This window comes from Triticum urartu, chromosome 1A, assembly GCF_056163025.1.
Source record: "Triticum urartu cultivar PI428250 chromosome 1A, HENAU_Tu73, whole genome shotgun sequence".
Lineage (NCBI taxonomy): Eukaryota > Viridiplantae > Streptophyta > Magnoliopsida > Poales > Poaceae > Triticum > Triticum urartu.
The window spans coordinates 117493005-117565093 of record NC_141873.1 but is presented as its reverse complement, the minus strand read 5'-3'; the positions used below and the strand labels follow the sequence as shown (position 1 = coordinate 117565093).

General features: G+C 45.2%; 1 protein-coding gene across 9 annotated transcripts; it reads left to right on the top strand.

Annotated features, from left to right (window-relative positions):
* The first annotated feature begins 12141 nt into the window (after positions 1–12141).
* On the top strand, positions 12142–52326 carry LOC125550572 (proteasome subunit beta type-5-B-like). Of its 9 annotated transcripts, XM_087515281.1 has the most exons (9): positions 12142–12711; positions 16307–16405; positions 16496–16598; positions 40396–41264; positions 41377–42131; positions 42580–42646; positions 43097–43181; positions 43677–43764; positions 43883–45259. In XM_087515281.1, coding segments are annotated over exons 1-4 (294 nt in total). In that variant the 5' UTR covers positions 12142–12709; the 3' UTR covers positions 40486–41264; positions 41377–42131; positions 42580–42646; positions 43097–43181; positions 43677–43764; positions 43883–45259. The 9 variants fall into 9 exon arrangements, 1 of the variants encoding a protein (XP_087371407.1); XR_007301698.2 differs by lacking the exons at positions 12142–12711; positions 16307–16405; positions 16496–16598 and adding an exon at positions 51962–52326 and having other exon boundaries at positions 16606–41264; positions 43883–44959; XR_007301696.2 differs by lacking the exons at positions 12142–12711; positions 16307–16405; positions 16496–16598 and adding an exon at positions 51571–51879 and having other exon boundaries at positions 16606–41264; positions 43883–44959.
* Positions 52327–72089: the final 19763 nt, after the last annotated feature.

Sequence of the window (72089 nt, the reverse complement as noted above, 5' to 3'; positions counted from 1 at the left end):
TGGGTTGTAGAAAAGGTATGATCAAAGTGTTACTTGCCTTGCTGATGATCCGTGAAACCTAACGATTCGAAGTAATAGGCGGCGCACTCCGGGTACTCTATCGCAGGCAAACAAACAAGCATACAATAAGTACTCATCTAATGGTAAAACTCAAATAAGAGATCTAACCAGAAGGTTCAACTTAAGAACTCCGGTTGGCAAAAGGAATCAAATCGAACGAAGCAAAGAAAGTCAAACGGCGAAAGAAAACAACTTCGTTCTAGTAATCTGAACCTAAGTCAAATTTTACAGTAGCAAAAACTTGTTTAAGTTGATTATTCTGATAGAGGGTTTCGAGACGAAACTCCAGGCGCTTGAATCGCCTGATTCCGATAAACGAGCGAAAAGTTAAACTAAAACGAAAAATCGGATCAGAAATCGCGATCAGAAAATAACTGCGGAAAATCCGACAAAAAAGAAAAACGACGAACGGAATTTTTTTTAACGGCACGGATTTCAAGGTGCGGCGAACCTCGGGCGACGCGCGGCTCCGGCGGATCGGCGGCGGGGCGGCGGCGGCGGCGACTGGCGGCTAGGGTTAGGGTTCGGGCGGCGGCTGCTGGTGGGCTGGCTCGGGCCCGAGGCGCGGCTTATAAAGCCCCCCGGCCGGCAGAGTCCTGGCCGAGTACGGCCCATAGTCGGTTCCGGGTTTTTTTTCGCTCGGAAGAAAAAAAATAAAAAGAAATACTAAACGGACTCCAAAAATCCCGAAATAAATTTTCCCAGGCTTCTAAAATCAAGCCCGACAAAGTGAACATTTATTTGGGACCTAAATGCAATTTTGAAAAACGCGCATTTTTCCTAATTCAAATAAAAACAACAAAAAAACTCCGAAATAAAACTATTTGATTTTTTATTAAATCCTCAATATTTCTATATTTTGGGAAAGTCATTTTATTCCCTCTCTCATATTTTTGTAATAGGAATAATTGATGATAAAATAAATAAAATCAAATGATCCTATTCTCAAAATTTGAGAAAAAACTCAAATATGAAAATAACGAAATCCCCAACTCTCTCCGTGGGTCCTTGAGTTGCTTAGAATTTTCTAGGATCAAAACCCAAAGCAAATAAAATATGATATGCATGTTGATCTAATGTATAACATTCCAAATTGAAAATTTGGGATGTTACAATGTATTACGGAACGAGTAAAGAGACTTGCCGGTAACGAGATTGAACTAGGTATTGAGATACCGACGATCGAATCTCGGGCAAGTAACATACCGATGACAAAGGGAACAACGTATGTTGTTATGCGGTCTGACTGATAAAAGATCTTCGTAGAATATGTAGGAGCCAATATGAGCATCCAGGTTCCGCTATTGGTTATTGACCGGAGACGTGTCTCGGTCATGTCTACATTGTTCTCGAACCCGTAGGGTCCGCACGCTTAAGGTTTCGATGACATTTATATTATGAGTTTATGCATTTTGATGTACCGAAGTTTGTTCAGAGTCCCGGATGTGATCACGGGTATGACGAGGAGTCTCGAAATGGTCGAGACATAAAGATTGATATATTGGAAGCCTATATTTGGATATCGGAAGTGTTCCGGGTGAAATCGGGATTTTACCGGAGTACCGGGAGGTTACCGGAAACCCCCCGGGAGGTATATGGGCCTTAGTGGGCTTTAATGGAAGAGAGGAGAGGTGGCCAGGGCGGGGCCACGCGCCCCTCCCCCCTAGTCCGAATAGGACAAGGAGAGGGGGCCGGCGCCCCCTTCCTTCTCTCTCTCCTCCTCTTTCCCCCTTCTCGAATCCTATTCCAACTAGGAAAGGGGGAATCCTACTCCCAGAGGGAGTAGGACTCCTCCTGGCGCGCCCTCTCCTGGCCGGCCGCACCCCCCCTTTGAACCTTTATATACGGAGGCAGGGAGCACCCCTAGAGACACAAGTTGATCCACGTGATCATATTCTTAGCCGTGTGCGGTGCCCCCTTCCACCATAGTCCTCGATAATATTGTAGCGGTGCTTAGGCGAAGCCCTGCGGCAGTAGTACATCAAGATCGTCACCACGCCGTCGTGCTGACGGAACTCTTCCCCGACACTTTGCTGGATCGGAGTCCGGGGATCGTCATCGAGCTGAACGTGTGCTAGAACTCGGAGGTGCCGTAGTTTCGGTGCTTGATCGGTCGGGCCGTGAAGACGTACGACTACATCAACCACGTTGTGCTAACGCTTCCGTTGTCGATCTACAAGGGTACGTAAATCACACTCTCCCCTCTCGTTGCTATGCATCACCATGATCTTGCGTGTCCGTAGGAATTTTTTTGAAATTACTACGTTCCCCAACAGTGGCATCAGAGCCTAGGTTTTATATGTTGATGTTATATGCACGAGTAGAACACAAGTGAGTTGTGGGCGATATAAGTCATACTGCTTACCAGCATGTCATACTTTGGTTCGGCGGTATTGTTGGACGAAGCGGCCCGGACCGACATTACGCGTACGCTTACGCGAGACCGGTTCTCCCGACGTGCTTTGCACAAAGGTGGCTAGCGGGTGACAGTTTCTCCAACTTTAGTTGAACCGAGTGTGGCTACGCCCGGTCCTTGCGAAGGTTAAAACAGCACCAACTTTACAAACTATCGTTGTGGTTTTGATGCGTAGGTAAGATTGGTTCTTGCTTAAGCCCGTAGCAGCCACGTAAAACTTGCAACAACAAAGTAGAGGACGTCTAACTTGTTTTTGCAGGGCATGTTGTGATGTGATATGGTCAAGACATGATGCTAAATTTTATTGTATGAGATGATCAAGTTTTGTAACCGAGTTATCGGCAACTGGCAGGAGCCATATGGTTGGCGCTTTATTGTATGCAATGCAATCGTGCTGTAATGCTTTACTTTATCACTAAGCGGTAGCGATAGTCGTGGAAGCATAAGATTGGCGAGACGACAACGATGCTACGATGGAGATCAAGGTGTTGCACCGGTGACGATGGTGATCACGACGGTGCTTCGAAGATGGAGATCACAAGCACAAGATGATGATGGCCATATCATATCACTTATATTGATTGCATGTGATGTTTATCTTTTATGCATCTTATCTTGCTTTGATTGACGGTAGCATTATAAGATGATCTCTCACTAATTATCAAGAAGTGTTCTCCCTGAGTATGCACCGTTGCGAAAGTTCTTCGTGCTGAGACACCACGTGATGATCGGGTGTGATAGGCTCTACGTTCAAATACAACGGGTGCAAAACAGTTGCACAATACTTGACGAGCCAAGCATATACAGATATGGCCTCGGAACACGGAGACCGAAAGGTCGAGCGTGAATCATATAGCAGATATGATCAACATAGCGATGTTCACCAATGAAACTACTCCATCTCACGTGATGATCGGACATGGTTTAGTTGATTTGGATCACGTAATCACTTAGAAGATTAGAGGGATGTCTATCTAAGTGGGAGTTCTTAAGTAATATGATTAATTGAACCTAAATTTATCATGAACTTAGTACCTGATAGTATCTTGCTTATTTATGTTTGATTGTAGATACATGGCCCGTGCTGTTGTTTCGTTGAATTTTAATGCGTTCCTTGAGAAAGCAAAGTTGAAAGATGATGGTAGCAATTACACGGACTGGGTCCGTAACTTGAGGATTATCCTCATTGCTGCACAGAAGAATTATGTCCTGGAAGCACCGCTGGGTGCCAGGCCTGCTGCTGGAGCAACACCAGATGTTATGAACGTCTGGCAGAGCAAAGCTGATGATTACTCGATAGTTCAGTGTGCCATGCTTTACGGCTTAGAATCGGGACTTCAACGATGTTTTGAACGTCATGGAGCATATGAGATGTTCCAGGAGTTGAAGTTAATATTTCAAGCAAATGCCCGGATTGAGAGATATGAAGTCTCCAATAAGTTCTATAGCTACAAGATGGAGGAGAACAGTTCTGTCAGTGAGCATATACTCAAAATGTCTGGGTATAATAATCACTTGATTCAATTGGGAATTAATCTTCCAGATGATTGCGTCATCGACAGAATTCTCCAATCACTGCCACCAAGCTACAAGAGCGTCGTGATGAACTATAATATGCAAGGGATGAATAAGACTATTCCCGAGCTCTTCGCAATGCTGAAAGCTGCGGAGGTAGAAATCAAGAAGGAGCATCAAGTGTTGATGGTCAACAAGACCACTAGTTTCAAGAAAAAGGGAAAAGGGAAGAAGAAGGGGAACTTCAAAAAGAACAGCAAGCAAGTTGCTGCTCAAGAGAAGAAACCCAAACCTGGACCTAAGCCTGAAACTGAGTGCTTCTACTGCAAGCAGACTGGTCACTGGAAGCAGAACTGCCTCAAGTATTTGGCGGATAAGAATGATGGCAAGGTGAACAAAGGTATATGTGATATACATGTTATTGATGTGTACCTTACTAATGCTCGCAGTAGCACCTGGGTATTTGATACTGGTTCTGTTGCTAATATTTGCAACTCGAAACAGGGACTACGGATTAAGCGAAGATTGGCTAAGGACGAGGTGACGATGCGCGTGGGAAATGGTTCCAAAGTCGATGTGATCGCAGTCGGCATGCTACCTCTACATCTACCTTCGGGATTAATATTAGACCTAAATAATTGTTATTTGGTGCCAGCGTTAAGCATGAACATTATATCTGGATCTTGTTTAATGCGAGACGGTTATTCATTTAAATCAGAGAATAATGGTTGTTCTATTTACATGAGTAATATATTTTATGGTCATGCACCCTTAAAGAGTGGTCTATTTTTATTAAATCTCGATTAGTGACACACATATTCATAGTGTTGAAACCAAAAGATGCAGAGTTGATAATGATAGTGCAACTTATTTGTGGCACTGCCGTTTAGGTCATATCGGTAAAGCGCATGAAGAAACTCCATACTGATGGGCTTTTGGAACCACTTGATTATGAATCACTTGGTACTTGCGAACCGTGCCTTATGGGTAAGATGACAAAAACACCGTTCTCCGGTACTATGGAGAGAGCAACAGATTTGTTAGAAATCATACATACAGATGTATGTGGTCCGATGAATGTTGAGGCTCATGGCGGATATCGTTATTTTCTCACCTTCACAGATGACTTAAGCAGATATGGGTATATCTACTTAATGAAACACAAGTCTGAAACGTTTTAAAAGTTCAAAGAATTTCAGAGTGAAGTTGAAAATCATCGTAACAAGAAAATAAAATTCCTACGATCTGATCGTGGAGGAGAATATTTGAGTTACGAGTTTGGTGTACATTTGAAACAATGTGGAATAGTTTCGCAACTCACGCCACCCGGAACACCACAACGTAATGGTGTGTCCGAACGTCGTAATCGTACTTTACTAGATATGGTATGATCTATGATGTCTCTTACTGATTTACCGCTATCATTTTGGGGATACGCTCTAGAGACGGCTGCATTCACGTTAAATAGGGCACCATCAAAATCCGATGAGACGACGCCTTATGAACTGTGGTTTGGCAAGAAACCAAAGTTGTCGTTTCTGAAAGTTTGGGGCTGCGATGCTTATGTGAAAAAGCTTCAACCTGATAAGCTCGAACCCAAATCGGAGAAATGTGTCTTCATAGGATATCCAAAGGAAACTATTGGATACACCTTCTATCACAGATCCGAAGGCAAGACTTTTGTTGCTAAATTCAGAAACTTTCTGGAGAAGGAGTTTCTCTCGAAAGATGTGAGTGGGAGGAAAGTAGAACTTGACGAGGTAACTGTACCTACTCCCTTATTGGAAAGTAGTACATCACAGAAACCTGTTTCTGTGACACCTACACCAATTAGTGAGGAAGTTAATGATAATGATCATGAAACTTCAGAACAAGATACTACTGAACCTCGTATATCAACCAAAGTGAGATCCGCGCCAGAGTGGTACGGTAATCCTGTTCTGGAAGTCATGCTACTAGATCATGATGAACCTACGAAGTATGAAGAAGCGATGGTGAGCCCAGATTCCGCAAAATGGCTTGAAGCCATGAAATCTGAGATGGGATCCATGTATGAGAACAAAGTATGGACTTTGGTTGACTTGCCCAATGATCGGCAAGCAATTGAGAATAAATGGATCTTCAAGAAGAAGACTGACGCTGACGGTAATATTACTGTCTACAAAGCTCGACTTGTCGCAAAAGGTTTTCGGCAAGTTCAAGGGATTGACTACGATGAGACCTTCTCACCCGTAGCGATGCTTAAGTCTGTCCGAATCATGTTAGTAATTGCCGCATTTTATGATTATGAAATTTGGCAGATGGATGTCAAAACTACATTCCTGAATGGATTTCTGGAAGAAGAGTTGTATATGATGCAACCAGAAGGTTTTGTCGATCCAAAAGGAGCTAACAAAGTGTGCAAGCTCCAGCGATCCATTTATGGACTGGTGCAAGCCTCTCGGAGTTGGAATAAACGCTTTGATAGTGTGATCAAAGCATTTGGTTTTATACAGACTTTTGGAGAAGCCTATATTTACAAGAAAGTGAGTGGGAGCTCTGTAGCATTTCTGATATTATATGTGGATGACATATTACTAATTGGAAATGATATAGAATTTCTGGATAGCATAAAGGGATACTTGAATAAGAGTTTTTCAATGAAAGACCTCGGTGAAGCTGCTTACATATTAGGCATAAAGATCTATAGAGATAGATCAAGACGCTTAATTGGACTTTCACAAAGCACATACCTTGACAAAGTTTTGAAGAAGTTCAAAATGGATCAAGCAAAGAAAGGGTTCTTGCCTGTGTTACAAGGTGTGAAGTTGAGTCAGACTCAATGACCGACCACTGCAGAAGATAGAGAGAAAATGAAAGATGTTCCCTATGCTTCAGCCATAGGCTCTATCATGTATGCAATGCTGTGTACCAGACCTGATGTGTGCCTTGCTATAAGTCTAGCAGGGAGGTACCAAAGTAATCCAGGAGTGGATCACTGGACAGCGGTCAAGAACATCCTGAAATACCTGAAAAGGACTAAGGATATGTTTTCTCGTTTATGGAGGTGACAAAGAGCTAATCGTAACTGGTTACGTCGATGCGAGCTTTGACACTGATCCGGACGATTCTAAATCGCAAACCGGATACGTATTTACATTAACCGGTGGAGCTGTCAGTTGGTGCAGTTCTAAACAAAGCGTCGTGGCGGGATCTACGTGTGAAGCAGAATACATAGCTGCTTCGGAAGCAGCGAATGAAGGAGTCTGGATGAAGGAGTTCATATCCGATCTAGGTGTCATACCTAGTGCATCGGGTCCAATGAAAATCTTTTGTGACAATACTGGTGCAATTGCCTTGGCAAAGGAATCCAGATTTCACAAGAGAACCAAGCACATCAAGAGACGCTTCAATTCCATCCGGGATCTAGTCCAGGTGGGAGACATAGAGATTTGCAAGATACATACAGATCTGAATGTAGCAGACCCGTTGACTAAGCCTCTTCCATGAGCAAAACATGATCAGCACCAAGGCTCCATGGGTGTTAGAATCATTACTGTGTAATCTAGATTATTGACTCTAGTGCAAGTGGGAGACTGAAGGAAATATGCCCTAGAGGCAATAATAAAGTTATTATTTATTTCCTTATATCATGATAAATGTTTATTATTCATGCTAGAATTGTATTAACCGGAAACATAATACATGTGTGAATACATAGACAAACAGAGTGTCACTAGTATGCCTCTACTAGACTAGCTCGTTAATCAAAGATGGTTATGTTTCCTAACCATGGACAAAGAGTTGTTATTTGATTAACGGGATCACATCATTAGGTGAATGATCTGATTGACATGACCCATTCCATTAGCTTAGCACCCGATCGTTTAGTATGTTGCTATTGCTTTCTTCATGACTTATACATGTTCCTATGACTATGAGATTATGCAACTCCCGTTTGCGGGAGGAACACTTTGTGTGCTACCAAACGTCACAACGTAAATGGGTGATTATAAAGGTGCTCTACAGGTGTCTCCAAAGGTACATGTTGGGTTGGCGTATTTCGAGATTAGGATTTGTCACTCCAATCGTCGGAGAGGTATCTCTGGGCCCTCTCGGTAATGCACATCACATAAGCCTTGCAAGCATTGCAACTAATGAGTTAGTTGTGAGATGATGTATTACGGAACGAGTAAAGAGACTTGCCGGTAACGAGATTGAACTAGGTATTGAGATACCGACGATCGAATCTCGGGCAAGTAACATACCGATGACAAAGGGAACAACGTATGTTGTTATGCGGTCTGACCGATAAAAGATCTTTGTAGAATATGTAGGAGCCAATACGAGCATCCAGGTTCCGCTATTGGTTATTGACCGGAGATGTGTCTCGGTCATGTCTACATTGTTCTCGAACCCGTATGGTCCGCACGCTTAAGGTTTCGATGACAGTTATATTATGAGTTTATGCATTTTGATGTACCGAAGTTTGTTCGGAGTCCCGGATGTGATCACGGATATGACGAGGAGTCTCGAAATGGTCGAGACATAAAGATTGATATATTGGAAGCCTATATTTGGATATCGGAAGTGTTCCGGGTGAAATCGGGATTTTACCGGAGTACCGGGAGGTTACCGGAAACCCCCCGGGAGGTATATGGGCCTTAGTGGGCTTTAATGGAAGAGAGGAGAGGTGGCCAGGGCGGGGCCACGCGCCCCTCCCCCCCTAGTCCGAATAGGACAAGGAGAGGGGGCCGGCGCCCCCTTCCTTCTCTCTCTCCTCCTCTTTCCCCCTTCTCGAATCCTATTCCAACTAGGAAAGGGGGAATCCTACTCCCAGAGGGAGTAGGACTCCTCCTGGCGTGCCCTCTCCTGGCCGGCCGCACCCCCCCTTTGAACCTTTATATACGGAGGCAGGGAGCACCCCTAGAGACACAAGTTGATCCACGTGATCATATTCTTAGCCGTGTGCGGTGCCCCCTTCCACCATAGTCCTCGATAATATTGTAGCGGTGCTTAGGCGAAGCCCTGCGGCAGTAGTACATCAAGATCGTCACCACGCCGTCGTGCTGACGGAACTCTTCCCCGACACTTTGCTGGATCGGAGTCCGGGGATCGTCATCGAGCTGAACGTGTGCTAGAACTCGGAGGTGCCGTAGTTTCGGTGCTTGATCGGTCGGGCCGTGAAGACGTACGACTACATCAACCACGTTGTGCTAACGCTTCCGTTGTCGATCTACAAGGGTACGTAGATCACACTCTCCCCTCTCGTTGCTATGCATCACCATGATCTTGCGTGTCCGTAGGAATTTTTTTGAAATTACTACGTTCCCCAACAGTTATACCCCGAAAGCAAGTTACAATATGCTATAAATTCAGTACTCAGCAAGAGGGATAACAGACAAATCCTTTTCATAAAAGTAATCAACAACAGGAATGTTAAGATGATGTATAGATGGCATTTAGTACACATATTACAAAGAGAAGCTTTTGGTGTAAGCAACCCAGTCTTCCGCCGCAAGCTACCAGAGAAGCTTACAATGCAAGATTCCTCAGTCCTCCCGTATACGATATGTGGATGACTTTCAGCACAAGATACTCTGTCTAGCCATACCTCAGTCTCCATAGCCACCACCTTCATCACCACCACAGTTCTTAGCCATCTAGCCATACTTTTAATCGTGCGTCACATCTGACACCTATTGTAAGACATATTACCAATCAATCAATCGATCTTTATGATGTGTTCTTCAATGAGTTCTTCATGTGATCTGATCTCCATGTGTGCGTAGTTCGGTAAGGTCATGGGTTGAGGCAAGGGCCTTTCAACCCGATGTATTTGTTGGAGGAGTAATGGAAGTACTTTTAATTAACTTTCTGTATGTGTAGCATAAAGTTGTTCCGTAGTTGTCTCTTGTCTCGTTAGCGTTCTTCATCCATGCACGTACCCAGGACCATGGAGAGCGAGCCACAGAGAGGCTAAGGTCAGGGAGACCATGATGTGTTATTCTAAACACCAGTGACAGAAAGGTTTAGGGCCAGTTCTTTTGGTGCCTTTTTGGGGCTTCTAGAATAAGCTCCCCTAGCCAGCTTATTCTAGAAGCCCAACCAAAAATATTTTTTAGAAGCCTACTAGTCAAGTCTTAATGAGTAGGATTTAAAAAATATATAATTGGTTGGGCTTCTCAAATAAGGTGGGTAGGGGCGGCTTATTCCAGCTTATTTTAGAAGGCAGCAAAAGAACTGACCCTTAGTACGGTAACGCGGATCCTATCTCTGGGGATACAAGAGTTGTAGTCCTTAAACGACCAATGATTTTGTTTGATTATTTCTATCTTAATTATTGGGGCAACCCCGGGCGACGAATAAGGCCTTCGGTTGGACAATTGACTCTTGATGTAGGACACGTGCCGGTCAAGATGTAATTTTCACACATCCCCCACTTCCATACGTAGCAAGCACATCTCGATGGATGACTTCTAGGACACAAATTAATATCATAATGATCCCAACACAAACATATGGTTGTAAGCATAAGTTCTCATACCCATTCCTATTTTTATTATAAGTGTTTTTAGTGTCAGCTTGATTTATGATCTGGTCAAAAGATGGAATTTAATTCTTTTACAAAAGCTTGTTAGAAACCCTTCCTTAAAGGGCGCCATCCTCACGTGGGTTCGATCACTCAGGGTTCTTTATGCTCCTTTACCGGATCACTAAAGGGACTAATCAAATGGAAAGTCCTTAGTAAGCAAAAGGGGCACAACACCAGCGACGATATCAATTAGACTCACTCTCTTGCTCGGCCCCTGACGCCACAAGCTTCGTCGAATCTGGATTAGTGTACCCTCTATTTTTAACTTGTGCATGTGGGCTTATTATTGAGCTAGTGCCCCCAACAGACTTGATGTTGGTGTATTTGTACCTATATTGTGTTTGAACTTGGTTGTTTGGCCTATTTTCCAAAAGATCTAGATCTGGCATCATGGCTTCATGTTTTTCCTTTTCTGACAATTCAAACGATGAAGCCCAATCATCCGATGCCATGAGAGCAGCTACCACAATCCAATCTTACCGAAGATCGAATAAACCCGCTGACATCCCTCCTCATAATTCAAACCATAGCTCACAAAGGCCGAGAAGTCGTACAAGACCACCCCTTGGTCATCCCGAACAAGACCCCAAATGAGAGGAGAAGAGATAAACACAAACACCGACTGAGCGATGAGAGAAGAGATAAACCCTAGCGAGAGGGAAAAGGCGACACCAACTACTACTTATTTCGTTGCCGTTCGGCTGAGCTTGCGTAACAATCGGGGAGCCCCTAATTGACACCTTGACTCGGCCGACCCATTGGCATGCACGCCTGTTCGCCCTGTTGGTATTGTAGTGCAACCCCTGGTCAACCCGAACAAGACAACAAATGGGAGGAAAACAGATAAACTAAAACATTGGCGAAGCAACAAGAGAAGAGACACACCCTAGAGAGGGAAAAGACGACACCAATGATTACTTTTTTCGTTGTTGTTCGACTGAGCTTGCATTATAACTGGGGAGTTCCTATTTGACCCCTCGACTGGGCCGACCCATTGGCGTGCACGCCCGTTCGCCCTGCTAATATTATAGCGCAACAGAAATTCACAAAAAGCAGTGCACGCACAAGGAATTAAATTATAGACCTCTCACTGGTTAAGGACTGTCGCTAGCCAAAGTTTGAAATTTCAAAATTTTGTTCATGTTGTTCAAAAAATGTTCAGTTTTTCAAACATTATTTGTATTTTGAAAAATTGTTCATGATTTCCAAGAAATGTTCGAAAAAAATTTGAACCACGTGAATTTTGAAAATGGATGATTTTTTTAAATGTGATCATTTTTAAATTGTGTTTTTCTTAATTTTTAGTTTTTTGGAATTGTGAACAAATTTTACAATTCTACACTAAATTTACATGTATTGAATTTTTTATTAAAAAGTGAAGATTTTTTGAAATTACTCTTTTTTAAAAAGTGATTAAATTTTGAAAATACGAACGGCCGTCATATAGGAAGTTCCTTACAATTGGTCGTCCCCTGCGGTTGTCGCTTGGCTGGGCCTTCTCTCGTGTCTAGCTGCTGTATACATCGGCCCGCTCGTGTCTAGCCCACAACGCAGGATTCTAAAGGAAAAAGCCCCCAACGCGGGCGGCAACCTTGATCCCCTCCTTCCTCCCAGTCCCCACCGCCGCCACGAACCTGCTCCGACAAGAACTCTGCTCAAGCCCGCTCCCATGGTTCCCGTCATCGACATGGACTCTTTGCCCGTTCCGCCAGCCGAAGGCACCACCTATAGAAAAAGGACTCGAGTCGCTCGATCCAAATCCCGGATCAGACCGGATCACGGCGGCGCCACGACAGGTTGCCGGTCTGCAGTCCTCCTCACGGGACAAGCTGCGTTCGCGGTGCGCTCTTGCTGCTTGCCGGCTTCGACGGGGTGGGCCGGGACGCCGCCCTTCCGCAGATCCGCAATCGAGTCGTGCGTCCAATCTGCCGCCTCCCCTCGACGTCCACGGCTCTGTGCTCTTCCGTGTTCTCTCCTAGCGCAGGCTGTGGGGGCGCTACGCCGCTATCTGCCGGCTCCTCATACAAGAGCGATGGACAAACTGAGCCCTGTGGGAAACAATTGCATCAGCTCAGCGACGTCCAGCGTTTCTCCTCTCGATGTTTCTTTGCACGCCTCATCTCCAAGCATGAAGCCACGGCGAGATGTAAGTTTCATCATCATTGCTCTGTTTTCTTGGTCATGACTTGATTCCCTCTTTTGATCTAAATATTCTGATTACTGCATGCCGTTGCTCTAAATTTCTTGATTGCTGCATGCCGCTGGAGTTGCTGTGTATGAGTAGTGAACCATAATACATGTATGTTATGCCTTCCACATGTTTGACGTAATGCCCGACCGAATTGCGCACACAAAATTCGATGGGAACAGAAAGCAGCATGGCTTCCAGCTGTCAATCTTCGAATTTCTATAAATTTTAAGCCCAATGTTCCTCTATGTCCCTGTTTCTTACCTCCTCACGCACCTAGCAGATCAAGAAGCAGCACCGAAGTCCCCCTGATGTTCTATCTCTCCCATTTGTGTGTCTCCTATCTTTCCATGTTTGTCTCTCCATCTCTCTGACAAAATTAACAAGAACTAGTCCTCTCTCTCTTTCTTTCTCTACATAAGGTTTTCTCTACATAAGGTCTAGTACACTATTGAAGGATACATGTCTTGACGGAGAGATAAAACTCACATTATGCGTTGTAATTCAAATTATTAGTTATTTTTATTAGGTGGGTCATCAGCCTAAGGCAACAAGCCAAGAATCGTGAGGGGAGAGAATTTGACATCATAAATGACTATCTCTAGTAAGACCTTTTTCCTTATATGTTTTTTGTCAATTATATTTCAACCTGCACCTTTCAAATATTATTTCTCTGTGTCCTTACTCCTTGTACTAAGTCTACAAAAACAAAATACAGAAATAGCAAATCTAAGTATGCTCTAGATATTTAACATGTGAGACAATAGGTGAAAAAGACCAACAAAGCATCATTCTAGAAAGAAGATATCAACATTGGATTTGAATCTTTCACATTTTATCACAAAGAAAGACAGCTAAAAACTCACTTCCAATGGATGTGGCACAAACGAAAGGAACCAAGCAGGACTGAGTGCAAGTCTTGTATTCTTCATCTGCATATATTAATAATGTAGGGTCTATGTACAGTTGATTACACTCTGACTATCTTGTATGGACAAAAAATAATCATGATTCAGATATTTTTATTTAATAATTAGCGTGTGAATTTTCTTGGGGTTGGCAGTTAGTATAGGTATATATCAGCTAAGGATTAGGGTGCAAGTGATGCAAATTCACATGAAGTTTAATATACAATGCAAGCAAACAATTTTATATACTCACAAAATAATGGAACCTTTTGTTCTTCAGGAAAGCTGGAATGTTCTTGCATCACCAGTGAATGTGCTGCTACCCATAATATTGATTTTAATTTTAAAATAAATAAGCAGACATCAAAATAAACTCATAAAATAATAGCACGGCCAATGCCACAATTGAGTACGCTAGATGGTCTCTCCTAAAATAATTTTGTGATATTTAAATGAGCTAAATCATGAGTTTCACATATCTCTCTCTTGGTCAGAAATAGTTCCGTAATTTACAGTCATGATAAACCCAGAACATGATAAATCAAAAATAACATTTATCTTACAAATGTGAACCATCTTTTATATTGTAGTAGTCAAACTCACATCTTTTTTACTCCATGTTTCGTAGTAGGACATCTATTTACGAAACGGAAGGTAGCATACTTGTGGCTGCACAAATTATATTGTTTACATCGAGCTATCTTTTTTACTGCATAATATTTGGTAGTAGGACATCTGTTTATGAAACGGAAGGTAGCATACTTGTGGCTGCACAAACAATTATATTGTTTACATCGAGCTAAAAGAATGACGGAAATTTTTTTTACTTGCTAGACTAAAAGATTGATGGAAAAAATATTTCTCGAGTTTATAACTCTTATCAATTTTACCTCAACAAAGAGGCAGATCATTAATTTTGCAACCAACATTTCATTTGCATGGTACTCGGCAATCTGCACCTATGTGAATCCTACATCCCATCAATTGAGTTATTCCACGACAATCTATCTGTGACCATAAAGTCCCGCGTTGCTATCTGAACTGTGTGGCTTCTCTCTACCACAAGTGAAATCCACCTCGAATTGCCTATTTTTGGATCGCATTGATGCGCATTGGTTGTAGACACAATCCAGTCTTCTACTAACGAAATATCGAAACAGTATTAGTAACTCTATTAATGCACATAAATACAGAAAAGCAAAATATCTATCAGGCCTACAATGACGACATGCCTGCAAACTTAATTCTTGAATTTGCATTACTAAGTATAATATATAACTGAAGTTTAACCAAGAAACATTACATCATTGCATTTCTTTACAGAATTAGCCCACTGTTGTGATACAATGCTTATTGTAGTAATTTTTACATTCAACTATGTTATAGAACTGAAGGTGCCTACGCTAAATTTCTCCAAGATTTCTAAAGAAAGCAAAATAAGAAAATATTTGCCCTAAGATTTCTCCAAGAGATGCATACCAGGAGCAAAATTAATATATTGATGTAGATGACTTTAATCTTCATGTAAGGTGGATCAACTGCCATACAGGAGGGTCCAGGTACATGCTCATAAACTTGGCTGATGTTGCTGTGGCTAATCTAGCCTTATTTCTTGCTGCCGGTTCTATGAACAAGAAACCAACAAACCTAAAGTTCATTTTAATATAAAGTTTTAGCTACAGCCAGAAAGAATTGCCAAGCTCTTGTATGTTTAGTCGGTGGACTTTAAAGAAAAATCATGGATAAATGAAGATGCTAGATCTGGCCATATAGTGCAAGAAACAAATAGTGAGCGAGACAAAAGCTTACTGGTGAGAAAATAATACATTGGTATTGAAGACAAATACCAGGGAAGCCTTAACAAATCGATTCTCACCCTTTCGGCGGCCGCCCAACCAGGGACCATGAGAACTCCAAGAACCTCTCTTGAACCCATGGCTCATGTACAACTGGAGTAGCTGCTGCACCTTGAGTCCTGCCACGGTGCCTCTGTTCGATACGTTGGGAAGCAGGTAGGGATGAAGGTCGTACGTGACATAGAAGATGGCGAGCTACATCTTGCATCTACAAACGAGGGCGACCTAGGCTCGTGTTCGACACTGCAGTTCTTGGTTGGTGTGTCAGATAGCAACCCGGGCAGCGGTGTGAGGCGGTAACGGCTGGACGCGATAGTAACCCTAGCTGTGGCCGTGCTCGCTCTTAACAAGAGAGGAAGAAGAAATCAGATTGGGGCTAGCGAGTCGATGAGGCAGGGAAGAGAGCTGGCGGGTCCACTCGTCGATGAGTATTTGTTTGAGAGAGGAGGCGAGGAAGCGACACACGAACATGCGAATCGACGTACCACAACCTACCATCACAACCGCACTCCCCTTTAATAGTAAAGATAGTAGGAATAACAATAGTTTCTTCCTTCAGAGGTTCATGAGCTTGATGGGCTCCATCAGCTCATCTACAAGCGAAGGATTTCTATTGCTGTTTCTTTAAAGACTGTTGGCTAATATCCTTTATTTTCATACCGTGGGATGGTACGTCCAATCGGTACAATGATTGTTGGATTTGATGGAACTGCGAGTGGCCTTTTGACATATTTTAGTGTCATTAAGCAGTACTTAGGTCTATGCCTAACAATTCCGTTCTTTTTCTAGGGTCTGGTCTTGGTACTATGTTGATAGCAAGGGTGCAAGGCTCAAGGGAAGCAGCTGGTTCTGTAGTTCTTTGTATGCTTATGGTATCTTGGATGAGGGGTATGTTTTTTTATACATCTATATGTTGCTTTGCTCATAGTTCATATTATCTTGAAGTTGCATCCCTTATGTTTGTGCTTTACATTTCAGTTACAAATTCAACCTGTCAGTTGAGGAAGCTGCTGAGTTAGCATGGCGGGCTTTTATCACAAACTATTCTGCGACAGAGCTAGTGGTGGCTGTGTTCCTGGTGGTATGCATTCTGTTTCTTAGTTTCTATCCTGATATTTGTTTTGTTCACTCAATAAGCACGATACAACATGCATGCAGATTTGTTAAACACCTTGCCATTTATATCTTTCTTTTGAAATCACATACACAACTGTTTATTTGAGTTACTTATTGGCGAAGTTCAGAGATTTTTTTTCCCGTCGTGTAATGCACACCCCTAGGTTGGGAATAGAGATTACCGTCAAGACGATGGTGATAAATTAACCCAAACCAAACATACATTGTTGTAGAGTATAGAAGGTGCTGTACAGTATAGACATGGGTCTAGACATCTAGACAAACCTACCTAGAATTTCTAAAACAATATAATTATAATGGTACATGTAAATTACATGCGTAGATTTATTCTTTTTGTATCGGCTTTCATGTTAGTAGATTCTAAAAAATATGGTGTGATGTATAAATAATTATGGTCAAAGCTACATTTCTGGAATTGGCAAACATTTTCCGAATCGCAAACATATTTTTTGAATTTGTGAACATTTATTTAATTCGCAAACTCTTTTTTTCAAATTTGCCTTGGATGTTAGTAGATTCTAAGGATATGGTGTGATGTACCCCCTCCGTCCTAAAATTCTTGTCGTAGATTTGTCTAGATACAGATGTATCTAACACTAAAATGTGACTAGATACATCTGTATGTAGATAAATCTAAGACAAGAATTTTGGGACGGAGGGAGTATAAAGAATTATGGTCAATGCTGTGTTTAGTGTTTGGGCCATTATTATTTGGAAGCAGGGTAAGAAAAGAAGATTATCATTTGGGCTTGATAGAGTATGATTATATCCCACTCGGTCGTGTCTGCATCAAACGCGTGTCCCACTTTGGAGAAGAATACACCAACCATTTTGGTAGCGGGCCTATAACTCATCTCAACAATTCTGTTTAGGTCTCATTCCGCTAATACGCTAGGCATCATCTCCTTTCCCGTATTTCTCTTAGTCTCACTCCCAAACACTTCACAATCCAACTGAGGGAATGCCAACATCCATGGTGGCATTATCCCATTCGGCCGTTCATGCCACTTGAGAGGATGGAGGCTCTAGCAACATCATGTGAGAGGCATCGATGCTAGTTATTTTGCCACCATCCTGGCCACGACAACAATGCCACAGAGCATATAGTGGAGGGTAGAGTAGGAAAGTGGTGCGACGGCGCCGCGGGAAGAGGTGTCTTCTTCCGGGCGAGTGTTAGGCAGATAGACAAGACTCCCAACAAAATGTCGATAAAGCGTCAGATTAGACAATGGATCAACATCAGTAGCACATATAGTGGAGGGTAGAGTAGGAAAGTGGAGCGACGGCGCCGCGGGAAGAGGTGCACTCGAACGGGGGGCACTACAGTCTGTTTCTTCTTCCGGGCGAGTGTCAGGCAGATAGAAAAGACTCCCAACAAAATGTCGATAAAGTCTTAGATTAGACAATGAATCAACATCAGTAGAAGGAGGTGAACATTGAGTTCTATGGGAGTCTCAACAATGCGCTCATCGGTAAGAGCAGCACGAGTAAGATCCTGGATTATTATTTTTGAGCAAGAAGGGACCTCAATCCCAAGAAAGTAGCAGAGAGAGCCAAGATAAGACATAAGAAACTGCATAACATGCCTTCACAAAGGCAATATACTCATGGTTTGCGTCGGTGATGATCATGTCATCAACATGAAAAAGAGTCCTACCAAGAGCAGAAAGGAGGGCAAACAACGTCGGATCTTGAGCACTCGCTGAAAACCAGCAACATCCACCATAGAGGCAAAACGTTCAAACCAGGCACGAGAGGCTTGCTTAAAGCCATAGAGAGAGCGATGAAGACGACTAAGCATGTCGTAAGGAGTAGAATACCCAGGTGGTGGTTGTATGTAAACCTCCTCACGCAACTCACTATTAAGAAAGGAATTCTTAACATCAAGCCTATACACGAACCAGTGGCGAACAGAGGCCACAAGCATACGGTTTTGCAGGAGCAAAAGTCTCATCGTAATCAGGACCATGCTCCTGCTGAAAGCCATGACCCACAAGACAAGTTTTTCTAATGCTCAAGAGAACCATCAGAGTGAGTCCTAACCTTGTAGTCCCACCAAGTGATGGGACGATCACGAGGAGGAACATAAACAATATCCCACGTGCTGATGCACTCAAGAGCAGCAACCTCCTGTGTCATCACAAGGTGCCATTTGGTATGGACAACATCACAACAAGTCGGCTCAAGCACAGCAACGCCAACGCTTGGAAGACCAAGGCGGTCAACAGGCCGAAGCGGACGAGGACGCAAGCCATAAGTAGGTTGAGACGGGGAAGATGGCACATCAGTAGACGCATCGACAACATGCAGACGACCTATATAGAAGTTAGGAAAAAAATTGGAAGAATACGAGCTGGAATCATCGGGGGATAAACTGAGGTGATGAAGACAAGGAAGCCACCGGTTATGAAGGTGTAGAATCATGTGAAATAATCAGAGAAGCATAAGCAGTACAACTACTGGATCAGGGCTCAATAGGAGTGGTAGGAATGTCAGGAAAATTGTGGGAAGAGATATACTCCACTTAAAAGGCCAAAGAAGATGGACGCGGGTCATATCCTAAGAAATAGGCATCCGACGACTAACATGATCCCAACAACGATATTCCTTATGCTCATCGTTGTATCTTAAGAGGACACACTCAACAGACCGAGAAGTCAGTTTGGTGCGTTCACGAGGGGCAAGAAGGACCTAGCAATCACAAACAAAAAATTGAAGCGCCGAATAACCAATCAAATAGACGATCGAAAGAAGCATCACCCTGCAGAGCAGTGGATTGCTGAAGGTTGTTGAGATAGATGGAAGTGGAGACAGACTCGGCCCAAAAGTGCAGTGAAACAGAGGTGGTGACCATCAATGGAGGAGCCGTCTCAAGAAGGTGACGACGCTTGCGCTCAGCCACACCATTTTGAGCATGAGTACCAGAATAAGAGAACCAAAGTCTGCCCAGCAAGGATTCCACACAACAGCTTGGAGATACTCTCCACTAGAGTTACCATAGAACACATGAATAGGCGTAGAGAATTGAGTGTGGACCATGGCAGCAAAAGGCTTATAGATAAGACCTTACTACGAGAAGAAATAAAGTATATCCAGGTGTGTCGAGAGAAGTCACTAGCGGAGGCAAAGGGAGATGATCCCTCGAGATCAAAGTAACAAAGTCTAAAGGATGCTGAGACACTGTCTCGCCATGAGTATAAGGTAACTGGACCATGTATTAGAGATATCATCGGAGACGGATCCAAGAAGATCGTCTCGAACTAAGGATGAGAGATCACAAGTGACCCAAGGTGATGATGCCACTCTTGAAAATATCTGGTAGATAGGGCAACAGAGGCAGAGACTAGCGGCACTCGCAGTAGAGGGACTTGATCCGGCATCCCACTTACCTGTGCACTCTCCGTACCCCGCCGATCTGGTTAGGTGTTCCTTTCCTGTTTGCGGGTTGTGTGCCACGTGCTTGATTAAGCACCCTGGGTTCTCCTACTGTGCGCCCTTGGCCTTGACTTTTGGTAGCGCCTGTCCTCGGCTCGTCTCGTGCATAATCCAGGTACGCGTCGACTGTCCGAGCTCCTGCTCACCATTGGTGGTGCTTGAGCGTGCGGTTATGGTGTCACACATAAAGGGAACACGGGATGTGGGATTGAGACAGTGCTTGTAGCAACCCGCAGAAAGGCAAAGGATGCCCATCAAGGCTGGTAGGGAGCGAAGGTGGTCACAAAGGTGGACGTTGCTAGTGATGATCCTGGTGCCAGTGATGATCGACATGTACAAGTGTTCGACCACGAGCCTTCACCAAGGCAATGTACTTAGAGTCGTTGCCAGTGATGACCGGCATGTAGAAGAAGTGTTCAACCACGAGTCGAATGGTGGACCAAAAGTGTAGGATAATGAGCACTCGCCTAAAACTAGCCGCAATCACCACTGAGACGAAGCGCTCAAAGCAGGCATGAGGGTTTTGCTTAGGGCCATATAGACAGCGACGAAGACGACAAAACCATGCCATTAGGAAGAGAACCGAGGTGGTGGCTAGTTGTAGGCATTCTTGACATCAAGCTGAGAGACAGACTAGCGGCGAATAGAAGCCACATTGAGAAGTGTGGGAAGAATGGTCAAGTGGCCCATATATATAGGACTAAATGTCTCTTCGTAGTCATGACCATGTTCTCACCACTAAACAAGCTTTCTTATGCTCAAGAGTATCATCAGTTTAAGCCTGGTAGACCCACTTACAAGTGATGAGACGAGAACGAGGAGGAAGGGAAATGAGATTCCACGTGCCGATGCGGGCAAGAGCATCAATCTTCGATGCCATCACATGCAGCCATTTGGGATGAACAATCTCACGGCAAGAAGTTGTCTTGGGAAGAGCCGAGCAGTAACCATAGCAGTCAATAGGCAGAAGCGGGCGAGCTCGAAAAGCATAATTAGGCTAAGCAGGAGGCGGTGCGTTTCCAACGAAAGAAGATATACTAGTCGAGGGAGATGGCTTATCAGAAGAATCCACAACACGCGGACCATGCGTGTAGTAAAGTCGAGGAACATGAGCAAAAGAAGGAACATATAAAAAGACAAAGTGAGTCATAACATTCCCACCAAGTGATGGGACGAACACGAGGAGGAAGAGAAAGAATATTGCACGTGCCGATGCGCTCAAGATCAACAATCTTCTCTGCCATCGCAAGATGCCATTTGGTATGAATAACATCACGATAAGAAGTCAGATCAAGAACACGAGTGCCAACGCTTGGAATACCAAGGTGGTTGACAGGCGGAAGCGGACGAGGAAGCAGGCCATAAGTAGGCCGAGAGGGCAAGTGGCACATCAGTAGACACATTCACAACACGCGGACGATGTATATAGAAGTGAGGAAAAGATGGAAGAATACGAGCAGAAATCATCGAGATGAACTCAGGTGATGGAGACAAGGAAGCCAAAACTGATGAAGGTGTAGAATCCTGTGATAAGCGAGATGAGGAAATCATAGGAGATGATGGCATTGGATATGCAATTATGGGAGAAGCAAGAGCATTACAATGAATGGATAAGGGAGTCACAGGAGTGTTGGATTAAAAAAAAAAGAAATCTCCTCCATTGAAAAGGTCGAGGAAGATGGACGCGGGTAGAAGGGATGAGACTCATCAAAAGTCATATCCCGAGAAGTAGGCATCCGACGCCCAACATGATCCCTTATGCTCATCGTTGTATCCTAAGAAGACACACTCAACGCACTGAGCAATCAGTTTGGTGCGTTCCTGTGGGCAAGGACATAACAAACACAACCAAACAATTGAAGCACTGAATAATCAGGAAAGAATCAAATAGACGGCCAAAAGGAGCGCCACCTTGCAGAGCAATGGATTGCTTTGCTAAAGGAAGATGGGATAGATGGAAGTGGAGACAGACTCGGCTCAAAAGTGTGGTGAAAGAGAGGCGGTGACCAGCAATGAAGGAGCTGTCTCAAGAAGGTGACGATGCTTGCGCTCAGCCACGCCATTTTGAGCATGAGCACCAGGATAAGAGAACCAAAGTCTGCTCAGCAAGGATTCCATGCAACAGCTTGGAGATATACTCTCCACCAGAGTCACCATAGAGCACATGAATAGGCGTAGAGAATTGAGTGTGAACCATGGCAGCAAAAGGCTTATAGATAAGACCTCAGTACGAGAAGAAATAAAGTATATATCCAGGTGTGTTGAGAGAAGTCACTAGCGGAGGCACATGGAGAAGATCCCTTGAGATCAGAGAACAAGGATGAGAGATTTGGTAACCGGACCATGTATTAGAGACATCATCGGAGATGGATCCAAGAAGATCATGTCAAACTAAGGATGAGAGATCACAAGTGACCCAAGGTGATGATGCCACTCTTGAAAATATTTGGTAGACAAGGCAACAGAGGCAGAGACTGGCGGCACTGGCAATAGAGGGACTTGATCCGACATCCCATTTGCCTGTGCACTCTTCGTACCCCGCCAATCTGGCTAGGTGTTCCTTTCCTGTTTGCGGGTTGTGTGCCATGTGCTTGATTAAGCACCCTGGGTTCTCCTACTATGAGCCCTAGGCCTTGACTTTTGGTAGCGCCTGTCCTCGGCCCGTCTCGTGCATAATCCAGGTATGCGTCGACTGTCCGAGCTCCTGCTCCCCATTGGTGGTGCTTGAGCGTGCGGTTATGGTGTCACACATAAAGGGAACACAAGATGTGGGATTGAGACAGTGCTTGTAACAACCCGCAGAAAGGCAAAGGATGCCCATCAAGACTGGTAGGGAGCGAAGGTGGTCACAAAGGTGGACGTTGCTAGTGATGATCCTGGTGCCAGTGATGATCGACATGTAGAAGAAGTGTTCGACCACGAGTTGAACGGTGGACTGCAAGTGTAGGATAATTTGCACTCGCCAAAAACTAGCCGCAATCACCACTGAGACGTAGCACTCAAAGCAGGCATGAGGGTTTTGCTTAGGGCCATATAGACAACGACGAAGACGACAAACCATGCCATTAGGAAGAGAACCGAGGTGGTGGCTAGTTGTAGGCTTTCTTGACATCAAGCTGAGAGACAGACTAGCGGCGAATAGAAAGCCACATTGAGAAGTGTGCGAAGAGTGGTCAAGTGGGCCATATATATAGGAGAAAATGTCTCTTCGTAGTCATGACCATGTTCTCACCACTAAACAAACTTTGTTATGCTGAAGAGTATCATCAGTCTTAGCCTTGTAGACCCACTTACAAGTGATGAGACGAGAACGAGGAAGGGAAATGAGATTCCACGTGCCGATGCGGGCAAGAGCACCAAGCTACGATGCCATCACATGCAACCATTTGGGATGAACAACCTCACGGCAAGAAGTTGTCTCGGGAAGAGCTGAGCAGTAACCATAGCGGTCGAGCTCGAAAAGCATAAGTAGGCTAAGCTGGAGGCGGTGCGTTTCCAACGAAAGAAGATATACTAGACGAGGGAGATGGCTTATCAGAAGAATCCATACACACGCGGACCATGAGTGTAGTAAAGTCGAGGAACATGAGCAAAAGAAGGAACATATAAAAAGTCAAAGTGATTCATAACATTCCCACCAAGTGATGGGACGACGAACATTAGGAGGAAGAGAAAGAATATTGCATGTGAGGATGCGCTCAAGATCAACAATATTCTTTGCCATGGCAAAATGCCATTTGGTATGAATAACATCACGATAAGAAGTCAGATCAAGAACACGAGTGGCAACGCTTGGATGACCAAGGCGGTTAACAGGCGGAAGCGGACGAGGAAGCAAGCCATAAGTAGGCCGAGAGGGCAAGTGGCACATCAGTAGACACATTCACAACACGCGGGTGATGTATATAGAAGTGAGGAAAAGATGGAAGAATACGAGCAGAAACCATCGAGATAAACTCAGGTGATGGAGACAAGGAAGCCAATACTAATGAAGGTGTAGAATCCTGTGATAAGCGAGGTGAGGAAATCATAGGAGATGATGGCATTGGATCTGCAATTATAGGAGAAGCAGGAGCATTACAATGAATGGATTAGGGAGTCACAGGAGTGTTGGATTGAAAAAAAGAAGAGATCTCCATTGAAAAGGTCGAGAAAGATGGACGTGGGTAGAAGGGATGAGACTTATCAAAAGTCATATCCCGAGAAAGTAGGCATTCGACGCCCAACATGATCCCTTATCATCATCGTTATATCCTAAGAAGACACTCAACGCACTGAGCAGTCAGTTTGGTGCATTCACGTGGGCAAGGACATAACAAACACAACCAAACAATTAAAGCATTGAATAATCAGGAAAGAATCAAATAGACGGTCAAAAGGAGCGCCACCCTGCAGAGCAATGGATTGCTTTGCTAAAGGAAGATGTGATAGATGGAAATGGAGACAGACTCGGCTCAAAAGTGTGGTGAAAGAGAGGCGGTGACCAGCAATGGAGGAGCTGTCTCAAGAAGGTGACGATGCTTGCGCTTAGCCACGCCATTTTAAGCATGAGCACCAGGATAAGAGAACCAAAGTCTGCTCAGCAAGGATTACATGCAACAGCTTGGTGATATACTCTCCACCAGAGTCACCGTAGAACCCATGAATAGGCGTAGAGAATTGGGTGTGAACCATGGCCGCAAAAGGCTTATAGATAAGACCTCAGTGCGAGAAGAAATAAAGTATATATCCAGGTGTGTTGAGAGAAGTCACTAGCGGAGGCAAAGGGAGAAGATCCCTCGAGATCAGAGAACAAGGATGAGAGATGAGGTAACCGGACCACGTATTAGAGACATCATCGGAGACGGATCCAAGAAGATCACGTCAAACTAAGGATGAGAGATCACAAGTGACCCAAGGTGATGATGCCACTCTTGAAAATATTTGGTAAACAAGGCAACGGAGGCAGAGACTGGCGGCATTGGCAATAGAGGGACTTGATCCGACATCCCATTTGCCTGTGCACTCTTTGTACCCCGCCAATCTGGCTAGGTGTTCCTTTCCTGTTTGCGGGTTGTGTGCCACGTGCTTGATTAAGCACCCCGGGTTCTCCTACTGTGCGCCCTAGGCCTTGACTTTTGGTAGCGCCTGTCCTCGGCCCGTCTCGTGCATAATACAGGCACGCGTCGACTGTCCGAGCTACTACTCCCCAATGGTGGTGCTCGAGCGTGCGGTTATGGTGTCACACATAAAGGGAACACAAGATGTGGGATTGAGACAGTGCTTGTAGCAACTCGCAGAATGTTAAAGGATGCCCATCAAGACTGGTAGGGAGCGAAGGTGGTCACAATGGTGGATGTTGCTAGTGATGATCCCGGTGCCCGTGATGATCGACATGTAGAAGTGTTCGACCGCGAGCCTTCACCAAGGCAACGTACTTAGAGTCGTTGCCACTGATGACCGACATGTAGAAGAAGTGTTCGACCACGAGTTGAATGGTGGACCGAAAGTGTAGGATAATGAGCACTCGCCAAAAACTAGACGCAATCACCACTGAGACGAAGCGCTCAAAGCAAGCATGAGGGGTTTGCTTAGGGCCATAAGACATCGACGAACATGACAAACCATGCCATTAGGAAGAGAACCGAGGTGGTGGCTAGTTGTAGGCTTTCTTGACATCAAGTTGAGAGACAGACTAGCGGCGAATCCAAAGCCACATTAGGACGTGTGCGAAGAGTGGTCATGTGGGCCATATATATAGGAGAAAATGTCTCTTCGTAGTCATGACCATGTTCTCACCACTAAACAAGCTTTGTTATGCTCAAGAGTATCATCAGTCTTGGCCTTGTAGACCCACTTACACATGATGAGACGAGAACGAAAAGGAAGGGAAATGAGATTCCACGTACCGATGCGGGCAAGAGCACCAAGCTACGATGCCATCACATGCAGCCATTTGGGATGATCAACCTCACGACAAGTTGTCTCGGGAAGAGCTGAGCAGTAACCATAGCGGTCAATAGGCAGAAGCGGGCGAGCTCGAAAAGCATAAGTAGGCTAAGCTGGAGGCGGTGCGTTTCCAACGAAAGAAGATATACTAGACGAGGGAGATGGCTTATCAGAAGAATCCATACACACGCGGACCATGAGTGTAGTAAAGTCGAGGAACATGAGCAAAAGAAGGAACATATAAAAAGTCAAAGTGATTCATAACATTCCCACCAAGTGATGGGACGACGAACATTAGGAGGAAGAGAAAGAATATTGCATGTGAGGATGCGCTCAAGATCAACAATATTCTTTGCCATGGCAAAATGCCATTTGGTATGAATAACATCACGATAAGAAGTCAGATCAAGAACACGAGTGGCAACGCTTGGATGACCAAGGCGGTTAACAGGCGGAAGCGGACGAGGAAGCAAGCCATAAGTAGGCCGAGAGGGCAAGTGGCACATCAGTAGACACATTCACAACACGCGGGTGATGTATATAGAAGTGAGGAAAAGATGGAAGAATACGAGCAGAAACCATCGAGATAAACTCAGGTGATGGAGACAAGGAAGCCAATACTAATGAAGGTGTAGAATCCTGTGATAAGCGAGGTGAGGAAATCATAGGAGATGATGGCATTGGATCTGCAATTATAGGAGAAGCAGGAGCATTACAATGAATGGATTAGGGAGTCACAGGAGTGTTGGATTGAAAAAAAGAAGAGATCTCCATTGAAAAGGTCGAGAAAGATGGACGTGGGTAGAAGGGATGAGACTTATCAAAAGTCATATCCCGAGAAAGTAGGCATTCGACGCCCAACATGATCCCTTATCATCATCGTTATATCCTAAGAAGACACTCAACGCACTGAGCAGTCAGTTTGGTGCGTTCACGTGGGCAAGGACATAACAAACACAACCAAACAATTAAAGCATTGAATAATCAGGAAAGAATCAAATAGACGGTCAAAAGGAGCGCCACCCTGCAGAGCAATGGATTGCTTTGCTAAAGGAAGATGTGATAGATGGAAATGGAGACAGACTCGGCTCAAAAGTGTGGTGAAAGAGAGGCGGTGACCAGCAATGGAGGAGCTGTCTCAAGAAGGTGACGATGCTTGCGCTTAGCCACGCCATTTTAAGCATGAGCACCAGGATAAGAGAACCAAAGTCTGCTCAGCAAGGATTACATGCAACAGCTTGGTGATATACTCTCCACCAGAGTCACCGTAGAACCCATGAATAGGCGCAGAGAATTGGGTGTGAACCATGGCCGCAAAAGGCTTATAGATAAGACCTCAGTGCGAGAAGAAATAAAGTATATATCCAGGTGTGTTGAGAGAAGTCACTAGCGGAGGCAAAGGGAGAAGATCCCTCGAGATCAGAGAACAAGGATGAGAGATGAGGTAACCGGACCACGTATTAGAGACATCATCGGAGACGGATCCAAGAAGATCACGTCAAACTAAGGATGAGAGATCACAAGTGACCCAAGGTGATGATGCCACTCTTGAAAATATTTGGTAGACAAGGCAACGGAGGCAGAGACTGGCGGCATTGGCAATAGAGGGACTTGATCCGACATCCCATTTGCCTGTGCACTCTTTGTACCCCGCCAATCTGGCTAGGTGTTCCTTTCCTGTTTGCGGGTTGTGTGCCACGTGCTTGATTAAGCACCCCGGGTTCTCCTACTGTGCGCCCTAGGCCTTGACTTTTGGTAGCGCCTGTCCTCGGCCCGTCTCGTGCATAATACAGGCACGCGTCGACTGTCCGAGCTACTACTCCCCAATGGTGGTGCTCGAGCGTGCGGTTATGGTGTCACACATAAAGGGAACACAAGATGTGGGATTGAGACAGTGCTTGTAGCAACTCGCAGAATGTTAAAGGATGCCCATCAAGACTGGTAGGGAGCGAAGGTGGTCACAATGGTGGATGTTGCTAGTGATGATCCCGGTGCCCGTGATGATCGACATGTAGAAGTGTTCGACCGCGAGCCTTCACCAAGGCAACGTACTTAGAGTCGTTGCCACTGATGACCGACATGTAGAAGAAGTGTTCGACCACGAGTTGAATGGTGGACCGAAAGTGTAGGATAATGAGCACTCGCCAAAAACTAGACGCAATCACCACTGAGACGAAGCGCTCAAAGCAAGCATGAGGGGTTTGCTTAGGGCCATAAGACATCGACGAACATGACAAACCATGCCATTAGGAAGAGAACCGAGGTGGTGGCTAGTTGTAGGCTTTCTTGACATCAAGTTGAGAGACAGACTAGCGGCGAATCCAAAGCCACATTAGGACGTGTGCGAAGAGTGGTCATGTGGGCCATATATATAGGAGAAAATGTCTCTTCGTAGTCATGACCATGTTCTCACCACTAAACAAGCTTTGTTATGCTCAAGAGTATCATCAGTCTTGGCCTTGTAGACCCACTTACACATGATGAGACGAGAACGAAAAGGAAGGGAAATGAGATTCCACGTACCGATGCGGGCAAGAGCACCAAGCTACGATGCCATCACATGCAGCCATTTGGGATGATCAACCTCACGACAAGTTGTCTCGGGAAGAGCTGAGCAGTAACCATAGCGGTCAATAGGCAGAAGCGGGCGAGCTCGAAAAGCATAAGTAGGCTAAGCTTGAGGCGGTGCGTTTCCAACGAAAGAAGATATAATAGTCGAGGGAGATGGCTTATCAGAATAATCCACAACACACGGACCATGAGTGTAGTAAAGTCGAGGAACATGGGCAAAAGAAGGAACATCTAAAAAGTCAAAGTGAGTCATAACATTCCCACCAAGTGATGGGACGAACACGCGGAGGAAGAGAAAGAATATCGCACGTGCCGATGCGCTCAAGATCAACAATCTTCTCTGCCATCGCAAGATGCCATTTGGTATGAATAACATCAGGATAAGAAGTCAGATCAAGAACACGAGTGCCAACGCTTGGAATACCAAGGCGGTTAACAGGCGGAAGCGGACGAGGAAGCAAGCCATAAGTAGGCCGAGAGGGCAAGTGGCACATCAGTAGACACATTCACAACACGCGGACGATGTATATGGAAGTGAGGAAAAGATGGAAGAATACGAGCATAAATCATCGAGATAAACTCAGGTGATGGAGACAAGGAAGCCAAAATTGATGAAGGTGTAGATTCCAACGAAAGAAGATATACTAGACGCGGGAGATGGCTTATCAGAAGAATCCATAACACGCGGACCATGAGTGTAGTAAAGTCGAGGAACATGAGCAAAAGAAGGAACATATAAAAAGTCAAAGTGAGTCATAACATTCCCACCAAGTGATGGGACGACGAACATGAGGAGGAAGAGAAAGAATATTGCATCTGAGGATGCGCTCAAGATCAACAATATTCATTGCCATGGCAAAATGCCATTTGGTATGAATAACATCACGATAAGAAGTCAGGTCAAGAACACGACTGCCAACGCTTGGAAGACCAAGGCGGCTAACAGGCGGAAGCGGACGAGGAAGCAAGCCGTAAGTAGGCCGAGAGGGAAAGTGGCACATCAATAGACACATTCACAACACGCGGACGATCTATATAGAAGTGAGGAAAAGATGGAAGAATACGAGCAGAAATCATCAAGATAAACTCAGGTGATGGAGACAAGGAAGCCAAAACTGATGAAGGTGTAGAATCCCGTGATAAGCGAGGTGAGGAAATCATAGGAGATGATGACATTGGATCTGCAATGATGGGAGAAGTAGGAGCATTACAATGAATGGATAAGGGACTCACAGTAGTGTTGGATTAAAAAAAAGAAGTGATCTCCTCCATTGAAAAGGTCGAGGAAGATGGACGCGGGTAGAAGGGATGAGACTCATCAAAAGTCATCTCCCGACAAGTAGGCATCCGACGCCCAACATGATCCCTTATGCTCATCGTTATATCCTAAGAAGATACACTCAACGCACTGAGCAGTCAGTTTGGTGCGTTCATGTGGGCAAGGACATAACAAACACAACCAAACAATTGAAGCCCTGAATAATCAAGAAAGAATCAAATAGACGGTCGAAAGGAGCGCCACCCTACAGAGCAATGGATTGCTTTGCTATAGGAAGATGAGATAGATGGAAGTGGAGACAGACTCGGCTCGAAAGTGTGGTGAAAGAGAGGCGGTGATCGGCAATGGAGGAGCTGTCTCAAGAAGGTGACGATGCTTGCGCTCAGCCATGCCATTTTGAGCATGAGCACCAGGATGAGAGAACCAAAGTCCGCTCATCAAGGATTCCATGCAACAGCTTGGAGATATACTCTCCACCAGAGTCACCATAGAACACATGAATAGGCGTAGAGAATTGAGTGTGAACCATGGCAGCAAAAGGCTTATAGATAAGACCTCAGTACGAGAAGAAATAAAGTTTATATCCAGGTGTGTTGAGAGAAGTCACTAGCGGAGGCAAAGGGAGAAGATCCCTCGAGACCAGAGAACAAGGATGAGAGATGAGGTAACCGGTCCACGTATTAGAGACATCATCGGAGATGGATCCAAGAAGATCACGTCAAACTAAGGATGACAGATCACAAGTGACCCAAGGTGATGATGCCACTCTTGAAAATATTTGGTAGACAAGGCAACAGAGGCAGAGACTGGCGGCACTGGCAATAGAGGGACTTGATCCGGCATCCAACTTGCCTGTGCACTCTTCATACCCCGCCGATCTGGCTAGGTGTTCCTTTCCTGTTTGCGGGTTGTGTGCCACGTGCTTGATTAAGCACCCCGGGTTCTGCTACTGTGCGCCCTTGGCCTTGACATTTAGTAGCGCCTGTCCTCAGCCCGTCTCGTGCATAATCCATGTTTGCGTCGATTGTCCGAGCTCCTGCTCCCCATTGGTGGTGCTCAAGCGTGCGATTATGGTGTCACACATAAAGGGAACACAAGATGTGTGATTGAGACAGTGCTTGTAGCATCCCGCAGAAAGGCAAAGGATGCCCATCAAGACTGGTAGGGAGCGAAGGTGGTCACAGAGGTGGACGTTGCTAGTGATGATCCCGGTGCCAGTGATGATCGACATGTAGAAGTGTTCGACCACGAGCCTTCAACAAGGCAATGTACTTAGAGTCGTTGCCAGTGATGACCGATATGTAGAAGAAGTGTTCGACCATGAGTTAAATGGTGGACCGAAAGTGTAGAATAATGAGCACTCGCCAAAAACTAGCCGCAATCACCACTGAGATGAAGCGCTCAAAGCAAGCATGAGGGGTTTGCTTAGGGCCATATAGATAGCGACGAAGACGACAAACCATGCCATTTGGAAGAGAACCGAGGTGGTGGCTAGTTGTAGGCTGTCTTGACATCAAGTTGAGAGACAGACTAGCGGCGAATAGAAAGCCACATTGAGAAGTGTGCGAAGAGTGGTCATGTGGGCCATATATATAGGAGAAATTGTCTCTTCGTAGTCATGACCATGTTCTCACGAGTAAACAAGCTTTGTTATGCTCAAGAGTATCATCAGTCTTAGCCTTGTAGACCCACTTACAAGTGATGAGACGAGAACGAGGAGGAAGGGAAATGAGATTCCACGTGCCGATGCGGGCAAGAGCACCAAGCTATGATGCCATCACATGCAGCCTTTTGGGATGAATAACCTCACGGCAAGAAGTTGTCTCGGGAAGAGCTGAGTAGTAACCATAGCGGTCAATAGGCAGAAGCGGGCGAGCTCAAAAAGCATAAGTAGGCTAAGCTTGAGGCGGTGTGTTTCCAACAAAAGAAGATATAATAGTCGAGGGAGATGGCTTATCAGAAGAATCCACAACACGCGGACCATGAGTGTAGTAAAGTCGAGGAACATGAGCAAAAGAAGGAACATATAAAAAGTCAAAGTGAGTCATAACATTCCCACCAAGTGATGGGACGAACATGAGGAGGAAGAGAAACAATATCACACGTGTCGATGTGCTCAAGATCAACAATCTTCTCTGCCATCGCAAGATGCCATTTGGTATGAATAACATCACGATAAGAAGTCGGCTCAAGAACACGAGTGCCAAATCTTGGAAGACCAAGGCGGTTAAAAGGCGGAAGTGGACGAGGAAGCGGTACATCAGTAGACACATTCACAACATGCGGATGATGTATACAGAAGTGAGGAAAAGATGGAAGAATACGAGCAGAAATCATCGGGATAAACTCAGGTGATGGAGACAAGGAAGCCAAAACTGACGAAGGTGTAGAATCCTGTGATAAGCGAGGTGAGGAAATCATAGGACATGATGACATTGGATCTGCAATTATAGGAGAAGCATGAGAAGTCCAATGAATGGATAAGGGAGTGACAAGAGTGTTGGATTAAAAAAAAGATCTCCATTGAAAAGGTCGAGGAAGATGGACGCGGGTAGAAGGGATGAGACTCATCAAAAGTCATATCCAGAGAAATAGGCATCCGACACCCAACATGATCCCTTATGCTCATCGTTGTATCCTTAGAAGACACACTCAACGGACTGAGCAGTCAGTTTAGTGCGTTCACGTGGGCAAGGACATAACAAACACAACCAAACAATTGAAGCGCTGAATAATCAGGAAAGAATCAAATAGACGGTCGAAAGGAGCGCCACCCTGTAGAGCAATGGATTGCTTTGCTGAAGGTTGATTAGATGGAAGTGGAGACATACTCGGCCCAAAAGGGTGGTGAAAGAGAGGCGGTGACCATCAATGGAGGAGCCGTCTCAAGAAGGTGACGATGCTTGCGCTCGGCTACGCCATTTTGAGCATGAGCACCAGGATAAGAGAATCAAAGTCTGCTCAGCAAGGATTCCATGCAACAACTTGGAGATATACTCTCCACCAGAGTCACCATAGAACACATGAATAGGCGTAGAGAATTGAGTGTGAACCATGGCAGCACAAGGCTTATACATAAGACCTCAGTACGAGAAGAAATAAAGTATATATCCAGGTGTGTTGAGAGAAGTCACTAGCGGAGGCAAAGGGAGAGGAAGATCCCTCGAGATCAGAGTGAACAAGGATGAGAGATGAGGTAACTGGACCACGTATTAGAGACATCATCGGAGATGGATCCAAGAAGACCACATCAAACTAAGGATGAGAGATCACAAGTGACCCAAGGTGATGATGCCACTCTTGAAAATATCTGGTACACAAGGCAACAGAGGCAGAGACTGGCGGCACTGGCAATACAGGGACTTGATCCGGCATCCCACTTGCCTGTGCACTCTTCGTACCCCACCGATCTGGCTAGGTGTTCCTTTCCTCTTTGCGGGTTGTGTGCCACGTTCTTGATTAAGCACCCCGGGTTCTCCTACTGTGCGCCCTTGGCCTTGACTTTTGGTAGCGCGTGTCCTCGGCTCGTCTCGTGCATAATCCAGGTACGCGTCGACTGTCCGAGCTCCTGCTCACCATTGGTGGTGGTCGTGCGTGCGGTTATGGTGTCACACATAAAGGGAACACGGGATGTGGGATTGAGACAGTGCTTGGAGCAACCCGCAGAAAAGCAAAGGATGCCCATCAAGACTGGTAGGGAGCGAAGGTGGTCACAAAGGTGGACGTTGCTAGTGATGATCCTGGTGCCAGTGATGATCGACATGTAGAAGAAATGTTCGACCACGAGCCTTCACCAAGGCAATGTACTTAAGAGTCGTTGCCAGAGATGATTGACTTGTAGAAGAAGTGTTTGATCATGGGTTGAATGGTGGACCGAAAGTTTAGGATAATGAGCACTCGCCAAGAAGATAATGTCGAACTAAGGATGAGAGATCACAAGTGACGCAAGGCAATGATGCCACTCTTGAAAATATCTGGTAGACAAGGCAACAGAGGCAGAGACTGGCGGCACTGGCAGTAGAGGGACTTGATCCGGCATCCCACTTGCTTCTTCGTACCCTGCCGATCTGGTTGGGTGTTCTTTTCCTGTTTGTGGGTTGTCGTCGGCTCGTCCCGTGCATAATCCAGGTACGCGTCGACTGTCCGAGCTCCTGCTCACCATTGGTGGTGCTTGAGTGTGCGATTATGGTGTCACACAAAAAGGGAACACGGGATGTGGCATTGAAACAGTGCTCATAGCAACCCGCAACAAGGCAAAGGATGCCCATCCAGGTAGGGAGCGGAGGTGGTCACAAAGGTGGACGTTGACTCCATAGGAGTCTCAACCGTGCGGACATAAGAAATTCACTGTGACGAGCCTTCACCAAGGCAATGTACTTAGAGTCGTTGCTAGTGATGATCGACATGTAGAAGAAGTGTTCAATCACGAGTTGAATGGTGGACTGAAAGTGTAGGATAACGAGCAAAAGAAGATATAATAGTCGACGGAGATGGCTTATCAGAAGAATCCACAACATGTGGACCATGAGTGTAGTGAGTCGAGTTACATGAGCAAAAGAAGAAACATATAAAAAGTCAAAGTGAGTCATAACATTCCCACCAAGTGATGGGACGAACACGAGGAGGAAGAGAAACAATATCTGATGAGGAAAAAAACCGTATGTCAGATTTGTTTGACTACTTCTAGATGCTTCCACTCTAGTGTAGTATTTCTTTTGTTTTCTTTTCTACCCTACCTACTGTTTTCTAGAGTCTTCTAGTTGTGAGTAGCTATGAGTAGAATGGTGAAACTTACATAATGTTTTCTAGAGTATTCTAGCTATAAGTAGAAGTATGTGAAGGCTTCCCGTAGCCCTATAAATAGAGGTCCTCACCTACTTTGTACCAGACTATGTACCCACTACCTGTAATAGAACTTGTTGTTCTTATCTAAGATCTTGGAGTAGATCTTGTGCCCTAGGAGTTCTGGACTGAACTCTTGCTGCCCTATCGGCCTACATCCGCCTCTAGAGCGATATCTAGCACAACACGTTGAAGCTGTTCCTTCAACACTTTTGTTGTACACATTGTAGCAGCAAGGTGGAGTTGCTCCTCCACAATCTTTGTGCTGCTTCAGGTGGCATCAGAGCCTCGTTGACCCAGACTATAGTTCTTGTTGTTCTCTTCGAGGGCAAGCTGCAGCAAGTAATGGAGCAATTGGAGAAGAGGATGGATGCTGCAGAATAACAAATCAAAGAGCTGCGTGAAGATCTTAATCGGAGACTTGACCAGCTGGTTGAGATGATAAGAAAGGGTGTTCCCCCTGCTACCAATGAAGGAGATTCATCTAAAGAAGAAGATGTTCATCAAAGAAGGAGAGGTAATCTTGGAGCAAGACCGCCACAACAACGTGCTGTTCAACGTGCTTCAAGAAGGCCAATTTATGTTGGAACTTCTGAAGGTGAAGAATATGATGAAGCCCTTGAAGAAGCTGATCTCTATGCATATCGGAGAGTACCCAACCCTACATATGCAAGGGATACATACAAGGTGAAAGCTGAGATCCCAACTTTTAATGGAAATGTTGATATTGAAGGGTGCCTAGATTGGTTATATGAAGTGGAGACTTTCTTTGAGGTCATGGAGGTTCCGGAAGATCGTAGAGTCCCTTTGGTCGCATACAAGCTGAAAGGAGGAGTCGGTGCATGGTGGCATCGCGTTCAAGAAGAGCGCAGGCTGAGAGGAGAACCTCGTGTGAGAACTTGGCGGCAAATGAAAAGTCTCTTGAAAGGGAGATTTTTGCCTGCTGATTATGACCAGATCCTATTTATCCAATTTCAAAATTGTGCTCAAGGAAATAGAACTGTTTCAGATTATACGGAGGAGTTTCTAAGGCTACAAGTGAGGTGCAACCTTGCTGAAACTGAAGATCAACAAGTTGCAAGGTACATCAATGGTCTCAATGATGCTATTCAAGATTGATGATGCTGCAGATCAAGCACAAGCTCTAGCCTTAAAAGCCGAGAGGTTTGTGAGGACAAGAAAGGCAACTAAGGCTCCATATCCTCCATATCCTCATACCGAAGGCATGTCTAGGAGTCAGCCTAATAGTGGAAGAAAAGACCGCTCCACCAAAGGCAAAATGACCCATCCAGAAGTAAACTAGAGGCAAGGGTAAGTCCAATGAAGGCCCAAAATCCTATAAATGTGGTGAAGAGGGACACATATCCAGCGGTTGCCCACTAAGGAAATTTGTTAACACAACTATCCATGATGGTGAAGGCGATGAGGAAGAATATGAATCTGAAGATGTAGAGGGACAAGAAGTTTGTCAAGAAGAAGGTGAAGAGGTGGTATGTGTGATTCAGCGCCTCCTATGCTCCACACCACAACTTGAAGACAAACAAAGGAAGAAAATATTTGAGAGCAAATGCACAGTGAATGGCATGCAAGTTAGTGATTGATAGTTGCAGCTGCGAGAATCTTATCCCCCAGAACTTGGTGAGCCATTTAAAGCTTGATACTCATGATCATCCAAACCCCTACACTATTGGGTGGATCAAGAAAGGAGTGCATATGAGGATCACCAAACAATGCAACTTGCCACTTCCCTTGGGCAAGCATTATCGCTCAAATGTGTTGTATGACATAGTTGATATGGACGCTAGCCATGTTCTTCTTGGGAGACCTTGGCAATTTGATGTGGATACTACACACAAGGGCAAGGAAAACTCTTACTCTTTCATTTGGAACAAGAGAAAGATCATTATCTTACCAAACAAAACCGAAGGTAATACCTCTAAGGAGGAAGGGAAAACTATGTTAACTATCTCCCATACCTCTCATGAGTTTATGGAAGGCTTGAAGGAGGCAGATTTGTGTGTTGCACTTGTTGTAAAACGAGAAGAGCACCTGACTATTGAAATTCCAGCAAAGGTACGTGGTTTATTGGTAGAATTTCAGAACATACTTGGAGAGCCACAAGGCTTTTTTTAAGGTTAGCCACAAGGCTTGCCGCCGATGAGAGGAATTCAACATAGAATTGACTTAATTCTGGGAGCAAGTCTTCCTAATCTTCCAGACTATCGAATGAGCCCAAAGGAGCATGATATATTGAAGGAGCAACAATCACCTCTGCCATCGCAAGGAGCCATTTGGTATGAATAACATCATGATAAGAAGTCAGCTCAAGAACATCAGCGCGAACGCTTGGAAGACCAAGGCGGTTAACAGGCGGAAGCGAACGAGGAAGCAAGCCATAAGTAGGCTAGGAGGGGAAGTGGCACATCAGTAGACACATTCACAACACGCGGACTATGTATATAAAAGTGAGGAAAAGATGGAAGAATACGAGCAAAAATCATCGTGATAAACTCAGGTGATGGAGACAAGGAAGCCACAACTGATGAAGGTGTAGAATCCTGTGATAAGCAAGGTGAGGAAATCATAGGAGATGATGGCATTCGATCTGCAATTATCGAAGAAGCAGGAGCAGTACAACGAATGGATAAGGGAGTGATAGGAGTGTTGGATTTAAAAAAAAAGAGATTTCCTCCATTGAATGGGTCGAGGAAGATGGACGCAGGTGACTCAAGGCGATGATGCGAGTGCTGAAAATAGCTAGTAGGCAAGGCAACAGAGTTTGAGACCGGCGGCGATAGCAGCAAAGGGACTTGATCCAGCATCCCACGTGCCTATGCACTCTCCCTACCCTACCGATTTGGCTTGGTGTTCTTCTCCTGTTTGCGGGTTGTGTGCCATGCACTTGATTAAGCACCCCAGGTTCTACTATGCGCCCTTGGTCCTGGCTTTAGGTAGCGGCTTGTCCCGTGCATAATCCAGGTACGCGTCAACTATTCAAGCTCTTGCTATGGTGTCGCGCAACAAGGGAACACGGGATGTAAGATTGAGACAGTGCTCATAGCAACCCACAGCAAGGCAAATGATGCCCATCAAGATTGACATGGAGCAAAGGTGGGCACAAAGGTGGACGTTGACTCCACATGAGTCTCAACAGTGCGCTCATTAGTAAGTGCAGCACGAGCAAGATCCTGGATATACTTTTCTTTGGCAATAATGAACAATCTCAAGGAAGTAGCGAAGAGGATCAAGATCAGACATACGAAATTCACTATGACGAGCCTTCACGAAGGCAATGTACTTAAGAGTCGTCGTGATTGACATGTAGACGAAGTGTTTGACCATGAGTTGAATGGTGGACTGAAAGTGCAGGATCATGAGCACTCGCCAAAAACCGGCCGCAATCACCACTGAGACGAAGGGCTCAAACCAGGCACGAGGGGTTTGCTTAGGGCCATATAGACAGTGACGGAGACGACAGACCATGCCATTAGGAAGAGAACCCAGGTGGTGGCTACTTGTAGGCATTCTTGACATCAAGCTGAGAGATAGACTAGCGGCGAATAGAAGCCATATTGAGAAGTGTGCGAAGAGTGGTCATGTGGGCCATATATATAGGAGCAAATGTCTCATCGTAGTCATGACCATGTTCTTACTACTAAACGAGCTTTCTAACACTCAAGAGTATCATCAGTCTTAACCTTGTAGACCCACTTACAAGTGACGAGACAAGCACGAGGAGGAAGGGAAATGAGATTCCACATGTCGATGCGGGCAAGAGCATCAATCTTCGATGCCATCACATGCAGCCATTTGATATGAACGACCTCGCGGTAAGAAGTCGTCTCGGGAAGAGCTGCACAGTAACCTTAGCGGTCAATAGGCAGAAGCGGGCAGAAGCGGGCGAGCTGGAAAGCCATAAGTAGGGTGAGCTGGAGGAAGTGTGTTGCCAACAAAAGAAGATATAATAGTCGAGGGAGATGGCTCATCAGAAGAATCCACAACATGCGGACCACGAGTGTAGTCAAAGTGCCAAAGAGTGCCTTTACTATCTACTGGGAGGGAAGTACCATCGGCAGTAAGAATATGAATAGGAGAATCTGGAGGTGGATTGGAGGACAAATTGGAAGAATCATAAGTTGTATGACCAAGGATACATGGAGGTGTACCTGATATTGTAAAGTGGTCTCTTGGTACCATTACAGTAAGTAGCAAAACCTTGAAAACCTGTCGATGGAGAACCAAAAGAAGCAGCTACCAGACACTAACGTCCTGTAATCTCTAGCGTAGTCTGGGGCTCAATGGAAGAGGTCGACGAAGAAGCATCACGAGACGAAGAATCACTCAATTTTCTAGAAGCGGTCGCAGATTGGGGATCGTTCCAACTAGTTTTTTAGTTTCATATTTTATCTGTTTTTCTCTATCTTTTTGTTTTTTTGCCAAACCGGAAAGGTCGAGGAAGATGGACAAAGGTAGAAGGAAGAGACTCATCAAAAGTCATATCCCGAGAAATAGGCATCTGAGGACCAACATGATCCCAACAATGATATCCCATGTGCTCATTGTTGTATCCTAAGAAGAGACACTCTACAGACTGAGTAGTTAGTTTGGTGCATTCATGTGGGGCAAGAAGGACATAGCGAACATAACCAGACAATTGAAGTGCCGAATAATCAGGAAACAATCAAATAGACGCTTGAAAGGAGTGCCACCCCTTCAGAGCAGTGGATTGCTGAAGATTGATGTGATAGATGGAAGTGGAGACAGACTCGACCCAAAAGTGCGGCGGAAGAGAGGTAGTGACTATCAACGGACGAGCCGTCTCAAGAAGGTGACGATGCTTGCACTCAACCACACCATCGCCATTCTGAGCATGTGCACCAGGACAAGAGACCCGTGCAAGATTACCTTGCTCGGTAAGGACTACATGTAACAGCTTGGAGATATATTCTCGAGCAAAGTCAGCATAGAACACATGAATAGGCGTAGAGAACAGAGTGTGAACCATGGCAGCAAAAGACATATCTAGATATGACCTCACTACGGGGAGAAATAAAGCATATCAATGTGTGTCAAGATAAATCGTCTATACATATTCTCCAGCAGAGTCAGCATAGAACACACGAATAGGCGTAGAGAACTGAGTGTGAACCATGGCAACAAAATGTTTATATATAGATAAGACCTCACTATGGGAGAAATCAGGGTCAGGCTAGCAAAATTAGAGTCCCTGTGGGAAACTCAATCCAACAATAGAGAATTAAACAGGTGTAGTGTATATATCATAATATCTTACATAGCAAGGAATATATTCAAGAATCATACCTATTCGAAGCTTGGTTGCATAGTCTTTACTTGAATAACAACAATCTTTTAGTGTTCTTTGAATTAAAATCTTCAATTATATCCTCGTAATCAATGTTCTCCAACACTTCACTCTCAAGTGCTATTGTGGCCAAATCAGTAACCCTTTATTGTGTCATTGTAGTACACATATAGGACTTCAATAGCTTTAATTTTGAAAAGCTTCTTTCTGCTGATGCAACAGTCACATGAATGGTCAATAGAACTATGTATGCAATACCTGCATTGGGAAAACAATCATGTCACTTTAAAAACTTTAGAATTTCAATTGGCCCCATATCATCCTTTGGAATGGAGTCTTTAAGTAACCTCAACTCAACTGCAGTTCATTGGCATCAATGTCAGATTTGCTATCTTTTTTAAGGGCCGCCTCAAGATTATCACAAGAAGATTTCAAGCTCTCATTATCCAATGACTGCAATGATTTGGAAGTAAATAAGAAACGAAAATCTTTCTGCTAACCTCATTGAACATATAAATCACTCTATGCAACCCGCCGTTCCAGCGCCATCCACCGTTCAAACTGATCAGGTACGCTCAATCTGCCTGGCTGGCCGTGGTCAGCGTACTTTTCATCGCCGTGGTAAACATCCATGCGCTCGTTCTTCTGTACTCCGCATAACCGGGCTAGAGTGACTGACGCATGGGCCAGCCTTGCACATGGGCCAGCCTCGCAGCGACAACGTGTGTGCGTGCTTATGTCCGGGTGAAAGCAGAGCGAGCAGGGTCCCGTGAAAATATCTCCTCTCCCGTGCTCTCCCCTCTCCGATCCCCTCCTTCCCTCTCCTCTCCCTTGCCTTCTCACCCGTGCTCCCCCTCCCCCGATCCCCTCCTTCCCTCCCGTCGCGCTGCCGGCTCCACGCGGCGGCCGACGCGGCCTTCTCTCCCCGGCGCTCGAGGTGCAGCAGCGGGTGCGACAGTTCTTGGTCCAGCCGGGTCGGGCGCAGGTCGCCGACATCACACGCCGCGCGCCGTGATTCTGCATCGGGCGCAGATCTTCGCCCCGCCACCTCTCCTCCTCGTCCTTCTTTCTCTCTCCCATGCCGCCACCATTGCAAGGAGCAGGGGAGATAGGCGGCGAGGACAAGAAGCAGCGGGTTGGTCGCGGTGGGCTTGAGAAGCTGGGGAGATGGAGGAGAGCAGGAGGCCGTCGTGGTTCGTCATGGAGATGGCGCCGCCGGCAAGATGGTTGAGGTACGTGTCTGATCCGTTGGTCCTTCATGATTGTAGTTGTTCATTCTCTCCTCATAGACTGTGTATCCCTTTCCTCCCTCAATCTGCTTTTCCCCGGTTGTTCTTGTTGTAGAACTGCAGCGGTGCATTCAGCGCGGGCTGATGTGCAGGCTTGACCTAGGCAGGTTGCTGCTCGTCGTTGCTTGTAAGCAGAGTCGTTGTGGTGGTCGGTGTCTCCTAGGCAGGTTTGTCTTCTACCTGTTTGTTGCCAATAGTTTATACAGCGAAACTGGCTCTTGTGTCCGGCCTGGAGTGTTGTGGCTGGTAGGGAAAGTCCAGAGGAGTCTGCTTCTAGAGGTGTCGTAATATGAGAGGTCATTTGTTTGCATGTCCGTGCATCTTTGGATCTATCTGTCTGAAGATGCTTCTTTACAGGAAACTATACGTTCTAGCCCAGGGGTGTTCCTTTGCACTTTAACCAGTGTGATGTTGTTTTCTTCCACTGCCTACATGTACTCCTATAGCCTATTGTTTATCCCTGCTCAGTTTGTTTTATATATGTGTTTATATGAAAAAATTAATGGGGCATCATCTTGGTAGATTGAGTTTGCTAGATTAGTTTCATGCCATCGAAAACAACAAGCAGATGGAGCAGGAGGGGGTGAAGGTTCCCGTCCCATGGCCTTCACGTGTTGTGGCTGGCGGCGCTCCACTTCCTCCCCCCCGGTGAGTCGTCCTTGATCTGAAAAATATTTACTCCCCGTGCTGTTTTGTTTCTTGGCATACAGTACGGTGGTCTCAGATGATCCTTCAAAGGAGGCCACAGAGAGCAGCGATTACTTCTTGGTAGTCTGCAGGGAGTTATCGACAACAGCGAGGCACTTGGAGGTATGGTGCCATCACTGCTCAGCTTCCCCCATGTTTCCTTTCAGTTTAGAGCTTTCACTTCCTTTAGCCAGGTTTGCAATTTCAGATTGCCAGCTACCTTTCATTGGTGTGTATGCAAGCAATAGAGGTTTCTTGATCAATCTGGTTATAACTTTATTCTCTTGTTTGATTGACACATTGTTTTAGTTATCAGAAAGGTAAACTGGCCATGTGAAAATAAACTAGCTTCTTCTGGGGAGATTTTCTGTGATGCTACATGTTTTTTGTACAGCAGAGCATTTTGCCGCTATGTAAATAAAATTTTGTGTCCAGTATCTTACTTTAGCTGATGGTTTGCTACCTATATCAGCGGCTTGCATGCTTTAAGAAGGAGATTTAATATGTTGGTCATTCATATCTCTGGCCATGTGTGATGAAAAAAAAGTTAATTGCTAATGCTTTATTTCAGAAAACCAAATCTGCACCATGCCGATATGCTTCATGACGAGCGTGCATTTGTCATCCCACACACTCAGGTTATTGTTTCACCCCTTTTGATACTTTTTTATTTGACTTGCTCAAGCCAAATTGTTGGTCTGCATATTCCTACATATGTGCTCCAATCCATTATAGTGTTTCACCCCTTTTGGTAGTTTAAAAGTCAATCCATGTTTAAGTGAGGTCACACATTCGTCAAACTGAGAGTTGCTTCAGCTTGTGCCTACCCGTGGGCTTGCTTTTTTAGATTCATTTGATACTGCTTGCATGCTACTGTAACTCTTATCATGTACTGACTGTTAACTCTTATCCTATCCTAACTGAAACTCATTATCCAACTTGCCCCAACGATGTTCTATTTCGCAAAAGCTCGCTCCTTAACATATATGGTGGTTCTTTTCATGTATTACTTAAATGGTTGATGGCCTTGCTTGATGCTTGCCACGTGTTTGATCGTTCACCTCTGATGCCATGTTTTCTCCATGCAGATGTCTGGTAGAATTACTAGAAAGTAGCAGATCTATTCTTTATTTGCTATCCTAGCTTGCCGTCAGCTTACGCCAATGACCCAAGGTATGATGTTGGATAAATAGCTATTCTTAGAGGATGGATCCAGATATTGCTTAATTTGCTGGTTCTATACTTGGCTGCAATTTTTTTTACTGAATGGGACCCACTGTTACGTCGTTTGACATATATGCGCATTTTCTTCAAGCCTTAAAGTGTACTTAGCACAATATACAGACATACTTTGATCGTGGCATTAGCTTTCTCATTAAATTATCTAAATTTGTATCTCAGTACCTACCATTGTAGGTCTATTAAGTCCTATGTAGAGCCATATATTTGATATTACCTGAAAAATAAGGAGGTTACCTTTTCCTTCACACACCTGGAACCAAATTGTTTAATACTACCAATTGTATCTGGGCGCAGTTTCAGACAAGATACAACTCAGTAGCAACAGAATTTGGCCTTTGCCCTTAAATGCACGGTTGCTACTAAGTTGTTGTTTCGCTGTTGTTATATGTTATATTCCAAAGATAATCTCCATGCTTTGTTGTGTAGTTGGCGGTCCTGTGAACATGGATTTTTATCTATAAAACGTGTATTGAAATCTTGAGAACTTCGGGCCTGACATGTGTTCATGCACTTGGTGAGGAACATGAGACCTTTAATGTCTATTAAGTCATGTTTTTGCACAATTCTTGGGTGAAGCTTTACCGAACAATATAACGCTTCTAAGAGCTGCCACTTTTACACTAATAATGCAGTGTAGAGGCCTGTGTGCAGAGCTAACGAGGAAAATCCATAGCCATGGATTTAGTGACTTCACAAGGATAGCACATAGATGAAGACTTGCCTTTTTTTGTATGTGATGTGATTTCTTCGGCAAAAGATACCTAATACTATTTATTACAGTCTATTTGACAAATAAAGTATATGAGAAGGACACACAACAGACATTGTTAGATGTTTCCACTTTTGTAGTTCCGTAGATGAGATTTCTGGCCTTCACAGGCCGTGATATATCACATATTTGAGAATGGGCTTTTCATGTCTCCTTGTTATGCTAATTGAGACTTCAAGCTGGGGTGGAGGGGCATGAGTCAGGAGGCCTTCCTAATCTGACGGTACCTCCTCTTCTTCGCTGCGTCGTGGCCTCCTCCTCTTCGCCGCGTCGTCTCCCAGGCCATCTCTTCGCAGACCATGGGAAGGTGACGTGAGTGTGGTCGATGGCGGCGGGCCGTTCCAAGCACTCACTTTCCATTGATACCGATGACCACAGCGGGATGGATCCAGCCGCCAAGATGCAGAGCGGCGGTCGATGGCGGCAGCCTGCTCCCAAGCTGCAGGTAAGAAGGTGACGTGGCGGTGATTGGTTTACTGCCTGCATTTTTTGTTTGAGCAGCTTCTGTATTAGCTTGAGCAGATTTCTGGCCTGTGGGTTTACTGCCTGCATTTTTTGTTTGAGCAGCTTCTGTATTAGCTTGAGCAGATTTCTGGCCTTCACAGGCCGTGATATATCACATATTTGAGAATGGGCTTTTCATGTCTCCTTGTTATGCTAATTGAGACTTCAAGCTGGGGTGGAGGGGCATGAGTCAGGAGGCCTTCCCAATCTGACGGTACCTCCTCTTCTTCGCTGCGTCGTGGCCTCCTCCTCTTCGCCGCGTCGTCGCCCAGGCCACCTCTTCGCAGACCATGGGAAGGTGACGTGAGTGTGGTCGATGGCGGCGGGCCGTTCCAAGCACTCACTTTCCATCGATACCGATGACCACAGCGGGATGGATCCAGCCGCCAAGATGCAGAGCGGCGGTCGATGGCGGCAGCCTGCTCCCAAGCTGCAGGTAAGAAGGTGACGTGGCGGTGATTGGTTTACTGCCTGCATTTTTTGTTTGAGCAGCTTCTGTATTAGCTTGAGCTAATGGAATTGGAATCTTCTGATTGTTAGGCACATTGCAGGTTAGTAAATCTGATGTGTGACACCAGTTAAATCTTCATCATTAGAGAATGATCTTGATACACGCACACTATTCTTTCTCACATACAAAAAAGTTTTTTAAGGGTCACACTTACACATGTTGTGTTCACATGTTAATTGAACACTGGGTGAATTAAATATATATCTCAACTACTTTTGATATTCATGGCTAAAACTAAATTTCTTATTAAATTTGCTGCCCATGTACATGCGGCGCTGCTTGTGGATCTCCACAGTTCATGACAACTTTGCTGCAACTCACAGTAGAGCTGGGATGCCACAGACGATTGTTGGCTGCTGGCTGCTGGATATCGAGTAGCAGGCCTGCTGGCTGCTGCTTGCTATGGGCTGCCTTGTGCTAGGAATTTCATGGCCCTTGGAAATTGGCCATGTTTCCGTCGCACGAACTGCACGCCCATGGGCCCAGGCCTGGAAGAAATAAAATATATCCATGTGTGTTCAGAGAAATCATCTATAAAGATAATATACTAGTGATGACCTCCTTCCAAGGCAAAGGGAGATGGACCCCAGACATCAGACTGAACAAGGTCGAAAGGACGCTTGCTCGTGCTCTTGCTCACCGATGGTGGTGCCCGAGTGCGGTGATGCGGCCACCTAACAAGGGAAGACAAGATGTGGGATCGAGGCAGCACACATAGTAACCCACAACCAGACAATGGATGCCTAGCCGGACTGGTAGGGAGCGGAGGTGGATACAAAGGTGGACTTTGAGCTTCACAGGAGTCTTAATAGTGCGCTCATCAGTAAGAGCAAGAAAATCCTGGATATACTTCTCTTGGGAAATAAAGAAGCCATTAAAGGTAGAAGAAACCTCAATGTCAAGAAAGTAATGTACTTAGAATCATTGTCGGTGATGATCGACATATAGAAGAAGAGTTCGCCCACGAGTTGAAATGTAGAAAAAAGTGCAGGATCATGAGCACTTGCTGAAAAACCAGCCGCAATCACTATTGAGATGAAACGTTCAGACCAGACACGAGGGGTTTGCTTAAGGCCATATAGAGAGCGACAAAGATGACAAACCATGTCATCAGGAAGAGAAGCCGCAGCGAAAAGTGTGCGAAGAGTGGTCATGTGGGCCATAGGGGCAAATGTCTCATCGTAGTCATGACCATGTTCCCACCACTAGACGAGCTTTGTAATGCTCAAGAGAACCATCAGTCTTAACCTTGTAGACCCACATACAAGTGATGAGACGAGCACGAGGAGGAAGGGAAATGAGATCCCACGCGCCAATGCGTGAAAGAGCATCAATCTTCGATGCCATCACATGTTGCCATTTAGGATGAGCAACAACGTCATGATAAGTCGTCTCGAGAAGAGCGGTGCTAGAATAACCATAGCGGTCAGTAGGCAGAAGCGGGCGAGCTTGGAAGCCATAAGTAGGCTAAGCTGGAGGTGGTGCATTGCCAACAGAAGAAGACAATAGTCGAGGGAGGTGGCTCATCAGAAGAATTCACAACACGCGGATGATCAGTGTAGTAAAGAAGATGATGAGGGGGAATCAATGGGGAAGCCACAAGTTACAAAGGTGTGGGGTCTACAACAGTAGTATGGGAAGACAAGGTGGGATGGGTGGACGAGGGCAATACTTGAGTGATAGGTGTATTTGAAAAAGTGAGGAAATAAATATCCTCAATGGGGGAGGTCAAAGGAGAGGATGGACAGGGATATAAAGGACGAGACTCATCAAAAGTCACATCCCAAGAAATGTGCATCCGACGACTGACAGGATCCCAACACAGATAGCCCTTGCATCATTGTAATCTAAGAAGACACACTCAACAGACTGAGTAGTTAGTTTTGTGCATTCATGGGGGGCAAAAAGAATGTAGCAAATACAACCAAACAAATGAAGTGTTGAGTAGTCAAGAGAACAACCAAAAAGATGCTTAAGAGGAATGTCAGTCTATAGAGCAGAGGAAGGATTAATGTTGATGAGATAGGTAGAAGTAGAAGCTACCTCAACCCAAAAGTGAGGTGGAAGAGAGGCGACAATCATCAACGCATGAACCGCCTCAAGAAGGTGACGCTGCTTGCGCTCAGCAACACCCTTCTGAGCATGAGCACCAGGACAAGAGAACTGAGGAAGTGTGCCCTGCTCAACAAGGAATCCACCTAGCAAATGAGAGATGTACCTAAGGATCCTGAAGCCGCTGAGTTCCACATGAAGCACAGCTTGCTCCAGGCCACCATGCATTGCCCGTCGCTGACTATGTTGGTCCCGCTCTAAAGGAAAACGCGAATGTACTTCTCGACCAATGCAAGTGAACACAGAGGCAGTTGCATGGCGATGGCTTGATAGACTGGGATGGAGAGAAGTACTAATTTGACAAGCATGAGCCAGCCTCTCATGTTTAGTAGATTCTCAATCCAAGTGGGGATGCAGTTGAGAACTTTGTCTAGAAGAGGCTACATGTGGACCGTGCGAATCTTGCACAAGGGGAGGCTAAGGTAGGTGCACTGGAGCACTGGGAAAGCACATGCGAAGCTTAGCTTAATCACTTAGATCTCGGCGATGCTGCAATAGATTGGTGCAAAGGAACACTTGTCGAAGTTGGTGCATAAGCTCGACGTGCCACCAAGATCAGGTTGCCGCACGTCGAAGACAGGACGACGGCCATTTCGGCATTGTACACTAACATGAGGTGCCTGACGCCACGCCAGCACGATGGCTCTAACATGACAATGTTCTTTGCATGCACAAACAAGGCGTTGAGCACCTCCAGCACAAAGAAGAAACAACAAAGACAAAAGGGGGTCACCTTGCCACAGGCCATGATGGTGAAGAATATGCCTCTCGGGCACCCTGTTGAGGGTGTCTATGGTAGAATCATCCACACCAACTCGTTGAATCAGCTGCCAGTGCCGGTTTGCCGTGAGACCATAGGAGGAAGGGCCATGAGACTGAATCGAATGCCTTCACAGTGTCAACCTTGAGCATGAGGGTTGCGATGTGTCTAATGTGCAAGCCCTTAGTGGTGAGCATGAAGGAGCTCTGGTTTTCCTTGATCAGTTCTGGGAGCCGAGGCATGACGTGGAGAGCAAGCAGCTTAGAGAAAAGCCTACCAAAGGTATGCGGCAAACAGATCAGGTGGAAGTGCGTGACATGGTTTGAGTTTTCTTCTCTAGCACCAAGACAATGAGGGCATCGTTAGGCTCGACGAGGCAACCCGGTATAAGCAAATAGAGCTGGTGGACGACTAGGGCAAGCTCATCTTTGAAGATCTCCAAAGCGAGTTGGTAAAACAACTCTACGAGGGATAGCGCAACCCATGATGGACGAGTAGTCTGCCAACGTCTACTCCTTATCCTCATGGGTCAAGGCGACAATATTGTAACGGGCAATGGCAACCATGTGATTTTTGCAGTGGCAGTGGCACGCATGGATGTAGAAGTAGCACGTGTTTGCGTCTTCCTCGGCTAGCTAGTGGAAGCGGAGGGCTGGTGGGGGATGATGCACTTGAGGGAGGCCAAACCAAGCAACTTAAGCTTCAACTCTTTGCGCAGATTAAACTCCTTTTGGGACAGCTGTCAGGACTCCTGCACCGTGTTGAGCTGAAAAATGATTTCCTTAGCCATGAGTTGTTGTAGCTTGATGCTGCCAATATGCCGGTCGCTCCACAGCTGCAATGTGTTGTCCATATGCTTCAGCAAGACATCCAAACACTAGAGTTGGCAAAGGTGCGACGACACATGCTAGGCATTAGCAACCACCTGGCGGAAGCCATCAAAATCTGTCCAGATATCCTTGAAGTGGGACTAGTGAGCCCTAGGCGTGAAAATCGTGGTGTATAGGCTAAATCTAAAGCCATGGAGTATTCGCGCAGAAAAGCAACTAGGATGTCATTACCCCCAATTCGTTGAACAGAACAACCGGTCTGGCTGCACCAACGTTGGTGACCGTAGCTCGTTGCTCGAACTGTAGCGCCGCCTGATGAGGTTGATCTCGCGAAGCCCAAGGTCATCAAGGAAACGGTGAAATCTGCCCATCTATCTTCTTTCTAGGGTAGCGTTATTCTTACCCGCCCCCCGCCTGCTAGATCAAGTTGGAGTCACCGGTAACGACCCAAGGACCAGGTTGCGAGGAGCGCAACTCAGCTTTTGGAGGAAAGCAAAGCGATTTGCATCAGCTAAAGGACCACATACGGTTGACAATCACCAAGGGGTGCCTAAGGCAAACACAGAGGGCAAAGGTTCGAGTCAGTGCAGCATTAAGGCCTTGCAAGTTTCAAGAAGACCATGCCGAACTAAGGATGAGAGACGAGAGTAACACAAGTAACCAAGGCGATGATCCCACTGCTGAAAAGAGCTGGTAGACAAGGCAACAGAGGTGGAGAGACTGGCGGCGGTGGCAACGGAGGGAAAGTGAAACTAGTCAAGCTCCCAGAGGCCCTGGGAGTTATGACATCTGGGGCCAGCGTGCGGAGAATGTCAAGAGAGGTCGGGGTAGACCGAATTTGACATGGGAGGAGTCCATTAAGAGAGACCTGAAGAATTGGAGTATCACCAAATAACAAGCTATGGACAGGGGTGCGTGGAAGCTTGCTATCCATGTCCTAGAGCCATGAGTTGGTTGCAAGATCTTGAGGGTTTCACCTCTAGCCTACCCCAACTTGTTTGGGACTAAAGGCTTTGTTGTTGTTGTTGTTGTAGCGAGGAAAAGAAATTTTGGACGTGGGTATTGCGAGCTAGCCTCCCCGCAGTTTCTGGGAAGCGCGGGCTCCACTACCAGCAGCATCGAGGTCGGAGGCGAGGGTCGATCGGTTTCGGCCGCGAGCGGGCGGTTTTGCGTTGGGTGTCCTCGTCGGTGCTCGGCTTCAGTCGCGGAGGAATCGGGGCCTCGACTTTGCGGCGACACATTACAGCGTCCCTACTGTTGTGCTTCTGCTCTTGCTTGATTCGGGGGTGGGCATCAGCGTGTGAAATCGACTGCAGAGGATTCGGGCCTGGGGCATTGTATCTTCCTGCCGGTGGAAGGCCTGCGTCCCCTTGAGGCTGGTACGGATTCTGGCAAGGACAGAGTTTTTCTCAGCCCTTTTTCATTGCGTGTGCATTCTTTAGAATCACGTATATTCTTCAGTAATGCTCCCAAATCTCTGCTCACTCCAGAAGTCCAGCTGCAGTGCATCACGTAATTTTCTTGTTTAGTTGCCATTAGCCAACTTCACAGAATTCAATTTGGATTTATTTGAACGGCAATGTCTCGAGCTTTTGGGGAGCAACAGTAATTACAAGCTTAGCTAGTGCCATACCAACACTTTGCCATTGTGAGGATTTGCGTCCCACCTCTACCCCAATGTCACAAGTAAAATTATTGTGATTATCCATCTGATGACATGAGTAATTTAACTTATGTTCTGTGTTTCATGTTGTCTGGAGCAATGCTTGGCTCCTAGCAGTTTCCAGATGGATTTATTTTCATTGCAATGAGAACGACTGTCAATATTTGCTGAATTTTTGGTCGACTCAACCCACAAACCAAGAGGACTTAACCCTCTTCTCCTTGATCTCCTTGATAGTCCAGCAATCAGCAAGTTGAAAAGATTTAAATCAAGGTTCCATGATAATTCTTTTGAATCTCCCTGTAAGGTAGGCTTTTCAGATATTCCATTTCAAACTAAAGGTGCATTCCTTTTACTTCCGGTAATATAATCTATGTATTTTTAATTGTCTAACCTTGTGTGCATAGGGTTTCTTTCACATGAGAGGTAAAGATGTTCCTTGTACAATATTTAGGTTTTGCAGAAAAATATTGTTTTAATTGGCTGTTGTTTGCCTGTCAGTCACACAAGCCTTTATTTATATTAGGCCTTAGATGCTACTCCCTCTGTAAAGAAATATAAGAGTGTTTAGATCACCATGGAGGGAGTACAAAGTACTAACTGTTATCCCTTTGTAATAGAAGAGCATAATTTCCACTCCCTAGTTGTTGATCATATTTCTCTGTGCCACATTCTAGTTCCAAAAATGCATGTTGATGGTCCACCTTGTTGATTGCCTGCTGATATTGTGAGATATTTGATTATGCTTGATAATATTAGTAGCGAAGAGTGCCTCATTAAAAATCTTAGTTGGAGAGTGAAATTTGCGTTAGTAGTATGTACTGAATTTTACGGCAGTCATAAGATGAAATTGTTCCTGTGAAACTGAGGACTGAAAGAGCTGATTCTGGTGCTCAACAGTATGATATTTTAGCCCCTGCATAAATTGTGGGAAATCCCATGTGCATGGAAAATGAAGGACTCAAAGGTTAACATAATCCATTTTATAAATCATCACAAGTGCATCTTCATTATGTATGAGATTATTCTGGGATACCGCCTCCATTAATTAATTATGTATTAGAGAGGGAATTTATCTTTTGCGATAAAATGAGGAGGGGAGCAGTAATGTTTGTCCTTGCAATTGTGACATGTGTATTTCTACATCTGATGTACAGTGTAACTATTTTAGGGCTTGACAGACCAGTTTTTATCTGGAAGAAAGGCCTTTAGCGTGCGTTTGGATCTGAAGAAACAAAGCAAGATATGGCTGTCATTCCTCCTAACTTGGCTAGTTACTAGTATCTCCTCGATCCTTTAATGAGGCAGTCTTGGCGAGTGTTTGGGCAATAGAGAACATAACTTGGCAATTTCTGTACTTGTTTACTGTATCCATTTATTCAGGACTAGAAGCTTAAATTCTGAATTTTATAGTTCAGGAGTAACTACCTCCTGATGTACTGGTGTAATTTAATAGTTTCATCGAATGTGAATTAGAATATATGTTGTTAACATAGTTGGGCATATATATCATGCCATCTTTCTTTTCTAAGGTGTTTGATGAGTTCAATGCAATGAAACAGATGAGCTGAACATATTCAAGGTTTCTAGCGGGAATCACCTCGTGGCCATTCTGGTGATAATGGTTGTACTTCAGGTAAAAAAACAAATAGTATAATTCTTATGTTCCACATATGTATTAGTTTTGGTTGTTGTTATATGTTGTTTCCTTTGTGTATATGCAAGCTCTTATCATTGATTTCCTTGGCAAATTAACTTCAACAATCATGTTAAGCTGGCAGCTATGGTTGGTACTGATGGGAGCTTGTTTAGGTGCTGATGGTCCAAGAATTGTATTTGTGTGGTGGATGTAATTATGTTATAAGGTCAATTTGTAACTTATTATACTACAGTTATGGACCAAGCCATGAATCAGTAACAAAATTCAGCATTGGTGAGAAGAAATGTGAACTTATAATTTTTTTTGTGAGAGAAAAGGGAATTTTATTCCAATGTAACAGGGTTACAATCAAGAGGCACAAGTTCTCAATGCAAGGACCTCTATGGATCCATACGGCGATAATAGACTCTGTACTCTGTACGGTTGTAACTAGCCAACCGATCAGCAACCCTATTTTGTTCCCTTCTAAGCCTATGTTTAACAAACTCCCTAACCTCCATGAGCTCTTTTATTTCTTCAGCAAGATGTCCATATGAGTGAGCATATTCCCCGATAAAATGGATGGTGCCTCAGAAGAGTCAGACTGAACCAGAACCGGTTTGTTAGTGTGTTGAATGACCGATTTGTTAGTGTGTTGAATGACCGGTTTGTTAGTGTGTTGTATGACCAGCCATACCTTGCATCAACGTGTGAATCTCAGCCTCCAACGCTTCGTTGCAATGGAACAGGAAGCGGTAGGCCGCAAACACCACTGACCCGTCATGATTCCTTAGTATCCTACCGGCCACAGCGCTGCCAACTACCGGTGAGATGTTTTTAGTACCCTAATCTTGACTTATCGCTGATGGACCACAATGTTCAAGCTCGGCAGGTACTGTTGAACAGCTAAAATTATTGGATCTCAAGACACCCGCAAATTAAGCCGCTGGAAAAGAGTTCAGAGATGTGTCTGAGTCTTGGTATTCCCACAAATTCCCAAGTAACCATTGGTGTTCATTTTTGAAATACTGCTTTGTATTCCCTTTGTATCGGTGCATAAGTCTATCTTATGAAGACCAAATAATCCTAAAACACTCAGACGCGGTGCATTAACTCTCGCCTTGTTTTTGATTTCTTGAAATTAATAAAGGAATCAACCAATAAGAAACGTGGGGTGTGTATGTTTTTAATGATTTATGACTACCTAACATGGCATGCAGTGGTTAGTCCATTGCATGCAATGTTATTAATTAGCAAATAAATATTAAGTACTTTTGTTTTCCTCTCCGTCTTTAGTCACGGTGCACAACGTAACATGTCTTATGCATCCGTAGGAAGGAGTACCGAACATTAGGTATGAGCACGTGGCAACTCTGAAAATTTTCGACGGCAAATTTAGTGACATGAGAATGAGGAAATATGCCTTAATCCCTGGGTGTATATACACCCAGAAATTGGAAAAAAATAATTAATAATTACAAAAAGCCATCGAATAAACTTGACTTTCTTTTGCACCAGTATGTTATTTTCTGCCAACCAAAACCAAGCGTTGACTTTAGGGTGAATCATACAAATTTTTTGGTCAAAATAGTGTAAACAGTGTCTTAGCCTTACGAGTGATCACCCGGGAAAAACTCTAAAGGTGAATTATGTTCAACAATCAATAGTAGTGAGCATCACTATCATTATTCAAATATATTTTTGTGAGAAATTACGGGAGTGAATTTGTTTGGTATAATAATAATTTAGTTTTGTTAAAGCACATTTAGATGTGCCATAAGTATTGCATCTAACATTACTGCAGGAAGGTCCTAAGACGACACATGTATAGGAAATCAATCGATCAAACTATGTGCGATGTATCAATCACAAACGGTACTATAATAAAATCATCGCCAATAAATGAACTGTTTGCGATTGCTGATCCATCAAGCACGATTCATATTAGAGTTTTGTGTGTCAAATCGTGGCATACAGTTGATCCATACGAACTACTTACGACGAGCCAAAAAACACAAACGGTTACCTAGATTAAGATGTGTGCGATAAATGGCATATAGTTCACTCGGGCGAACTGTTTGCATGAGCCAAAATAACACAAACGATTACCAAGGACAAGATGTGTGCGATAGACAGCATACATGTCACTTGGATGACCTGTTTGCGATGATCCATAAGAGCACAAACGATTCAGCTTAACAAGATGTGTGTGATACCCAGCAAACAGGTGAGTAATCAAAATTATGTGGGAAGATCGATAATAACTTAGACGATTCCTGCTAATAAGTTGTGTGTGTTATGAAAAAATGTTTGCTGGTAAACAATAGTCAGCGATCGATGAAATCATCACTGACATGTTTCGTCATTTAATCCATATGCGATGTCATTTGCTCAATCTGCACAATATCTATGCTCTGTCTACTGAACAACAACATATATCCTTATAACAACATGATTGCATAACCAAAATAAATATCCAATTACATAACTGACTACCGATAACATTTGCACACCTAAGTAAACAATTACATGCATAATAAACTAGGAGAAACGATCATCAGATCATCTACTTTTTGTTGTGACGCTTGCCATTGCTCTGCTTCTGGCTGGATCCCTTGTCGTCTTGGGGAAGGAGACACTTCCTTATGTCAACGATCCTCCTATACATCCCGTAGCTCGTGTACGCCTCCTTGGCCCCGTACACGACGTGATCTTCATCCAATTTCTCCATCCAGGAGCATGTTCTTGTTGAAGACATCCTTCATGTCTCTGTAGTAGGGTCCGATGATGGCCTTGGCGAGGAGAACCAGTGAATCCTTCTTCTGCTTCTTGCTGCCCCAGATCCTGTATTAGCCCTGGTTGTCGACAAGATTCTGGCATGCGATGCTCGACTTCTTGAGCACCTTTAAATCTTTGGTGGTGTCCATCGTAGCGAACCTGTAGTCATGGCTGTTGACAAACTTGGCGAAACGCTCGTAAGGTCTTGTGGCCATACTGTAGTGGTAGACCAGGATCTGATTGCAAGCGCACATCTAGATGAAGGCGACCTTTTGATCATACCCAGCATGAGCGATGTGTACTCGATGTCGAATCTGACCACTTTGTACTTGTCTGTAGCAAGCAACAGCTCCATAGTGTGGATGGAGTTCTCCACCCAGATCGGGTCATTGGTGTACACCACTGAGAGCTCCGTGTATCTTCTCTAGGTGTCCACTACGGCACGCATGATGAACTGGCGCTCGTCCTCGGCAGGCGCTCGGAGCACCATTGGATCCGTGTAGGATACTCTCTCTGTATTTGTCGCCGTGGGTGTGCTTCTTGCAATATTGGGGCGCGATCGAAAGGTTGAAGAAAGACAAGGGTTAAAGGGCCACTATAATAAATGGGGGTTGGACGACCTATAATTAGCACGTCTTGACACATCGTTCTCGATGGAGAATTCCAGTGCACGCTTGAGCACCCCACACACGTTTTATTTGGCCACGCGCGGGCTCGAAGAGGCGCCAATGTATCATTGGTGAGTCTGTTCCCGTGCAACCGTGTAGGTTACCGCACACAACCGCGCAAGTTTCCCGCCCGGCTCGTTTGGCCATGCGTCATCTCGAAGAGGGGCAAATTGTGGGCGTTTATTGCAAAAGCTTTGCAAAAATGAAGTGTGTGGAATGACTAAAAGCAGCACACTCATTCGACAATAAGTTTACTCGTGTGTGATGAGGTAAAACTTACACATACGGGTAAAGAGGGACACTCGTGTGTGATAATTCTGTGCTCTATAGAGCACATGGTTGAAGAAGCCAATTGTGTGCAATAATGTTGAAGATTACTGTCGAGGCCGCAATATAGATCGTTTGTGATGAGATCAACAGGGGAAACACATGCGAGAATGGCAAATAAAATCAAGTCAATTACATATTAAGGTCCAGATATTAATCGTCCATTGCATATTAGGGTCAAAATAGTACTACCAATATATGAGTCTCATATGACGCGATTTCAATGATTGTATCGCAAATGCCAGAAATATTACAAGGTTCAAATTCCAGAATTATAAGGCTCAAATTCGAAGATTACAAGGTTCAAATTAATAATTAGAAATGAAATCTAGCTTATGCAGAACCTTTGTCATGCAGCCGTAGACGCCCGCGCTGAACAGCTGAACATGAACATATGAGGGGTTCAAATTGTTATTGCAACTAGTTTCGCCACTTCAATATTTCTACAAAGGGATCAGCCACTGACAAAGTCATGTATGGTCTTGACATAATGACTTCCGATCACTTTATAACTGAACTTCCAAAATGAAATATATCTCACCTCGGATTTCACTTGAATGCCATTCACGTATTCAGAGGGATTGATATGGATGTCCATGGTTCCGCTATCGATCACTGAACGAAAGGGGTTTTGTTCATGTCTATGTTTTACCGAACCTACTGGGTCACAAGCATCGATCTGCTGAGTGCTAGTGGAGCAAGAGTTATGGGAAAATATTTATGAAATAGTTTCATTAATATTCAGAATAGTCTCGAGAGGAACTAGAAGCATTTCGGGGTTTACTTGGTATTGATATTTAGGTGGAAAATATTTTCGGAGATGTTAAATTAATAATAAAAGGCTCTAATGATGATTAGGAGGCTTTTATAATTATTTAAAAATCAAAGGGCCTAAGAAAATACAATAAGGCAAAGTAGTGGGGAGTAACAAAGGTGGCGCCCCCTTAGCCTTTTTGGAGGCTAAGGGGAGACCGAATTGGAGTGGGGAAGTGTAACGCCCGGATAATTAATCTAGAGTAACCCTCTACTAATGATGCCACGTCACCACGATTACTATTGTTAATCTCGTGATGACTCAAATCCCGTTTGATTTCAAATTTAAAATAAAGTTAAACAATAAAAGTTTTCAAACATTAAAACTAAAATGTTCTAAATGTGAGAAATAATTCATGAGTAATAATAGTGGCGAAACCAACATTTCTTACAATATTTAAATGCACTAAAATAACCAAAACAGAGGGCAAAACAATTAATTTCATGCCTTCTATAAAGTTATAATAATATAACTAAATTAGTAGTGTGCCAAAATAATTGTGGCAGTGGCCTAATTAGTAATACTAATTTAGGTGCTAACTTGGTATTTTATAAAACTAAAATAAAAGAAACTTTAAATGAAAACAGTAAAGAAATAAAAGATAAACAGAAAAGGAAAAGCAAAAGCAAAAGCAAAAGAAAACTAAAAAAGAAATAGAGGAAACCCCCTTTGCACCTAAACCCACTGCCTACTATGTCAGGCACAACCCAACCCCCTCTCCCTCCTACTTCTCTGTTCACAGAGACGCTGTGTGTTGGGGATATAACTACTGGGTATGACCCGCCTAGGAGGGACCGGGTCATGCCACTGGCGGCTTAAAGACGAAGAGGCCCGATAAGGTCCAAGAAGATGTGAAGATGGCGATTCATAGAGCAAGCTTATTGAAGGTCCAAGACCCGGGGATGACTTGAGGCCCACGGGTATGAGCCGCCATATGTTTAACTTGTGTTGTAAGGCAAGCTTAGTTAGATACCGAGCCGGACACGTTTTGTATGAGCCGGCCGGGATTCTGTAAGCCGCCGGGCATCAACCTGTATATAAAGGGGTGACCCGGTGGCGGGTTGACTCAAGAAAACAACTCATCGAGAACTAGGTCAAGTGTATTCGCTCCCTGGTAATCGAAACCCAAGCAATACAACCTAAAGCAGGAGTAGGCTTTTACCTCATTGAGAATGGCCGAACCTGGGTAAATTCTTTGTGTCCTTTGTCCCAATTAACCCCTTCAAGCTAACCTAGTTGCGATGGCTCCACACCTAAGTCCTTTTGCTAGGGCATCTGCCGTGCTAAGTCCACGACAATTGGTGCCCACCATGGGGCCAACGCACGGTGGTTTCGAGTTCTTGAAGGGCAGCTTCGCAGGGATCAAGGGATACACCGTCGGTTGGATGACTAAAAGCTGCCGCGACAAGCTCTACATCGACAACGCTGGCTGGGGCCCCAAAGCGGGCTCAATCGAGTATGGATACCGGGTCCCCTTCGGCGGAATTCACGTCTTCATCGGCAAGATCGATGAGTCGGAGCCTGAGCCGGACACCTACACCGACATTGTCGAGACAGCTCAGCGTGCACGACCCGCTAAGGTTCAACCCGCCGTGAAGCACGCTTTCGTGGGTTTTACTCATGGAGTGGACCTTGAGGAAGGATCTGTGTCCGGTGGAGAGACGACCATCTACTCTGGTGATGAGTCCTCAACCAGCGAGACGGAATCCATATATCAATTGCAAGATGGTGGGCTTGGGGGCTGTTCCGATGGCGATAGTATTCCGGACCCCTACGAGCCGCCGAACGGAGTTGCGATCTTCATGACTGACACACAACCAATGATTAATTCGACGACTATTGTGGCTATGACCTCCAATTCATCGGCTGCGACGATGGCCGGGGCGAGCAGCTCTGCGCGCCCGCCAGCTCAAGTGTTATCCGAACTCTTGGAGGCTTTGACGGCCTTATTGGCTGCAGAGGTGACACCAGAAAATCAAGCACAGCATAAGGTGGATGTGGCGAAATTGCGAGATGAGGTAGCTCAAGCCAAGGAGGAATTTAATGCTGAGGATGCTAGGATGGCAACGGAACGGGCCGCTTTGGACGCTAAGACACAACGGATTCAGGCAGAGTCGTTCCGGCTTACCTTGGATCAGAATGCTTCAAACGCCGTGATGAGGAGGAGGCACCAGACCCATCTACCCATAGAGTTTGAGGCTAGGAACCTCTTCAATACACCTAGGGATGCCACTGTTGGGGAACGTAGCATGTAATTTCAAAAAAATTCCTACAATCACGCAAGATCTATCTAGGAGATGCATAGCACCGAGAGGAGGAGAGTGTGTCCACGTACCCTCATAGACCGAAAGCGAAAGCGTTAGGTTAACGCGGTTGATGTAGTCAAACGTCTTCGCGATCCAACTGATCAAGTACCGAACGTACGACACCTCCAAATTTAGCACATGTTCAACTCGATGACGTCCCTCGAACTCTTGATCTAGCAGAGGGTCGAGGGAGAGTTTCTTCAGCACGACGGAGTGGTGACGGTGATGGTGATGTGATCCACGCAGGGCTTCGCCTAAGCACTACAACGCTATGACCGGAGGAGTAAAATGTGGAGGGGGGCACCACACACGGCTAAGAGAACAATTGATGTGCTATGGGGTGCCCCCATGCCCCCATATATAAAGGAGGGGAGGAGGAGGCTAGACACCAAAGGGGGCGCACCAGGGGGGAGTCCTTCTAGGACTCCACTCCTAGTAGGATTCGCCCCCCCTTTTCCTTTCTCACCGGAGGGGAAAAGGAAGGAGAGGGAGAGGGAGAGGGAAAGGGAAAGGGAAAGGGGGGAGCCGCCCCCTCCCCTAGTCCAATTCGGACTCCCATGGGGGGCGGCCACCCCTTGTGGACTCCCCTCTCTTTCCCCTAAGGCCCATGTAGGCCCAATACTTCCCCGAGGGGTTCCGGTAACCCCTCAGTACTCCAAAATATATCTGAACCTTTCCGAAACCATTCCGGTGTCCGAATATCATCGTCCTATATATCAATCTTTACCTCTTGACTATTTCGAGTCTCCTTGTCATGTATGTGATCTCATCCGGGACTCCGAACAAACTTCAGTCACCAAAAACACATAACTCATAATACAAATCATCATCGAATGTTAAGCGTGCGGACCCTATGGGTTCGAAAACTATGTAGACATGAACGAGACACATCTCGGGTCAATAACCAATAGCGGAACCTGGATGCTCATATTGGTTCCTACATATTCTACGAAGGTCTTTATCGGTCAAACCGCAATAACAACATACGTTATTCCCTTTGTCATCGGTATGTTACTTGCCCAAGATTCGATCGTCGGTATCCTCATACCTAGTTCAATCTCGTTACCGGCAAGTCTCTTTACTCTTTCCGTAATGCATCATCCAGCAAATAACTCATTAGTCATATTGCTTGCAAGGCTTATAGTGATGTGCATTACCGAGAGGGCCCAGAGATACCTCTCCGATACTCGGAGTGTCAAATCCTAATCTTGATCTATGCCAACCCAACAAACACCTTCAGAGACACCTGTAGAGCATCTTTATAATCACCCAGTTATGTTGTGACGTTTGATAGGACACAATGTGTTCCTCCGGTATTCGGGAGTTGCATAATCTCATAGTCAGAGGAATATGTATAAGTCATGAAGAGAGCAATAGCAATAAAACTTAATGATCATTATGCTAAGCTAACGGATGGGTCTTGTCCACCACATCATTATCCTAATGATGTGATCCCATTCATCAAATGACAACACATGTCTATGGTCAGGAAACTTAACCATCTTTGATTAACGAGCTAGTCAAGTAGAGGCATACTAGGGACACTTTGTTTTGTCTATGTATTCACACATGTATCAAGTTTCTGGTTAATACAATTCTAGCAAGAATAATAAACATTTATCATGATATAAGGAAATATAAATAACAACTTTATTAATTCCCCTAAGGCATATTTCCTTAAGGAACCAGTGGCCCTCCCGTGGTAAACCGGGTTGTCGAGGCACCTATGACCGGAACGCCGGTTCAGCCACGTGCTGTAGACCTGCCTCGTTTGAATTTGACACCGCCTCAGCATGTTCCGACACCGCCGTGTCATTATTCTGGCCCTCTAGACAATATGATTGCTGTAGCTACGCGATTGGCGGCTCTCCCCGTTGAAGGCGAGTCTCCAGCCGCGATGGAAATACGGAGGGCTGGAGAACTTCTTCACACAGCGGTGGCTCAACAAGTAGCTTACTCATACAGTCGTGAACGGATTCATTCAACCCCGCGTCCAAGCCGGAGTTATAGCAGGCATATTGATTCGCCAGCGGTTTCAAGCAGTGAGCGGTGATACATCTCCAACGTATCTATAATTTATGAAGTATTCATGCCAATATATTATTATTCTTGGATGTTTTACAATCATTTTATAGCAACTTTATATCATTTTTTGGGACTAACCTATTGACCCAGTGCCAGTGGATGTTTTTGCTTGTTTTTTACATCACAGGAAATCAATATCAAACAGAGTCCAAACACCACAAAACTTTTTGTGGAATTTTTATGGACCAGAAGACCACCTTTGGGCCAGAGAAGCACCTGGGGGTGCCCCAAGGGGGGCACAGCCCACCAAGGCGCGCCTGGGGGCCCATGCGCGCCCAGGTGGGTTGTGCCCACCTCGGTGGCCTCCCGCACCCCCTCTTTACCCTATAAATTCCCAAATATTCCTAAAACCCTTGGGGTTAACCTAGATCAGAAGTTCCACTGCTGCAAGATTCTGTAGCCACCAAAAACCAGTCTAGACCCGTTCCAGCACCCTGCCGGAGGGGGGAATCATCTCCGGTGGCCATCTTCATCATTCCGGCGGCCACCACGATGAGGAGGGGGTAGTCCACCCTCGGGGTTGAGGGTTTGTACGAGTAGCTATGTGTTTAATCTCTCTCTCGTGTTCTTGAGATGTCACGATCTTGATGTATCGCGGGCTTTGTTAATATAGTCGGATCATATGGTGTTTTCCCCTCTCTATCTTGTTGTGATGAATTGAGTTTTTCCCTTTGAGATTTCATTGTTATTGGATTGAATATTTTTATGGATGTGAGAGCACTTGATATGTGTCTTTCATATGAATACTCATGGTGACAATGGGGTATCATATTGATTCACTTGATATGTGTTTTGGCATTCAATTCGCGGATTCCCGCGGTGACATTGGGGTAATCTATGCATAGGGGTTGATGCACGTTCTCGTCTTTTGTTTCTCCGGTAGAAATCTTGGGGCACTCTTTGAGGTTCTTTGTGTTGGATTGAGTATTATGTATCTGAAATTATTTGGTGTTATTCTAGTACGAACTCTTGGATAGATCGATCGAAAAGAATAGCTTCGAGGTGGTTTCGTACCCTACAAACGATTTCTTCATATGTTCTCTGCTAGATAGGAACTTTGGAGTGATTCTTCATCACACTTTGAGGGATGGTTATATGATCCAATTATATTAGCATTGTTGAGAGATTGCACTAGCAAAAGTACGGACCCTATAGGCCTCATTTTCAAGCATTGCAATACCGTTTGTGCTCCGTTTTATCAATTGCCACCTTGCTGTTTTTTATTGTTCTTATTACAAAAATCAATATCTACTATCCGTATTGCACCTGTATCACCATCTCTTCACCGAACTAGTGCACCTATACAAATTACCATTGTATTTGGTGTGTTGGGAACACAAGAGACTCTTTGTTATTTGATTGCAGGGTTGCTTGAGAGAGACCATCTTCATCCTACACCTCCCACGGATTGATAAACCTTAGGTCATCCACTTGAGGGAAAATTGCTACTGTCCTACAAAACTCTGCGCTTGGAAGCCCAACACGCGTCTACAAGAATAAAGTTGCGTAGTAGACATCAAGCTCTTTTTTGGCGCCATTGCCGGGGAGGTGAGTGCTTGAAGGTATATCTTTAGATCTTGCAATCGAATCTTTTAGTTTCTTGTTTTATCACTAGTTTGGTTTATAAAAGAAAACTACAAAAAATGGAATTGAGGTTGCATCATATTATTCATCTTTATAATGTATTTCGTGAAAATGATGGAAAGAAAAATTGTGCTCGATTGATAGAAGAAGAATTCAATAGAATGTTTGGTATAAATGACGAGCATGATTGCAATGTTGTTAGTATGAATTCTTTGAATATCCATGATGCTAATGATATGCGATGCCATAAGCTTAGGGATGCTATGTTTGATGAAGATAATATTTTTAGTCCCCCAAGATTTGATGTGCAAATTTGCTATAATGATTGCATGCCTCCTATTTATGATGATTATAATGATGAAAGTGGATTTGGAGAGGTCGTGACTTTATTTAGTGATGAATCCACCATTTTGGATGAGGCTTCAATTGACTATGATAACAAAGTTGCTATCTATGATGATTATGGTGATGGCATGTATGCTATAAAGAATAATGATAACCATGAAACTCTCATCATGATTTAAATTTTCACTCTCATGATAGTTATTTTGTTGAGTTTGCTCCCACTACTATTGATGAGAAGAAATTTGCTTATGTTGAGAGTAATAAGTTTTCTATGCTTTTGTGTCATGAAAAGAATGATTTATGTGATGGTTATATTGTTGAATTTCTTCATGATACTACTGAAAATTATTATGAGGGAGGAACTTATGCTTGTAGGAATTGCAATAATATCAAATTTCCTCTCTATGTGTTGAAAATCTTGAAGTTGTGCTTGTTTTGCCTTCCTATGCTAGTTGATTCTTGTTCCCATAAACTGTTTGATCACAAAATCCCTATGCATAGGAAGTGTGTTAGGCTTAAATGTGCATGCCATGTGTTTCATGATGCTTTCGTTATGTTTCAATTCTCTACTTTTATGTGAGCATCATTGAAATCATCATGCCTAGCTTAAAGGCATTAAAGAAAAGCGCTTGTTGGGAGACAACCCAACACTTTTACTGTTGGGGAACGCAGTATTTCAAAAAAATCACCTATGATCATGCAAGATCTATCTAGGAGATGCATAGCAACGAGAGGGGAGAGTGTGTCTACGTACCCTCGTAGACCGAAAGCGGAAGCGTTAAGTAACACGGTCGATGTAGTCGAACGTCTTCGCGATCCAACCGATCAAGTACTGAACGCACAGCACCTCCGTGATCTGCACACGTTCAGCTCGGTGACGTCCCTCAAACTCTAGATCCAGCTGAGGCCGAGGGAGAGTTTCGTCAGCACAACGGCATGGTGACGGTGATGATGAAGTTACCGACGCAGGGCTTCGCCTAAGCACTACGACAATATGACCGAGGTGGAAATCTGTGGAGGGGGGCACCGCACACGGCTAAGAGATCAACTTGTGTGTCTATGGGGTGCCCCCTCCCCCGTATATAAAGGAGTGGAGGAGCGGGCTGGCCGGCCTCATGGGGTGCGCCCCAAGGGGGGGAATCCTACTCCTACTAGGAGTAGGTTCCCCCCTTTCCTAGTCCAACTAGGAGGGGAAGGAAAGGGAGGAGGGAGAGAAGGAAAGGGGGGGCCTTCCCAATTTGTATTGGGCTTGGGGGGCGTGCCCCTCCTCTTGGCCGCCTCCTCCTCTCTTCCACTAAAGCCCATGAAGGCCCATTAACCCCCCGGGGGGTTCCGGTAACCCCCCGGTACTCCGGAAAATGCCCGAACCTATCTGAAACCTTTCCGGTGTCCAAACATAACCTTCCAATATATCAATCTTTATTCCTCGACCATTTCGAGACTCCTCGTCATGTCCGTGATCACATCCGGGACTCCGAACAACCTTCAGTACATCAAATCACATAACTCACAATACATATCGTCATTGAACGTTAAGCGTGCGGACCCTACGGGTTTGAGAACTATGTAGACATGACCGAGACACATCTCCGGTCAATAACCAACAGCGGAACCTGGATGCTCATATTCGTTCCTACATATTTTATGATGATCTTTATTGGTCAAACCGCATAACAACATACGTTGTTCCCTTTGTCATCGGTATGTTACTTGCCCGAGAATCGATCGTCGGTATCATCATACCTAGTTCAATCTCGTTATCGACAAGTCTCTTTACTTGTTCCGTAATGCAAGATCCCTCAACTAACTCATTAGTCATCTTGCTTGCAAGGCTCATAGTGATGTGCATTACCGAGAGGGCCCAGAGATACCTCTCCGACAATTGGAGTGACAAATCATAATCTCGATCTATGCCAACTCAACAAACACCATTGGAGACACCTGTAGAACGTCTTTATAATCACCCAGTTACGTTGGGACGTTTGATAGCACACAAAGTGTTCCTCCGATATTCGGGAGTTACATAATCTCATAGTCATAGGAACATGTATAAGTTATGAAGAAAGCAATAGCAATAAACTAAACGATCATAGTGCTAAGCTAACGGATGGGTCATGTCAATCACATCATTCTCTAATGATGTGATCTCGTTTATCAATTGACAACTCATGTCTATGGTTTGGAAACTTAACCATCTTTGATTAACGAGGTAGTTAAGTAGAGGCATACTAGTGACACTTTGTTTGTCTATGTATTCACACATGCACTAAGTTTCCGGTTAATACAATTCTAGCATGAATAATAAACATTTATCATGATATAAGGAAATATAAATAACAACTTTATTATTTCCTCTAGGGCATATTTCCTTCAGTCTCCCACTTGCACTAGAGTCAATAATCTAGATTACATTGTAATGATTCTACCACCCATGGAGTCTTGGTGTTGATCATGTTTTGCTCGTGAGAGAGGCTTAGTCAACGGGCTGCAACATTCAGATATGTATGTATCTTGAAAATATCTATGTCTCCCTCCTTGACTTGATCGCGGATGTAATTGAAGCGTCTCTTGATGTGCTTGGTTCTCTTGTGAAATCTGGATTCCTTTGCCAAGGCAATTCCACCAGTATTGTCACAAAAGATTTTCATTGGACCCGATGCACTAGGTATTACACCTAGATCGGATATGAACTCCTTCATCCAGACTCCTTCATTTGCTGGTTCTGAAGCAGCTATGTATTCCGCTTCACACGTAGATCCCGCCACGACACTCAGTTTAGAACTGCACCAACTGACAGCTCCACCATTCAATAAAAATACATGTTCGGTTTGTGACTTAGAGTCATCCAGATCAGTGTCAAAGCTTGCATCAACGTAACTGTTTACGACGAGCTCTTTGTCACCTCCATAAACGAGAAACATATCCTTAGTCCTTTTCAGGTATTTCAGGATGTTCTTGACCGCTGTCTAGTGATCCACTCCTGGACTACTTTGGTACCTCCCTGCTAAACTAATAGCAAGGCACACATCAGGTCTGGTACACAACATTGCATACATGATAGAACCTATGGCCGAAGCATAGGGAATGACTTTCATTTTCTCTCTATCTTCTGCAGTGGTCGGGCATTGAGTATGACTCAACTTCACACCTTGTAACACAGGCAAGAACCCTTTCTTTGCTTGATCCATTTTGAACTTCTTCAAAACTTTATCAAGGTATGTGCTTTGTGAAAGTCCAATTAAGCGTCTTGATCTATCTCTATAGATCTTGATGCCCAATATATAAGCAGCTTCACCGAGGTCTTTCATTGAAAAATTCTTATTCAAGTATCCTTTTATGCTATTCAGAAATTCAGTATCATTTCCAACCAACAATATGTCATCTACATATAATATCAGAAATGCCATAGAGCTCCAACTCACTTTCCTGTAAATACAGGTGTCGGTGTCAAAACCGGCGGATCTCGGGTAGGGGGTCCCGAACTGTGCGTCTAAGGCGAATGGTAACAGGAGGCAGGGAACACGATGTTTTACCCAGGTTCGGGCCCTCTTGATGGAGGTAAAACCCTACATCATGCTTGATTTATTCTTGATGATATGAGTATTACAAGAGTTGATCTACCACGAGATCGGAGAGGCTAAACCCTAGAAGCTAGCCTATGGTATGATTGTATGTTGTCCTATGGACTAAAACCCTCCGGTTTATATAGACACCAGAAAGAGCTAGGGTTACACAAGGTCGGTTACAAAGGAGGAGATATACATATTCGTATTGCCTAGCTTGCCTTCCACGCCAAGTAGAGTCCCATCCGGACACGAGACAAAGTCTTCAATCTGGTCACTTTATAGTCCAACAGTCCGGCCAAAGGATATAGTCCGGCTGTCCGGAGACCCCCTAATCCAGGACTCCCTCAGTAGCCCCTGAAGCAGGCTTCAATGACGATGAGTCCGGCGCGCAGTATTGTCTTCGGCATTGCAAGGCGGGTTCGTCCTCTGAATACACCACAGAAGAATTTGAATACAAGGATAGTGTCCGACCCTGCAAAATAAGTTCCACATATCGCCGTAGAGAGAATAATATTTCCACAAATCTAATCTGCTGACTTGTTTTGGCAACACGACATTATGCCATGGCTCAGCGATTATTCGAACCGTTTCCTTTAACTAGCCCCGCACATAACGCGAGGCAGTTTTTCGAGACGTCTTGTCAAAGCAGAGATCGTGTCCCCCTTATTATGGGATTCTCATCAATACGGGCGTGGGTAACCCAACCGCGCCTAGGAATCCTAGATTTTAGGCAAGTCCCAAACGGCCATGAGGAGGACGCTTGATATTCACCCTCTTTATAAAGGGTCAAGGTTTTTACTTTTTTCCTCCCGTGCTCAATCGAATCCTTCCCCCACCTCGAGTTCTAACACCCAAAGCCCAGGTCAGGTGCTCCGAACCTTCAATCATGTCCGGATCCAGCCTCCAGGGCCGGTGGATGCCCTCCTCCGTCACGGAAGAGGATATCAAGAAGTTGAGGGAGGCAAGATACTTGACCGCCGAAGTCTCACATCGGTTGCCTGCCCGAGGGCAGGTCGTCCCTACTCCCGAACCCAACGAAGATGTCGTGTTCATCTCCCACTTCCTCCGAGGACTAGGCCTCACTCTGGATCCCTTCGTAAGGGGTTTGGTGTTCTATTACGGGCTTGATTTCCATGATCTAGCCCCGGATCCCTTTCTCCACATCTCGGCATTTATTGTCATATGTGAGGCCTTCCTCCGCATTATCCCTCACTTCGGCTTGTGGCTCAAGACCTTTGATGTGAAGCCGAAGACGGTCGAGGGGCAGTATGCAGCATGCGGAGGTGCATTAATAAGCAAGATTGCTGGAGCTATGTGGCCTAAAGGTTCCTTTCCAGAGGTGTCCGGATTATGGCAAAGGGAGTGGTTCTACATCACCGCTCCCAGAAGTGCCAAGTGCGTAGCTCCCCCCGCCTTTCGCTCGGTGAGGGAGTCCTGGATTAGGGGGTGTCCAGATGGCCGGACTATACCTTCAGCCGGACTCCTGGACTATGAAGATACAAGATTGAAGACTTTGTCCCGTGTCCAGGAGGGACTTTCCTTGGTGTGGAAGGCAAGCTTGGCGATACGGATATGCAGATCTCCTACCATTGTAACCGACTCTATGTAACCCTAACCCTATCCGGTGTCTATATAAACCGGAGGGTTTTTAGTCCGTAGGACGACATACACAACAACAATCATACCATAGGCTAGCTTCTAGGGTTTAGCCTCTCTGATCTCGTGGTAGATCTACTCTTGTACTACCCATATCCTCAATATTAATCAAGCAGGACGTAGGGTTTTACCTCCATCGAGAGGGCCCGAACCTGGGTAAAACTTCGTGTCCCTTGCCTCCTATTACCATCCGGCCTAGACGCACAGTTCGGGACCCTCTACCCGAGATCCGCCGGTTTTGACACCGACACTCGGGCCCTCCACCACAACTAATGTCATGGATTAGCAGGGGGCTGAGCTGGGGTCCAGCCAAGGATGTGCCCATACTGCAGAGCCACATCCGGGATCTCTTCGAGGGAGATTTTAGTTTGGTTATGGTAGTGCAAGTCATGCTGGTTCATCAAGTCCAGCCATGCAAACGCCGGCCCCTCCGTTTATGGGAATTCAACCCAGAAGGATTGCACGCTATTTAGAATTTCCTTGGCCTGACGCACGAGGAGATGTACAAGTCGTTCTTCGGACCCCAGATAGAGTGTCCGGACACCTCCGAGGGCGTGGGCCTGAGTAGCAACCGCACCGCGGCCCAAGTAAGTAACCCTCTAGCCGAACACACTATCTTTCTTTTATCATGACATCATTCTGAAGGATCGCTCTTTGACCAGGACTGGATAGCAAAGGCGAAGATGATCCGGTGTTCGGCTCCCCTTCCCGAAGGCTTGGACAATCCGGTGCTGGAAAAGATGCTCGAGCCTGCACCTTGCCTGGTGCCCGCAAAGGAAGATGAAGGGGGGAATAAGGAGGGCCAAAGCGGGCCTCCACCGCTATCTGTTCCAACCAAGGGAACGAGCGCCTCCGTGAGGGAGGATAGCCAAGAGAAGGAGTCTGACATTCCTTTGCCCCAGGGGAGGAAGAGGACTACCTCTGATGATCCGGAAACCAAGGTTTCCAAAAGGGAGAAGAAAACTCCACCAGAGGGTCCTGTCTCGGAGGGTGCTTTTGCCGCACAAAGTTCGTGTGGGGTTCAGCCCTCTAACGAGTCACAAGTGATCAAAATTTACTTAATAGTAGAGATATTGTACTTTACTTCCGAGGAAAATAACCGAAGCGTTTATCTTGTAGTTCAGATCTTAGCCCTTCTCAACAGAGCTCGTCTTCAGGGGACCTTCTTCCGGAGATGATGGAGAGCGAAACGCCTCCCCCGGACTCCCCCGCTCAAGAAGCGGGCGACCTTGAAGTGTCGTCACGGAGGGCCTCTCCAGATCCGGTGAGGCCAGAAGATAATCCCATAATCACCCGAAGTCCCCAGCATCCGGCTCTTGAAGATGGCAGACAAAAGAGTCCGACGCCGTCTGGTATGCGGTCGGACGTACTGAGGGATCTGCTGAAGCGAGCGACCATCTCGGAAGAACACCGTGCGTTGATGGGCATGGTGATGGAAAGGATTTCATCCGCCAAAAGCGGGTTGCATGATGCCTTTATGAGTCTACTAACGGGCTTTGAGGTACGTAAAATGATATACCTTTGTGATAGTACCGCACATTTTTAGGTGTGCTCTGTGTAAATAGTAGCCCCTGAGACTCTGGTTGTCACCGAGAACGGCGGCAAACAGAGGATCGTAGTCCCAGGTAATAATCATACCGCCTTTATGTGCAGGTAGTGGAAGCTCCGGTGGCTAGCCGGACTCATGAGTTTGCCGAACTAAAGCGGCAATTGGATGCGGCGGATGCCGACATCGAGCTTGTTAACAAGCGGCTTGACGAGGCACATGGTAAGTGATATTTTCTGGTGAATGTCACGTAATAAGAGCAGCGTGATGCCAGTATCTTTAATATTTTATGACTGCAGATGGAGCTGCCACCGTGGAGACCCTTCGGGCGGAACTTGCCCGAGCCAAAGAACAAGCAAGGAGTAGTAATGGGGCTGCTTTGAAGGTGGCCGAAGAGTTAAGAGCCGAGAAGGCCGCGCATTGCTACAGCAAAGAGAAAATGGCCAAGATGGTTGTAAAGTTAAAAGACACTGCCGACCGTTGCCAGTTCCTTGAAAAAGAAAACTGAGTGAAGGCGACGGACCTTGAAAAGGCCACGATGGCGACCAAAGACACTCGTTCTGCCATGAGAGCAAAGAAGGAGCTGCGTGAAGCCTGTGACATTGTGGTTGGGAAGCCCTTTTTGCTGCAGAGGAAGTTCGGAGATTCGCGGTATGCCCCTCTGGATCGGCTGTGGAGTTTGGCAGACGCATATCTGGACTTGGCGGCGAGCGCTGTTGATGCGGCCGAATACTTCCGAGATCAAACAGATTAGGAAGTGGACAAGCTGTTCTGGTCGCAGTTTAACGTTCCGGAGCATCCGCTTCCATTGACCGATCAGTTAGCCGAATGGGCCGAACTCAATAGGTTGTCCGGACTTGCCATGAGGTCGGTCGTGGATCAGCTGTGGCCGGAAAGGCCAAAGCCGAACAGTTATTTTAGCCTGGTGCAGCAGTTCCTTGGTGCGGTGCCGTGCATCAATGTGATGAAAAGGTCGGCCTGCATAGAAGGCTCACGGATGGCCCTTGCCCGTGTCAAAGCATACTGGGCGGAGATGGATGCTACCACTGTCGCGGCGCAGGGTTCGGCCATAGGCCGCGTGGCTGCCGAGCACTATTTTGAAGAAGTTCTTGAGGGTGCTCGTTTGATAGAGGCCCAGTGCTCGAAGAATATTATGTTTGAGTGACATGTATTCCCATTGTAAAAGCAATGTTTTATTAATTTTATCAAGGTTGTATTTATACTTTTGCCGGAAAGTATTGTGATGCCTCCTGTGCGGCCGTTTTATGTATACATGTATATAACCTGAAAGATTGCAGTCGTCGGCTTCAGCCCCCACGCATATAATGCGGGGGTGTTTGCAGAAGACGCGTATTCACACTTAATCCAATGTCTTGGTCCTAATAAGGAGGTGATAGCGCAGCGAACTAGGCAACCGGACTATAATGCTTTAACACTTTCACTTAGCCATAGGAGTTTGACAGTGGGGCTACTATATAGCCCCTGGTGGCTCCGCACTCACCCGAGTTCGGGGTGCGTACATGCCCGGCCGGAAAACGGCCCTTCGTTAAGGCGGAGGAATCTAGGATTCCGATAGGTCATCGAGTGGTTGACCAGTCTCGCGCTATATCATGACAGTCAGTTTTCGGCTTTCTCTACTGAGGTGCTCGTCCGGATGAACCAGGTCACAATTGCAGTAGTTCTCCTGGTGCCGCCTTAGCCGATAGAGCGGAACGTAAGGCAGCAAAACCCAGGAGTCGGGCAAACCCAACATTTGACCCAAGACATGATTCGGAGCTGATGCATATAAGGCCAAACTCGCGATGCCAAACACTCCCTAAGGTATTCGGTCTTTATGGTGTAAACCGGGCCTAAACATTGCCCTTTGTAAGAAGCCCCTAGTGTCCAGGTACGTGCATTGTTCTGATGTGGCCACATGCCAAGACGTCAGCATCCTTCTCAATTGTACTGAGAATCCGAGGGATGTGTATCAACAAGAGACAGTAAAAAAGGTTGACGCAGGGTCTTAATCTAAAAAGAATCCTTGGAACGGGTCCCTGCTGCACGTCTGCGCCCGTGTCTCCATTGTGCCGTATCCTGGACGGTTGTAGCACGATTGTCATCTGTAAAAGAGAGGAACTTAGGTGAGAAGTTGTCATGCAAAAAGGTGGGTTTAAAGAAACCATTTACAGTTCAAGATGAGTAAAAATTGACACTTGTCTGCGCGTGTTGAGCCCCTTGTATTTGTAATAGGGGTGTGGCCATCAAACCGGTATGAATTACATAGGCTGCGCCGGACTCGTCTAACCGTGTCCGTGGTCTTGACGGCCTATCGATTGCTTTAGTTGGTGAGGCTGTTTTAGTGTGCGGCTGCACTCTCTTCGGCGCGCAGGGATC

Bases quoted from the DNA above. Each gene is read 5' to 3' on its own strand.
- LOC125550572 (XM_087515281.1), top strand. The intron at 16,406-16,495 runs GTATGTTTTTTT...TTTACATTTCAG, and splicing joins TATGGTATCTTGGATGAGGG to TTACAAATTCAACCTGTCAG. The intron at 16,599-40,395 runs GTATGCATTCTG...ACTCAACTGCAG, and splicing joins TGGTGGCTGTGTTCCTGGTG to TTCATTGGCATCAATGTCAG.